Source organism: Triticum aestivum, chromosome 3D (genome assembly GCF_018294505.1).
Source record: "Triticum aestivum cultivar Chinese Spring chromosome 3D, IWGSC CS RefSeq v2.1, whole genome shotgun sequence".
NCBI lineage: Eukaryota > Viridiplantae > Streptophyta > Magnoliopsida > Poales > Poaceae > Triticum > Triticum aestivum.
Window position 1 is genome coordinate 87502850 of NC_057802.1, and position 72089 is coordinate 87574938.

Consider the following 72089-nt stretch of genomic DNA (forward strand, 5'->3'; position numbering starts at 1 on the left):
TTGCAACACAGGCAAGAACTCCTTCTTTAACTGTTCCATTTTGAACTACTTCAAAAACTTGTCAAGGTATGTACTCATTGAAAAATTTATTAAGCGGCTCGATCTATCCCTATAGATCTTGATGCCCAATATGTAAGCAGCTTCACCGAGGTCTTTCATTGAAAAATGCTTATTCAAGTATCCTTTTATGCTATCCAGAAATTCAGTATCATTTCCGATCAACAATATGTCATCCACATATAATATCAAAAATGCTATAGAGCTCCCACTCACTTTCTTGTAAATACAGGCTTCTCCAAAATTCTGTATAAAACTATATGCTTTGATCAACTCATCAAAGTGTATCTTCCAACTCCGAGATGCTTGCACCAGTCCATAGATGGATCGCTGGAGCTTGCACACTTTGTTAGCACCTTTAGGATTGACAAAACCTTCTGGTTGCATCATATACAACTCTTTTTTAATAAATCCATTAAGGAATGCAGTTTTGATATCCATTTGCCAGATTTCATAAAATGTGGCAACTGCTAACATGATTCGGACAGACTTTTAAGCATCGATACGAGTGAGAAAATCTCATCGTAGTCAACATCTTGAACTTGTCGAAAACCTTTTGCGATAATTCGAGCTTTGTAGATAGTAACACTACTATCAGCGTCTGTCTTCCTCTTGAAGATCCATTTATTCTGAATGGCTCACTGATCATCGGGCAAGTCAATCAAAGTCCATACTTTGTTCTCATACATGGATCCCATCTCAGATTTCATGGCATTAAGCCATTTCACGGAATCTGGGCTCATCGTCGCTCCCTGATAGTTCGTAGGTTCGTCATGGTCTAGTAACATGACTTCCAGAACAGGATTACCATACCACTCTGGTGCGGACCGTACTCTGGTTGACCTACGAGGTTCGGTATTAACTTGATCTGAAGTTTCATGATCATCATCATTAGCTTCCTCACTAATTGGTGTAGGAATCACTGGAACTGATTTCTGTGATGATCTACTTTCCAATTTGGGAGAAGGTACAATTACCTCATCAAGTTTCACATTCCTCCCACTCACTTCTTTCGAGAGAAACTCCTTCTCTAGAAAGGATCCATTCTTAGCAACGAATATCTTGCCTTTGGATCTGTGATAGAAGGTGTACCCAACAGTCTCCTTTGGGTATCCTATGAAGATGCATTTCTCCGATTTGGGTTCGAGCTTATCAGGTTGAAGCTTTTTCACATAAGCATCGCAGTCCCAAACGTTAAGAAACGACAGCTTAGGTTTCTTGCCAAACCAGAGTTCATACGGTGTCATCTCACCAGATTAGATGGTGCCCTATTTAATATGAATGCAGCTGTCTCTAATGCATAACCCCAAAACGATAGTGGTAAATCGATAAGAGACATCATAGATCGCACCATATCTAATAAAGTACGGTCACGATGTGTGGACACACCATTACACTGTGGTGTTCCAGGTGGCGTGAGTTGTGAAACTATTCTGCATTGTTTCAAATGAAGACCAAACTCATAACTCAAATATTCACTTCCATGATCAGATCATAGAAACTTTATTTTCTAGCAATGATGATTTTCTACTTCACTCCGAAAGTCTTTGAACTTTTCAAAAGTTTTAGACTTATGTTTCATTAAGTAGATATACCCATATCTGCTCAAATCATCTATGAAGGTCAGAAAATAACGATACCCATCGGGAGCTTCACCACTCATCGGATCGCATACATCAGTATGTATTATTTCCAATAAGTCAGTTGCTCGCTCCATTGTTCCGGAGAACGGAGTCTTAGTCATCCTGCCCATGAGGCATGGTTCGCAAGCATCAAGTGATTCCAAAAGCCCATCAGCATGGAGTTTCTTCATGCGCTTTACGCCAATATGACCTAAACGACAGTGCCGCAAATATGTTGCACTATCATTAGCAACTTTGCATCTTTTGGCATCAATATTATGAATATGTGTATCACTACGATCGAGATTCAATAAACCATTCACCTTGGGTGTATGACCACAGAAGGTTTTATTCATGTAAGGAGAATAACAATTATTCTTTGACTTAAATGAATAACCGTATTGCAATAAACATGATCCAATCATATTATGCTTAACGCAAACACCAAATAACATTTATTTTAGGTTCAACACTAATGCCGAAGGTAAAGGGAGTGTGCGATGGTTATTTTATCAACCTTGGAATCACTTCCAACACACATCGTCACCTTGCCCTCAACTCGTCTTTGTTCATTTTGTAACTCCTGTTTCGAGTTACTAATCATAGCAACTAAACCAGTATCAAATACCCAGGTGCTATTATGAACACTAGTAAAGTACACATCAATTAACATGTATATCATATATATTTTTGTCTACTTTACCATCCTTCTTATCTGCCAAGTATTCAGGGCAGTTCTGCTTCCGGTGACCATTTCCTTCGCAGTAGAAGCACTTAGTTTCAGGCTTGGGTCTAGCTTTGGGCTTCTTCATGGGAGTGGCAACTTGCTTGTCATTCTTCTTGAAGTTCCCTTTCTTTCCCTTGCCCTTTTACTTGAAACTAGTGGTCTTGTCAACCATCAACATTTGATGCTTTTCTTGATTTCTACCTTCGTCGATTTCAGCATCACGAAGAGCTCGGGAATCGTTTTCGTCATCCCTTGCATATTATAGTTCATGACGAAGTTCCAATAACTTGGTGATAGTGACTAGAGAACTCTGTCAATCACTATTTTATCTGGAAGATTAACTCCCACTTGATTCAAGCGATTGTAGTACTCAGACAATCTGAGCAAATGCTCACTGGTTGAGCTATTCTCCTCCATCTTGTAGGCAAAGTACTTGTCAGAGGTCTCATACCTCTTGACTCGGGCATGAGTCTAAAATACCAATTTGAGCTCTTGGAACATCCTATATGCTCTGTGGCTTTCAAAACGTTTTGAAGTCCCGGTTCTAAGCCGTAAAACATGGCGCACTAAACTATCAAGTAGTTATCATACCGAGCTTGCCAAACGTTCATAACGTCTGCATCTGCTCCTGCAATAGGTCCGTCACCTAGCGGTGCATCAAGGACATAATTCTTCTGTGCAGCAATGAGGATAATCCTCAGATCACGGACCTAGTCTGCATCATTGCTACTATCATCTTTCAACATAGTTTTTCGCTAGGAACATATCAAAAATAAACGGGGAGCTACATCGCGAGCTATTGATCTACAACATAGTTATGCAAATACTATCAGGTACTAAGTTCATGATAAATTAAAGTTCAATTAATCATATTACTTAAGAACTCCCACTTAGATAGACATCCCTCTAATCATCTAAGTGATCACGTGATCCATATCAACTAAACCATGTCTGATCATCACGTGAGATGGAGTAGTTTTCAATGGTGAACATCACTATGTTGATCATATCTACGATATGATTCATGCTCGACCTTTCGGTCTTAGTGTTCCGAGGCCATATCTGCATATGCTAGGCTCGTCAAGTTTAACCCGAGTATTCTGCATGTGCAAAACTGGCTTACACCCGTTGTATGTGAACGTAGAGCTTATCACACCCGATCATCACGTGGTGTCTCGACACGACGAACTGTAGCAACGGTGCATACTCAGGGAGAACACTTGTACCTTGAAATTTAGTGAGAGATCATCTTATAATGCTAATGCCGTACTAAGCAAAATAAGATGCATAAAGGATAAACGTCACATGCAATCAATATAAGTGATATGATATGTCCATCATCATCTTGTGCCTTTGATCTCCATCTCCAAAGCACCGTCATGATCACCATCGTCACCGGCTTGGCACCTTGATCTCCAACGAAGCATCGTTGTCATCTCGCCAACTATTGCTTCTACGACTATTGCTACCGCTTAGTGATAAAGTAAAGCAATTACATGGCGATTGCATTTCATACAATAAAGCGACAACCATATGGCTCCTGCCGGTTGCCGATAACTGTTACAAAACATGATCATCTCATACAACAAATTATATATCATCATGTCTTGACCATATCACGTCACAGCAAGCCCTGCAAAAACAAGTTAGACGTCATCTACTTTGTTGTTGCAAATTTTACGTGGCTGCTACAGGCTTCTAGCAAGAACCGTTCTTACCTACGCATCAAAACCACAACGATTTTTTGTCAAGTGTGCTGTTTTAAACTTCAACAAGGACCTGGCGTAGTCACACTCGATTCAACTAAAGTTGGAGAAATAGACACCCACTAGCCACCTGTGTGCGAAGCACGGTGGTAGAACCAGTCTCATGAACGCGGTCATGTAATGTCAGTCTGGGCCGCTTCATCCAACAATACCGCCGAATCAAAGTATGACATGCAGGTAAACAGTATGACTATTATCGCCCACAGCTTTTTGTGTTCTACTTGTGCATATAACAGCTACACATAGACCTGGCTCGGATGCAACTGTTGGGGAACGTAGTATTTCAAAATTTCCTACGAACACGCAAGATCTATCTAGGAGAAGCACAGCAACGAGCGGGGAGAGTGTGTCCACGTACCCTCGTAGACCAAAAGCGGAAGCGTTTAGTAACGCGGTTGATGTAGTCAAACGTCTTCGCGATCCAACCGATCAAGTATCGAACGCATGACACCTCCGCGATCTGCACACGTTCAGCTGGGTGACGTTCCTCGAACTCTAGATCCAGCTGAGGCCGAGGTAGAGTTCCGTCAGCACGACTGCATGGTGACGGTGATGATGAAGTTACCGGCGCAGGGCTTCGCCTAAGCACTACGACAATATGACCGAGGTGTAAAACTGTGGAGGGGGCACCGCACACGGCTAAGAGATTATCTGTTGTGCCTTTGGGGCGCCCCTTGGCCAAGTATATAAAGGAGGGGAGGGAAGAGGTGGCCGGCCCTAGGGGTGCGCCAGGTGTGGGGAATCCTACTAGGACTCCCCAGTCCAACTTAGATTCCCCTCCTCTTTCCTATTTTAGTAGGAGAAGAAGGGAAGGAGGAGGATGGGAGAATAGAGGAGGGGGGGCGCCGCCCCCTCCTAGTCCAATTCGGACCAGCCCATGGGGGGGGCGCAGCCACCCCTTGAGGCCCTTCTCTCCTTTCCCGTATGGCCCATTAAGGCCCACTACTTCCCCCGGCGAATTCCCGTAACTCTCCGGTACTCCGAAAAATACCCGAATCACTTGGAACCTTTCCGATGTCCGAATATAGCCTTCCAATATATTGATCTTTACATCTCGACCATTTCGAGACTCCTCGTCATGTCCGTGATCTCATCCGGGACTCCAAACACCCTTCGGTACATAAAATCACATAACTCATAATACAAATCGTCATCGAACGTTAAGCGTGCGGACCCTACGGGTTCGAGAACTATGTAGACATGACTGAGACACATCTCCGGTCAATAACCAATAGCGGAACCTGGATGCTCATATTGGTTCCTACATATTCTACAAAGATCTTTATCTGTCAAACCGCATATTCCCTTTGTCATCGGTATGTTACTTGCCCGAGATTCGATCGTCGGTATCATCATACCTAGTTCAATCTCGTTACCGGCAAGTCTCTTTACTCGTTCTGTAATGCATCATCCCGTAACTAACTCATTAGCCACATTGCTTGCAAGGCTTATAGTGATGTGCATTACCGAGAGGGCCTAGAGATACCTCTCCGACAATCGGAGTGACAAATCCTAATCTCGATCTATGCCAACTCAACAAACACCATCGGAGGCACCTGTAGAGCATCTTTATAATCACCCAGTTACATTGTGACGTTTGATAGCACACAAGTTGTTCCTCCGGTATTCGGGAGTTGCATAATCTCATAGTCAGAGGAACATGTATAAGTCATGAAGAAAGCAATAGCAATAAAAATTAACGATCATAATGCTAAGCTAACGGATGGGTCTTGTCCATCACATCATTCTCCTAATGATGTGATCCCGTTCATCAAATGACAACACAGGTCTATGGTTAGGAAACATAACCATCTTTGATAAACGAGCTAGTCAAGTAGAGGCATACTAGGGACACTTATGTTTTGTCTATGTATTCACACATGTACTAAGTTTCCGGTTAATACAATTCTATCATGAATAATAAATATTTATCATGAAATAAGGAAATAAATAATAACTTTATTATTACCTCTAGGGAATATTTCCTTCATTGCATTGCGATTGCATTTCATACAATAAAGCGACAACCATAAGGCTCCTGCCAGTTGCCGATAACTGTTATGAAACATGATCATCTCATACAATAATTTATATATCATCACGTCTTGACCATATCACATCACAGCAAGCCCTGCAAAAACAAGTTAGACATCCTCTACTTTGTTGCTGCAAGTTTTACGTGGCTGCTACGGGCTTCTAGCAAGAACCGTTCTTACCTACGCATCAAAACCACAATGATTTTTCGTCAAGTGTGCTGTTTTATCCTTCAACAAGGACCGGGCATAGTCAAACTCGATTCAACTAAAGTTTGAGAAATAGACACCCACTAGCCACCTGTGTGCGAAGCACGGCGGCAGAACCAGTCTCATGAACGCAGTCATGTAATGTCGGTCTGGGCCGCTTCAGCCAACAATACCGTCGAATCAAAGTATGACATGCTGGTAAGCAGTATGACTATTATCGCCGACAACTCTTTGTGTTCTACTCGTGCATATAACATCTACGCATAGACCTGGCTCGGATGCCACTGTTGGGGAACGCAGTAATTTCAAAATTTTCGTACGATCACGCAAGATCTATCTAGGAGATGCATAGCAATGAGAGGGGAGAGTGTGTCCATGTACCCTCGTAGACCGAAAGCGGAAGCGTTTAGTAACGCGGTTGATGTAGTCGAACGTCTTCGCGATCCAACTGATCCAAGCATCAAACGTACGGCACCTCCGCGTTCAGCACACGTTCAGCTCGATGACGTCCCTCGAACTCTTGATCCAGTTGAGGCCGAGGGAGAGTTTCGTCAGCACGACGGCATGGCGATGGTGATGATGATGTTACCGGCGCATGGCTTTGCCTAAGCACTATGGCGATAGGATCGAGGTGTGTAACTGTGGAGGGGGGCTCCGCACATGGCTAAAAAATCAACTTATGTGCTCTAGGGTGCCCCCCTCCCCACGTATATAAACGAGGGAGGGAGGAGGAGGCCGGCCAAGGGTGGTGCGCCCAAGGGGGGGAGTCCTACTCCAAGTATGATTTGGTCCCCCCCTTTCCCATTCCCACAAGGAGAGGGGGGAAGGAGGAGGAGGAGAGAAGGAAAGGGGGGCCGCCCCCCAAACCCTAGTCCAATTCGGTTTGGGCTAGTGGGGCGCGCGCCAATCCTTGGCCTGCCTCCTCTCTTCCACCACTAGGCCCATGAGGCCCAATAACTTCCCGGGGGGGTTCCGGTAACCCCCGGTACTCCGAAACTTATCCGAAACGACCTGAACCATTCCGGTGTCCGAATATAACCTTCCAATATATGTATCTTTATGTCTCAACCATTTTGAGACTCCCCGTCACGTCCGTGATCTCATCCGGGACTCCGAACAACCTTCGGTCATCAAATCACATAAACTCATAATACAAATCGTCATCGAACGTTAAGCGTGCGGACCCTACGGGTTCGAGAATTATATAGACATGACCGAGACACATCTCTGGTCAATAACCAATAGCGGAACCTGGATGCTCATATTGGTTCCTACATATTCTACGAAGATCTTTCTCGGTCAAACCGCATAACAACATACGTTGTTCCCTTTGTCATCGGTATGTTACTTGCCCGAGATTCGATCGTCAGTATCACCATACCAAGTTCAATCTCGTTACCGGCAAGTCTCTTTACTCGTTCTGTAATGCATCATCCCGCAACTAACTCATTAGTCATATTGCTTGCAAGGCTTATAGTGATGTGTATTACCGAGAGGGCCCAGAGATACCTCTTCGACAATCGGAGTGACAAATCCTAATCTCGATCTATGCCAACTCGACAAACACCATTGGGGACACCTGTAGAGCATCTTTATAATTACCCAGTTACGTTGTGGCGTTTGATAGCACACTAAGTGTTCCTCCGGTATTCGGGAGTTGCATAATCTCATAGTCATAGGAACATGTATAAGTCATGAAGAAAGCAATAGCAATAAACTAAACGATCATAGTGCTAAGCTAACGGATGGGTCTTGTCCATCACATCATTCTCTAATGATGTGATCCCATTCATCAAATGACAACACATGTCTATGGCTAGAAAACTTAACCATCTTTGATTAACGAGCTAGTCAAGTAGAGGCATACTAGGGACACTCTGTTTGTCTATGTATTCACACATGTACTAAGTTTCCGTTTAATACAATTCTAGCATGAATAATAAACATTTATCATGATATAAGGAAATATAAATAATAACTTTATTATTGCCTCTAGGGCATATTTCCTTCATTCTGTCCCAGTCATGCAAATCAAGGTGAACTGCATCAACCTTGCCTTTCACTGTCGTGTGGAGACCTTGATGTTGCGCCTTTTGCCATGCTGTTTTATTATCTCTTCGGCAGTATCTTCCTCCCACCATCTTGCCTCAAATCTCCTCTTGTAGATGGGCTTGGCCTCTGCCACCCCCGCAAGATATTCGGTATCCAGTAGGATGGGCCTATGGTCTGATTTACCCATCTCCAGATTACATAGTGCCGCATGCGGATGCATACTCATCCAACCACCATTGGATCTGAGCGGATCGAATGTTGTGTACGCGGCCACGCAGTCACCCAACTATAAACGTTTTCCTTTCCAAAACTCCTATAGGTGGGGCCATTTTATAGGCAAAATCTACTCCACTATTGATCAAGGTTCATGCGAATACAATTTAAATCCAAGGTTGAGGAGACACATATGGTGCCCTCAGGCAAACCTAGAGCGAATTTTGCGAGACTATGTCTCTCAATATTTGAGTTCCTAGATTCAAAAATAAAAGTGCAAGATTTGATACTAGCTTAGACGGTTAGGTTTCTTGTGGTGGAACAAACTCATCAGGTTCAAGTCCTAGACTTGGCATTGGTGGTCGCATTTTTCTGAATTTATTTCAGGCCTTCAGGCGATGTGCATTTAGTGAAACAAAACGTTCCCGTCGATTAGGAAGGTGTGTGCCGACTTCGTCAATCTCAAGATAATGTGCCGTCTCAGTCTCTCGAAGGTGCTCATAGGGGTAGGGTGTGCTTGCACATGTTCGTAGGAATGCGTGTATATGTGTATATGTGAGCGTCTGCTTCTGTACTATATAAAAAAACTACGATACCATGCAGACCGCCTGTACCTGAAGCGCTATATACGAATTGGGCTCTTGGAGGTCGGTACACACCCAGCCCAGCCGCAATGTCATGCATATGGGCATGGTACTGTTGTACACGGCATACGCCGCAATCTTAGAGCACCCCTATTTCTCGCGTTCAGCGAGACGAGCGGATGCGCTCGCTTCTGGGGGCGCCCCAGATGGGCCGGCCCAACCGCAGGAGCCACAGCCTATTTTTTCTGTTTATTGTTACTTTAATTTTGTACTTTTCTTTATACTTTCAAATATTCTTTATTTGAAAGAAGAACAATAATGAAAAACCAGTGAAACCGAAGAAAAAAGAAAAAACCCTATGAAAAATGAAAACAAAACCCCAAAAAAAGAAACCAGAAATACAAGTAAAAAAACGACCTCAAAGCAGCATCAAGTACGTCTCGTTCCTAGTGGTGAACACAAATTGGGCATTGGTGTGGTGGGCTGGTGGCTAGCAGCGCGACATATTAGCTAGTAGACCAGGGTTGGCTGGCCCGATATCTCGAAACTCTTAAGCGAGACATCTCCGGAGCGATCGCGTAATGCCATAAATAGCTCCCGCGGCAAACTTACCCATTTATCATGGAGCGGCTCCAGATGGGAGCTTCTATTTGTCACATAATGCGTCAAATAGGCTGGCGACACACACGTGCAGCTTCTGGGTCGGCCCATCGGCCAGCGTGTCAGTTCACAATGCGATGTAAAAAATCATCGGAAGTGTGACCCCAAAAGGAATGGAATTCCTAACCAATCGCTAGCAAACTCATTTTCCTCAACAAAAAAAAAAAGCTAGCGAACTCATGTTGCTAACCAGTTGAGGCAAAGAGTGCAATTGACATAAGATCGGCGTTAAAATCTAAAAATTAAATGCAATGGGTGGTCTGAACACTTTCTAAAGATTTTTGAACATTGGAAATTGTAAAAAAAGGCAAATAATGTTCGAACAATCCAAAGATTTTTTGAACAACGCGAACAAAACTTTGAAATCTTGACCTTTTTTGAAAAGCATGATTTTTCTAAAATTCCCATACATATTTCGAAATGTGAACATCTTTTCAAGTTGTGAACAAAATTTGAGAATGGAACACTTTCTGAAATGCTGAACATTTTTTTTTTGAAAAAGTGAATATTTTTAGAAACATGGACATCTTAAAATTTGTGATTTTTTTACAAACTCAAACTTTTTTGGCGATCTCAAACATTTCTTGACAAAAAAAGGAACAAAATTAAAAACGAGAACATTTTTCGGAAGTACGAACAATATTTTGGAAACAGGAACATTAAAAAAAGGAACATTAAAAAAAGGAACAAAATAAAACATGAACAGTTTTTGAAATTACAATTATTATTTTTTCAAAACTTGAACCTTTTCTCAAAATGTGAACAAATTTTCAGCACATGAACATTTTTTGAATTTGTGATTCTCTTTTGAAAACTTGGACATTTTTAGAAATTTTCTTGAACTTTTTTGAATTTTTGGACCAAATTTTAAAATGCGAACAATTCTTGAAATTAATGAACAAACTTTGAAAATGGCTACATCTTTTGAAATTCTATACTTTTTTGAATTTTGAAAAACAGCAAACAGTTTTAGCAATTGTATTTTTTTCAATTTTCGAAACAAAATTTGAAATCAGAATATTTCTTGAAAACTGAATTTTTTTGTATATACAATATTTTTTAATATTTTCTGAACATTTGTTGAAAAAGAACAATAAACTTGACAAAAAAAATAAGAAGGAAATAAAACGAAAAAGGCGAGAAAAAGAAATAAGAAAAAAATGAAGAAAAGAAGATAAAAACAAGAAAAAGGGAAAAGGGAAAAAATAGAAATAGAAATGAAGAAAATAATCAGTCCAGAAACCTTCTATATGGTTCCCAAAACCAGAAAAAACCGACTAGAACCTCGTAGAAGCTTTCCAAAACCGAAAACGCTTAATGGGTCAAAGCAACTCCAACAGTTCCCCTATTTGTAAAATAACCATCGTTTATGGTAAATTGAGGCAGAAAAACCTCTTCAATAGTTCCTGTAAACTGACTTTATCTTTAGAGAATCCCGTAAAAGAGGTGCTTTCTCCCTGCTGACTTATGTGAAGATGACCTTTTTCTATCTTTTTGACGGGGTTGCAACCGCCTGAAACTTTCGCGGGCGGTTCGCCGGAACACCGCCACTCCGCCAGAACTTCGTCGAAAAGCCATCGCCGCCCACCGCCCGCCTCCGCCTCGCCCATAACACCTGCCGCCGCTGCCCGCAGCCACCGCTCCCCGTCGACGCCACGCCCTTCGTCGCCAGATGCCGCCTCGCCTGCACCACCTGTCGCCGTCGCCGTCGCCGTCGTCGTCGCCCGCGACTGTCACCATGCCCGCCGCCGCCTCGCCAACGCCACCCGCCGCCATAGCCATGCCCGCACCATCCACCACCATCGCCCGCGCTCACGGCCACGCCCGTCGCCGCCTTGCGCGCCCGCGCCACCCACCTCCTCTGTGACGCCCGTTGCCACCGCCCACCACCGCCTAGGCCGAGCCGCCCGCCGCCGCCACACCCCTCGCCGGCGGCCATCCTACGGCCTACCAGTGTCACTGACTGGTGGATCCTAGCGATCATCTAATTTTTTTGTCTAACTAAAAATACAACAAAATTGCATTTACGGGAAGAAGATTAGGGGTACTGACAAAAGTTGTTTTTAAAAAATTTCCCCTAATTTTTACGGAAAGGTAAAAGAAAAAACACTTTAGGGGACTCTTGGAGTTGCTCTCAGCCCACCAAGAAAGCTCGATCCCCCTGTGCACAATAGCACCGACAATTTTACCTCAAAAGAAATTAGCACCGACAATTTGCAGCAATGAGCAGCAAATAGGGTTTTCCCCGTTCGTCTCTCCGTTTGAGAATTCGCCTTGCGCAGCGACGTTTCATCATTTTGTGTTCGAACTCGCCCAACACTGTCACGTGGATCGTCGCAGCGGTAGCAGTGGCTGGACCATTGGGCACCGCGCGATCTGAGGATCCGTTGCAGTGGGTTCGATTAGGCTAACCACTTGTCTGAGCGCGGCTGCCATCTCTGCTCTGTCTCCTTGGAGACCTCACTAATATTTGTCCTTTGTCAGATTGCACGATCCCTTGCTTCCGCATGCTCATCATCTCCTTTGCAGTGACAGCGATGTGCTGATAGACGAGGATGGACCGTGGCACGTCAGTTTGCATGTGTATCCGTGGGCCTGCACTGTACTCTGCTTCGGCGAGTGCCGATCATGCCCTTGTGCTTGAACCGATTCAAAGATTCTGCTCTGCCCGGTAGAGTATTACCGCGAGCGAGTGTCTCGGCTTAGCAAACCCAGTTCTTCCCGTGTGGGAATAGTGATTGTCCTTGGCTTAGCAAACCTGCTTCTTCTGGGAATAAGTGATTGTATACTATTAGAGCAACTCTAATGGAGCGACCCAAACGCCGTTTTTTGTTGGTTTGGGTCGCCCGTCCGCACAGCGGACATGCCGCGGACACGCGCCGACGGAGGATGTATCCAACGCGGGACACAAATGCGGACACACGTGGACGGAGCCCCTGCTCGACCCGTCTCCTCCAACTAGTGGCGCCGGCGCCGCCATGCCCCTCCACGCGCCGCCCCTTCATCACTCCCTCTCGCGCCGCCGTTCCTCTCCGCCTCCCACTCGCGAGATCCAGCCGCCGCACGGCGCGAGATCCAGCCGCCACTGCACGGCGCGAGATCCAGTCGCCGCCGGTGCAGGACGCGAGCTCGAGCCGCGGCCGCACGACATGAGCTCTAGCCGCCATCACCGCACGACGCGAGCTCTAGCCGCCGCCCCACGACGCGAGATCCAGTCGCCGTCGTCGCACAACACGAGCTCTAGCCCAGCGGGCGACAGAATCACGGCGTGCAGGTGGTGCCGGTGAGCGTCCTGCGTCGGCGGCCTCGCCGGTGAGCGCGGCGGCGGGCTGCGCCGGTGGCCTCACTACTTGTTGCTGCGGTCGTGGAGTTGCCCAGCTCATGCCCAGTCACTGGTACGTGGGACCAGGGCAAACACCAGGGCGGCCACGAGTGGGCGGTAGCGAGCGACGAGTGCGTCCGCTTCTGTCCGCTTCGTACCCATTTGTTCTAAGATTTGGGTCAGGTTTGGGTCGGGGACGGACAACGGGCGGGCATGCGCGTCCGTTTGGGTCGCCCCGTTGGGCCAAGTTTTATGTCCGGATGACCCAAACGGACAAAATGGGTCACCCCATTGAAGTTGCTCTAAGGAATATATGTCTTTGTGCTAAAGAGTATTTCTACTCCTAACTAGGAGAATGCCCGTGCGTTCTTCCTTTGTTGAAATCTCGGTGTAGCAGGTCCAATTTCTCGGAAATAGTTTGAGTCAATGCTGGGCGAAACCCCTCAAACTCGGTAAGTAGCGTTCTTCCTTTGTTGAAATCTCATTTCATTGACGATGTATTACGTTGCGTGTTGGTTAAGATGAAGCAAGGAGAATACCATTGACAATGTATTGCGCTGCATGTTTCAGTCAATTTGTTGGACAACTGTACACGTATGTGTTTTCTCAAGCCCACGATTTCAGCCTCTCTGTCTTCTTAGAGCCCGGTGAGTAATTAATTGGTTCACTGAACATACTACTATCTGAGAACGGACATGGGAAGAAACGTCAACTATTCCCCTTAGTTCATATTGTCTCTACAATTTACTATTGTATAAGTAGTGCTACCTTAATTAAACTAGGAGAATGCCCGTGCGTTGCTACGACCAAAAGCCGGATGACCGTATATTGCCATGAAATAATAGAAATATACACATGTATCTAATTGTTATTTTAATTCAGAAATACGTGTTAAGCATGGTGGCATCTGGTTTCTTTAAATAGCGACAAATTCACTCTCTTAGGCTTCTTTCTTTCTTGCCAGTCTTGGTGTCTCCTAAACCAGATAATTGCTCGCCACCAAATAACCTATACCATCTGTTATTAAATAGTATCAATATCACTCAACTTCACACGTCCATGCGTGTGACTATTACAAGGTACACAAAACCTGACAATTCCTTGTAATGAGCCTCTTAATTTCAGCAATAATAGCACAAAAAGAGAGAGATCCAACTTCCGCTAGTGTTCTTTATCAATAGCATGACCATTCCATTCTTCTGTCAACAATCAACCTGAAAAAACATTGCAAATTGTTTAGTTCATGTCAAATATTAGGCCCAAATTGTTAACCACGGCCATTGGTAGTATATAGTGCACCCGACATCGGTTTGTACTTAAAAACATTTCAAACAAGCTGAGAGAAGGTCCGTTGATAGGCACAAAACGAACCGATTGTCACAAAAATCAATTACCTTTTGAAACCCATCTCGAAAAAGAAAAATAGTGTTGACAGTAGTAAAGGGCCAAATTTAAAGCCCACCTATTGTTGTGTGCTATGGAATTTGTCTTTTTCTTGGACTATATTATGAATTTGACTTCAAATTTGTGACATGGGTGTTCCATCTTGCAAATATGGCCTATCTCATCCAAGTAGTATATTTTAGGATTTTATTTTCAAAAAATATTTATGAATGTCAACCATATTTATTAGCTATTTTCTCAAAACATTCAAAGATGCCAACAAAAGGACCCTGTGCACAAGATATTCACCATTTGGCTGGTCCCCCTCTCTAGCATTTTTTTCCTTGTTGGACATAATCACACTACTTCACGTTCTGTGTTGGATCTTGTCGGTCACCCACGCTCCATCTCTGTTATAAAAAACGCAGCTAAAGCTTTTGCTAAGTACCTGGCCCACTCCTTTGACTACCATCTAAATTCGAATGCTCTTCCACCCTAAAAATTAATAAAGTTAATCAGAAACACAGAAGAACCAATAAACCATCAAATGCAACCTTCAATAAAAAGCTGATTGTATATAGGAAAGGTTTCATTTATCTTGAATCAAGATTTTATTTAAAATGTCATGAACCCAGTACCAACGGCGTACTCGCAGCGGCCGACGAGCCTTTGGCCACTACCTACACCGCGCTCATGCATGCCGCTCTGCTGCTGCCGCAAGAACCAGCCCACTCCCCACCGTGAGCAGCCGAAACGATGGAACATCATGCCATCATAAGCCAATCCAGATGTTGAATTAAGGCTAGTACGGCATCCCATATTTGAGGATTGCACCCGGAAGATTGCACTCAACACGCTAGTTGAAACCAAGATTAATAATACAAATACAAATAAAACAAAGATAAGCATGAATAGATTGTTGATGGCCTGCTCAGCTTGGTCCCTCTATATAGGCAATAATTTATAGTTCAATTAGACCCAAAATGTTCGTTACCTTTGTAGAAAAAAGAATTCTTGGTTCCCCTGGTATTTAGGACCAGCGGCAATTTCCTATTGTGGCTAAAATACTATTTTCACAGGACACCCTGACATGGCCCTACTTAAGCTCCTTCTCGTTCTTGTTCTTGTTCTAGTTCCGGTCCGGCAAACCATACCATCTTCCAAATATTGTTAATCTCCACAAACAAAATAGGCACCAGGAAATCATCACCACATTGCGCATGCAGGAGCAAACCGTACCAAATCCACCGCTGGAAGAGCCACACACAATTATTTTCTCAATCACACCATTATTCAGAGCAAAATTTGACAAATGGAAGAAGTTTGCGTCATGGGCTGGACAAAATAACATAGACATATGTAGCCTATCCTAAAATATAGCATGTAAATAAGTTTGTATATTTGTGTGGAAACTCAAAATACCCTCACATGATTCAACATATTGAAAAATAGTTCAGAAAAAACATAACAGGCACCACGACTACGAATCCATGGCCTCCCTTATCATTAAAAAATCAATTAAACTAAGCCATGGACGTGAAGAGCATTACCCACCCCAGAAACTTCATATTGCTTTCTCCTCCGTCCGCAACAAAAAATATCAATAGAGTGAAAACGAATGTAAAGCACATGCACATGAAGGTACAAATTTATTATTTTATTCTCTTGCTCTTTACAATCAGATAGCCATATTTTTGTTTAGAATCATACTTAGAAATAGCATGCTGCCATTTTTGCAAGCTTATTCGACCATTTTTATATAGCATCCTAGAAAAAAAAAGGAGCACATTCTATCATTTTTATACTATAGTATCCTAAAAGTTCTCATGTCTTCCAGTTTATTATCTTTTGTACACTTATCATATAGCTCTTAGTCTATATCCTCCCAACCTAATGCAGAAGGAACAAAATCAGATATCTATACATTTGTACACGGCTTAGCATATACTCCATCCGTCCCATAATATAAGAACATTTTTTTACTATGTTAGCTTCAAAAACGTTCTTAAATTATGGGATGGGGCGAGTAGTAGACAGAGCACTGTTTCAAATAATGGTCCCTAAGAGAAAGGTTTTAATTCCCCACCAGAATTGTGAGCATGTTCTAGCAACATACAAGCCACGGGAGTGTAATTGGATATCACAAGTGTCAAATCTAGAGCTTAGCATAGAATCTCTACATGGACTAACAAAACCAAAATAAATTTCAACATACCACTGTTCCTACTACAGTGGCTGATAGTGAATTTGGTAGACGCCCACAAATGACAGTTTAGCAGTGTCTCCGATTCTCTATACATTTTGAGTCCCATGTTTTTAGCATTAGATATATCCATGGATACAATGAAATTTATGCTTCACAGGAGGATCTGCACAAAATAAATGAAGAACACTTAAGTTTCTTGTCCTTGTAAGAAGAGGTAATTCTAACGAGAACTTGCTAAGGGCATTCAATCAATTCAGTTCATGAAAACTTGTGTCCATCAGAGCTTGTTATGCTAACTGAACCATGTTGACCTTCGCCAATCAGCATATGCATTCGCGTTCTCTACTCACATAACAGAGATATGTCTGATTCTCCCATTTGTTGTAATTCTTTATCCCTGTAAGAAATTGATGGCCAATGAGAAATGCATAGAACATTGAAGAACAACATCAAATATACCTTCCTCATTCTTAGGTAATTAAAACCAAGGGAGAAAAGGAGACAGAGAGGGTTCCTGTAGGATAACTATATTCATCTGCCAGCCTCTACATCCATCACAACCCCAAAATTGATTGACATAACCAGCCACAAAATGCATCTGCCCTGCTGCCTAGAAAGGAGGAACGCCAGAGAGCAGACTGTAGAGTATACCTCCAGCACTCCATATGCCATCATTGACTTCATATCTATCCTTCAGCACCTCCGGAGACACATAATAGGCACTCCCAAGAATATCCTTGAACTTCTCACCTGCATTTCTATTATATCCCATTTAATCTTAAGCACAACATGAGCTTAGTTGCCATAATCTCTAATCCTAATGGAGCAGTTGCTAGCATGGTATGGTTTCTTTTCATCCGGTTTTTCTTCATCCCATCTCCCACCATCTCCAAGTATTGGTTTTATCTCTCCTTTTATTTTTCGTCTGGTTTTTTGTCTCACGATCTACCACTTCTCGCATAGATATTTTTGCCTCACCTCTCGTGCAACGAAAAACAAAACGCACATCGATCTATTTCCTAGGTCGTGAAGCATGAAGGAAATATGCCCTAGAGGCAATAATAAAGTTGTTATTTTATTTTCCTTATTCATGATAAATGTTTATTATTCATGCTAGAATTGTATTGACTGTAAACCTTAATACATGTGTGAATACGTAAACAAACACCATGTCCCTAGTGAGCCTCTACTTGACTAGCTCGTTGATCAAAGATGGTTAAGGTTTCCTAACAATAGACATGAGTTGTCATTTGATAACGGGATCACATCATTAGGAGAATGATGTGATGGACAAGACCCATCCGTTAGCTTAGCATAATGATCATTTAGTTTTATAGCTATTGCTTTCTTCATGTCAAATACATATTCCTTCGACTATGAGATTATGCAACTCCCGGATACCGGAGGAATGCCTTGTGTTCTATCAAACGTCACAACATAACCGGTTGATTATAAAGATTCTCTACAGGTATCTTCGAAGGTGTTTATTGAGTTGGCATAGATTGAGATTAGGATTTCTCACTCCGATTATCGGAGAGGTATCTCTGGGCCCTCTCGGTAATACACATCATAATAAGCCTTGCAAGCAAAGTGACTAATGATTTAGTTGGAGGATGATGTATTACAGAACGAGTAAAGAGACTTGCCGGTGACGAGATTGAACTAGGTATGAAGATACCGACGATCGAATCTCGGGCAAGTAACATACCGACAGACAAAGGGAATAATGTATGTTGTCATAACGGTCCGACGATAAAGATCTTCATAGAATGTAGGATCCAATATGGGCATCCAGGTTCCGCTATTGGTTATTGACCGGATAGGTGTCTCGGTCATGTCTACATAGTTCTCGAACCCGTAGGGTCTGCACGCTTAATGTTCGTTGACGATATAGTATTATATGAGTTATGTGATTTTGGTGACCGAATGTTGTTCGAAGTCCAGAATGAGATCACGGACATGACGAGTAGTCTCGAAATGGTCGATAGGTAAAGATTGATATATAGGACAGTGGTATTCAGACACCGGAAGCGTTTCAGAAGGTATCAGGTATTTATCGGAGTACCGGAGGGGTTACCGGACACCCTCGGGGGAATATATGGGCCATATGGGCCATGAGTAGGGAGCACACCAGCCCACAAGGGGTGGTGCGCCCCCTATGGCAGGAGGCCGATTTGGAGAAGGAAAAGAGGGGGTTCGGCCCCCTCACTACAAAAAGTACACTTCCGTGATGATACGTGTTTGTCACAGTAGCTCACGTTTTCTGTCATGCATGTACATCCATGACGATTTTATGACAGAATCAATATAGTCATACCTGTGCTGTCGTAGAAGTGTTCCATGACATTACAAAAATTATCATCACAGAAGTGTCCACTTCCATGACGATAAATCGCGCGTCATAGAAGTGCTTTCGTCAAGGGTAACCGACACGTGGCATCCACTATAACGGGTCGCCGTTAAGCTATCGGGTTCCGGTTTGGATCCGATAACCCATTAAGTGCACGGACCAATGGGGATTTTCCACGTGTAAAATTCTCATTCGCCGGCAGATCCACGTGTCGGCCCGACGTTCGGACAATTTTCATCCAGTGAATGGACGGAACGCGCCTATGATACGTCGACACGTGTCTTGGTCCAACAGTGGCCCATTCAGGTTAAAAGCCCGGGCCTGTCAAAATAAGCGGGCGAGCCCATTAGCGGCCTACTTGAGTCAGGCCCATTCACAAGCACGGCCCATACAAGTTACACAGAATCGGCCCATCAAAGGCCCATTCTAGATTTGACAATTTCTAGCCCATCGTTAATTTCAGCCCGTTAACGGCCCGCTACGTCTTTGGGCCCAATTACGGCCCGAGCTTCTTTTGGCTTGTTAGCAGCCCATCGTCAGTTCCAGCCCGTTAACGGCCCGGAACGTCTTTCGGCCTTTCCTCGGCCCATTCTGCAGTTGGGCCAATTCTAGCCTGTTGTGACTTTAGGCCTGTCCTCAGCCCATTCGGTAAGTGGGCCAATTCCTAGCCCATTTTGTATTTTGGCCTGTTAACGGCCGCAAAACAGTTGGGCCTTTGACTTTGGGTCCATTACGGGCCCATGTTTCGCAGGGCAAAATTTCAGCTCGACGTGACTTTCAGCCTGTCAAAAGCCTAGTTTGCAAATTGGGCCTCCTCTGGCCCATAACACTTTCGGCCTCTTACTGGCCCGTAAAGTAAAAGGGCCGAGACAAAATTGACATTTATTTCGGCCTACTAGAGGCCCACGGGCCATTTCCATTTATACGGCCCTATCGAGCTTTTGGCTTGTTAACGGCCTGCTAAGAGCCGTTGTTACGGTGGGCCACATCATTTGGGATCCACTAAATATTATTTTGACCAGCCCAATTAAGGCCCGCTTTGACTACACATGTTTGTTCGTTTGTATGGCGTCATACTACTCTATACTATCGCCTCTAAAAACATACACTATACAATAAAAAGACTAAGGCATAGAAACTAGAATAATCCTACACTGTACAATAAAGAAATTACAGCCGAATATACCCACTGGGCATTATAGTTCGGCACCAGTGATAATAAAGCGTACACAAATAGCAAATTGCATACACTGGACAAATAAAGCTCATACATCATGGACACGCATCAACAGAACTTACCATTTGAACTATAATCTCTTCAGAAAATAGGATTGGTCGGATTTAGATAGCACAAATTTTAGTCTGCAAAATCTCCAATTCCTTCGTGGTTACCTCAGTGTCTCTTTTCAATTTTTTGACTCCTACATCTAATACCTGCAAGTCCAGTCTCAACTTGTTGATTGTACGTTGAGAATCATGTACACGTTGTCTTGCCACCTCTAGTTGATGCTTGAGAACATCAGCACATTCCAATTCCAATCCATAATCATTTAGTAATGGCCATGTCACACTGCTCGCAGATCTTTGTGTTGATGTCACTTCATACTGAAATGTTTCTGTAAGTACACATGACTAGGGCAAATATATAGTTACAATAGTGAAGCGAGCAAGACAGACTATTTTGTACATGGCAAAACAGGACTAACAATGATGTTACACGTCATGAAGCATAAGCAGGTGATATTATAAAAATTATAAAAATGGTAGTCTGTGCAGCCCGCATACAGAAATCTCTCTTAGCTCACCAGAGGAGCATGACGTTGGGGCCAAATCCAAAACACAGACAGGTTACAAATTTAGACAACACGTTGCGTATAAGTAAGCAAGCAGTTGGCCATTCTGTAGCTCAATTAAAGTCTTAGGGAGTATAATGAACATCAGAGGGATTCATACAAACCTACTATAGCAAGCAAAACTATGCAATCATTAGCCTAGTATAAACTAGATTGTGAGCCTCATGCAGTAATAGTTGGTTAATAGACTTCAAAGCTTCCGGCACACTTCGCCAGAGTAATTAAATGGTAAGGCCTTTAATTATGTCAACTAATAGTTATACAAGTATCCAACATCACGCACCATTGTTTGGGCATCTCATTAAGTGAGGACAAATAAAGCAATTGAAAAGAGCAAATTAACTATGCCTAAAACAAACAAGCAATTGAACTGTTGAGTTGGATACAGTGACTTACCTTAACTGGTTGAACAGGCTCAGTGCTGCTCCACCTTCTCTTGCAAGGCTCCTTCCTAACATCTTGTACATGGAAATCCTCAATCTTATCTTCATTGCACCCCCTGTGCAAGGTGACACAAACTAGTTACTCGTCTCCTTGGAAGATAAATATGCATACTTTCTAGTCTGTGAACAACACCAAAGGATGATATTATAACAAAACAACACCACATAATGAAACATGCCACATCTCTTGCACTTGCACACAATGAAATGAGCATTTACTATGTGTGCACTATGTAAAAACTAGGCATACCTTCGAACTAGATCTCCAGGTACTCTTGGAGAGCCTACTTTAGTGTACAGCCAAACCTTTATGTCACCTATGAGTTAGACAAGCCCCCACTATAGCAGCCCTTGGTGTTTAAATCGTTGACAAGCTCTGTTAGAGTGTTAGGTCAAGAACAACAAGTAATCAAAGCAAACAGTCCTAGTATGGCTGGCTGATACAAACAAGCAATTGAACAGATGTGTGAGCAAATCTTACATATCAAGAAAAGAAGCAAAGAAGGAGGCTTAAAGACCATCACTTGACTGGCCAGATTTAAGGGGCATTTAAACATCATGTGCAACGTATGAACTAACATAAACATTGCATATTCCAGTTCTACAATGGAATGCACATGTATTAGGTTATGCCATGTATGATGATGCCTAAATGTACACTATAGCAGGCATGAGTGATTCATCATTGCACGCACAATTGAATTGCAGGTTAAGGGCCAGTTATATTCCGCCTTTTTAGAGCTTATTGTCAAAATAAGCCATAAAAGATGTAAAGAAGTCATTTTTGGGTTATGGTCTTGGGCTTAACTTATTTCGCTTTGGAGGGGGGTGTTTCAGGTAGAAGCTCACTAAAAATTGAAGGGAAGGGGAATAGTGAAATGACTCTGTTGTCTGCCTATATTACACTCAAAATGCCACTGCTCACGCCCGCGCCACACTTGACCCTCAAGTAAAAACAAACAGGCAAGCGTTCACTTCCCTTCCCGCTTGCATCTCCTCTCCCCTTTCCCTCTACCTCGATCCCCTGCCTGCAACGCTAGGGTTCCTCCAGCGAGCCGTCGCCACTGGTCCCATCTGGCCTGGTCCTCGACGATGCTCTGTCCAGCTAGGCTACATGGCCGGCGGGTAGGGCCAAATCTCCCTGGATGCTCCTCCCTCTAGCGCCGCCCCTCATTCTCATGGTCTCCAGCAGCTGCTCCACTTTGGTCTGTCCAATGCACTTACTCCGGCGGGCGCCGCACAACTACAGTAAATGACACACTGCGGCAGAAGGCACCTTATTCCCCCTCCCCTCCTCCCAGGCCGTGGCCTTGAAGTGTTGTTGAAGGATGAGCTCATCCAACAAGGTGAGGATCTCCTCTGATTTTTTTGCCAAATTTTCATTCTAATCTGCTATACGATGAATTGCTATGAGCTGCTTCTGCTGCTATATGATGCATTGCTATGAGTTGCTCCTGCTGCTGCTATATGATGAATTGCTATGAGATGCTGCTGCTGCTATATGATGAATTGCTATGAGCTATTGCTGCTGCTATATGATGAGTTGCTATAAGCTGCTCCTGCTGCTGCTATATGATGAGTTTCTATAAGTTGCTCCTGCTGCTGTTATGTGATGAATTGCTATGAGCTGCTCCTGCTGCTGCTATATGATGAGTTGCTATAAGTTGCTCCTGCTGCTGTTATATGGTGAATTGCTATGAGCTGCTCCTGCTGCTGGTATATGATGAATTGCTATGAGCTGCTCCTGCTGCTGCTATATGATGAATTGCTATGAGCTGTTGCTGGTATATGATGAATTGCACAATGCTGCTGTTGTTGCTGCTGTATGATGAGTTGCTATGAGCTGCTGCTGCTATATGATGCTTTCAGGTGGTGCTGCTATATGATAATAACCAGCCACTTGGACCATTGAATTTCGATAAATAATTGTTTTTCATTTAAATTTGGGTCATGCCTTCTTCGTTTAAATTAGGAAATGCGATCTCTATGGAAGACATTGACCAAAGTAGATTGTGCCAAGTAGATGGTATCTTTGTATTTGCATTTTGAACAAATAGTGATGGTCAGTTTTCCTATCATATTAATTACTGCACTGGGTTCAATTTGTGATGTTTGCAAGTCAAATTAATTTTCATATGGGCAGCAAAATGACAAAATATACTGCAATCTAGACTTTTCACTGATCATACAAAAGATAAGTTGAAAAGAAAGGCAATGAAAAGAACTGGTTGGCTTAATACTTGGAGCTTATATTCACAGGTGCTTATTTTCTTAGGATAACTCGCAATAACTGTCCCTAAGAAACTTGGCCAATAGAACTGACATACGAATAACATGTCATGATGATTGTAATGGAGGAGTCACCTACCCTAGCACACTGTATAGGCTCACCGCTGCCTCTCCTTTTTTTTGCGATGTTCCATGAAATTGCCACATACATCTTGTACTTTTTCATTGAGTAACCCTATATGCAAGTTGACACGGCTAATTTCAGACATCTCTACATGATAATACATTGCATATCCCTTGCGCATATTTAAACCACCAATTAACGATCGTGTGTGTAGCATAAACTAGCCATGACTTTATGTGTTGGACTAGCAGGCACTCTAAGGGAGCCTAATGTAGTGCACTGGAATTCATACATGCCACCTACGATTTTGTGTAATGTACTACCTCTGTTCCTAAATATATGTCTTTGTAGAGATTCTAGTATGGACCACATACAGATGTATATAGATGCATTTTCGAGTGTAGATTCACTCATTTTGCTCTGTATGTAGCCTATAGTGGAATCTCTAGAAAGACTTATATTTAGGAACGGAGGTACGAGGTAGTATCATGTATGACATCTACATATCTAATTTAGCAACCAGTAGTAGAAGTCATTGTCTGCACAAAGGGATTACTGGTCGAAAATCCTAGCAAAGCATGCTGGCAGGCACACAACAATACAAGAGAGAGAGAGAGACGCACTTACAAGATCATAACAATGCCTCAGTCCAGGATCTTGGTTGGATAAGCTGTTAGATCCAGAAGAAACATCGTCCTTGTAGTTTTTGCCAGTTGCATAACATGTAACAGCGACCTGTTAGTATATTTGAAGTACATCGGGCAGGTGATGCTGGACGGGTTTAAAGGTGACAAGTACCTAGGCCGTGGCGGGTGCTTGGCATCTTGACAGACGGTGGGAATTAGGTTAGAAACATCAAGGGTGATGATGCTGCGCTGGCTGTCGGGGTCTGATAAGGAGATCTAGAACCGTCGAGTAGGGTGTTTATGGAGTTGCTCCGGTAGGGTGGACTACGGTGTGGGCGAAGCGGATCTGAGGCCGTGGACGAGGGCATTGGTGAAGCCGCTCCGGTGGTTGGGTTCAGGATGGTGTCGACGATCACTACAAAAAAAGACACATCCGTGAAATTTAGGGCCGAACGATTTTTTTCTGTCATACTTATGACACTTCTATGACGATAATTGTGACAAAACCCGGTATCATCATAGATGTGGTGGGCTCCTACTTCTATGACAAAAAATCATGACAGAAAATGGGCTTTTCGTCCTGGGCGGGCCGGAGATGCAGCTGCATGACATTCTTTGGGCCGTCCATGACGGAGAAAATCGTGGTAGAAGCGAGGGTGAGGAAAATATCAGGGGAGTTCCCGGTTACGATGGGTGGTCGGGGGATGAGCGATGCGCGTTTCTCTCGTACGTACGCGCGTGTGGGCAAGGCGTTGCGCTCTAACTGAACCCGAGCGAGGCATTGGGCTCTAACTGAACCCGAGCGATTGCACTGCAGGTTATGCGTTACTGAACCCGAGCGATCGATCGATCCCTTGCTGTTAACTGAAGCCGAGTGATTCCTTCGCTACTGCTGCTAACTGAAGCCGATCGATGCTGCCTCTGGATGAACAGTGAGCGTTGTTGGGGGTTTGGATGAACAGTTCCCGGTGGGGGTTGAATGAACAGGAACCCGTGGTAGTAGAGGCCGTTGCCGCTGGATGAACAGTACCCTGATCGATCGAGCCGGTGGATGAACAGGACCCCGTGGAGGGCTGGATGGACAGGACCCCGTGGAGGGCTGGTTGAACAGTAGCCGGTGGAGGGCTGGTTGAACAGTGGCCGATGGAGGGATGGATGAACAGTAACCCGTGGAGGGGTGGTTGAACAGGACCGTCGTGGAGAGGGCTGGTTGAACAGTAGCCAGTGGAGGAGCGCGCGGTGGAGCCCATGGATGAACAGTCGCAGGTGGAGGCTGGAGGAGGCCGAAGGTGGATGAACAGTAGCCCGTGGAGGCTGGAGGAGGTCGATGGTGGAGATGAACAGTATCTTGTGGAGTACCGTTTTGCGGTACGCCACACCCCTCCCAATGAACAGGACCCCCGTTTCGACCGTAGCGCTCCAACACAAGTCCGTTTCTTCCATTTTGCGGTACGCCACACCCCTCCCGATCAACAGGACCCTGTTTCGACCGTAGGAGGTCCGTTTCCTCCGTTTTGCGGTACGCCAGACCCCTCCCGATGAGCAGGATCCCATTTCCACCGTGGCCGGTCGAACACAAGGTCGTTTCCTCCGTTCTGCGGTACGCTAGGACTCATTTCCATCGCATGTTCCATCCAAGCCGGTTGGCTCCCGATGAACAGCACGCGTTCCATTGCCTCCCCATGAAGACGACGCATTCCGTTGCCTCCCCATGAACACAACAACGATGCAGTTTCTCCGTTCCGACCCAGCCACAACCATGTACACGAGCCCTGGCCGTACGTATGCGCGAGTAGGCGTTCGAGACCCCTCCCGTATGTATGTACGTGTCCGTATTTACTTTCTTGCACCCTGGCCGCTGTACGTACGTGTAGATGCTACGTGCGCGCCTCTACTACCACACGTGCCCCTTCCTTGCACGTACACGGTTCATCGCTGTAGCCTGCAGACAGACCGATTGACCAGGCAGCACATACACGTTCGCGACCAGAATGACAACGCTACGTACGCTTCGACTGGGTGGGTCCCGACTGTCAGGCAGTTCCTTGCGTGCGAAGATGTAGCTGCTGGGTCCCAGGAGTTAGGGGGCGAATCATTTTTTTGCCCGTAAAATGGATGCACTTCCCTGCGTGCGAAGATGTAGCTGGTGGGTCCCAGCAGTCAGGGGGGAAACGTTTTTTTCAGGGTAAAAAGGATGCAGTTGCATGTGTCCATGGGCGTGGTGCGTCCCCACTGTCAGCCTCTCACATACAATCATCTTCCGATGACTCTCGGTTGTTGACCATGTTGACCACACTGTGCCGAGCGCACCAAGGCCCGTGGACGGCGGCGAGGCCCCAGACTGGGACAACCTGGAGTTAGGGAAGACGCGGCAGTGGAGTCGCAGATGGAGAGGAGTGGGAAACTTGACTGGTTCGGGTGCGCGGCAGCACTGCCGCGGTGCCGCCCACGGGAGACACGAGCAAGAACAGAGGTTGAAGAAGGAGCACGGCTGTTGGATTAACATCCAACGGTCCAGCTGCTAGAATCATTTGTTGATTAAGTTGACAAAGCCCTGCGTACATGTCCGCTTAGTAGGCCCACAAGTCAGCCACCAAATCTGACGGGTCCCAGCTGTCAACGGGAGGAATATTTTTTCGTATAACAAGGAGGCACTTCCTTCCGTGCGAAGATACAGCCGGTGGGTCCCAGCTGTCAGGGGAGGAAACATTTTTTCAGCTTAATAAGGAGGAACTTTCCTTGCGTGCGACCATGGACCTCGTGGGTTCCAGCCGTCAGGCTCTCCACGTACAGTCCTCTTCCGACGACTCTCGTTTGTTGACCACGCCGCACCGAGCGCAGCGAGGCGGTGGATGACGGCGAGGCCCCGGACGGGAACGGTCCGGAGATGGGAAGACACGGTAGTGGAGTTGCAGATTGAGACGAGGAGAAGGGTTATAACTGGTTCTGGTGCGGCGTGGGGCTGTAGTCGGTGGAGAATAACAGGAGGTGTGGATGGGTGGAGGGATAGCCTTGCCAGCGGTGGGGTAGCGCTTCGCAGCGATGCGTGCTAAGCAGAGCCGCTAGCCGCTGGAGGCCGGACCAGGCGGTCACGGCGACGCTGGAGGAAGAAGACATAGATTGAAGGTGCATGCCAGCCGTTGGATATAAATCCAATTGCTGTGGATGTCATAATCATTTGTTGACCAAGTTGACAACGCCCTGCGTAGGCTTCGACCTATTGGCCCACATGCCAGTTTGCAAAAATGTGGCATATATTTAACCCATGTTTTGTCCATTTGCTGGGCTGGGTGAACAAATAATTCGCGTCAATGCGGCCCATTTATATTTTCTAAGAAATCCCAGCCCATTTGCACTTTCTTGAAATACACGAATTACCTTGGCTCGTTCTATATATAATATTAGGTTAGAAGGAGCAATTAATATCAAAAAATAAACCGGAGTGACACATTATATATATATAATTAACAAATTAGCAAGTTATTGCTCAAAATAAAAATGAGCGCGTTATTATTACATTGGTCCTTAAAATATTCGCAAGCTTTTGTACACAATTACCAGGATTTTCCTTGCCTGTGAGTCAAAAACAACCAGGATTTTCCTTCCCAACTTCTGTTAAACATTTACTTTTATAAGTTAATAACACGTGGGATGTTTTTATAATGTATATATAAGTCTCTATAAAATATATGATAATAGTAATAATATAAATATATATAATGTGGTTAGAAGGGAAAACATAAATTGGAGACAACATTATTATTCTTATATATAGATAAATAGAACAGAGATCTGCGTTTTATTAAGAAAAATACATTGGGCTGCCGATCTTTAAGAAAAAGCCCATAGGCCGGTATGGACCTCAAAAAATAAGTTGAAACCACTGTCTTCGTATGGGCTACGCATGTTAAAAAACAAAACCTAGGCCTAGTTGATACTTGTTCGCCCTTTGGAAAAAATGATACCAGCTAGATCCCCGAGCGAACTGGATTAAAGAGGGGGCCAGCGGCGCGACTGAAGAAGCACATCATGAGCGATTTTTCTTCTTCAGTGGATGGCTCTTGATGGCTTTTTTTACTTGCCTCTGCACCATACAACTTGTATTGTTAGCCTCTCAGTCCGTGGTGGACCAGCAGCCCATTTGCTGGGCGGGCCAACCTACAGAAACGAGCACTCGATTTTTCATCAAGCCCCAAAAAAATGCAGTACTATGTTTGTTTTGAGGCTGAAAACATTACTGCAGGGGTTGAGTGGGGAGGGGGGAAGACAGGGCAAAAAGATTAAAAAGAGCTGATGCGTGTTGCTACCCTAACAAAGCAGGTGCAATTCTTCTCGGGAAGAAGGTGTGCCGTTGACACCCACACGTCACAAATCCCACAGTAGGCATACTAACAAGTTCACACACAAGTATAACAGAAAAGGTAAACATTCGTATCAAACTCAGGTTCACAGGACATGTTCATATTCATAGCCAACATTCACAATCAACAACTCAAAAGATTCATATATACACAAGTTCAGCATGTCTATGCATCCAAATGATTGATAGATAACATGACAATATTCATAAATAATTCACAAAAAGATTCAGATATACACATGTTCAGTATGTTTATGCATCCAAATGATTGAGATCACAACCAATATCATCCATGGCCGAACTTTAATTACCTAGTGTACAGACTGGTAAATGATGTTCAGTCGGAGGTACTTCTTGCTAAAATTAATGCTTGTACGAGTAAACTTTCGAGTACATAAGAGGCAGCATAGACAATCTGAACTTTGCTTGTAGGTTTATCCTCAAATAGTGGCCTCGTGCCGAGGGAGGTTTGAGCAACTTGGCCACTACTTTCATCCAACTAGTTTACTGGCTCATCTTGGTCTTGTAGCTCGCCAAAATTCTACATTGCAGACAAGAAAGGAGGCAGTTGAGAAAATGAACCACCCAATTTTTTTATGCAGTTCAACTGAAATGGAGCATCCCTGGCGTGCAGACTGATTAAGTGCTAGATGAATATACGTGTGAACCAACTTGTCTGGAATCTTTAGACTCCATGCCATAGAGTTCGCTACCATATGTGCCGATAACCAAAAGGCACAAGTTGGGACCAAAGACTGGACTGCGTTTTTCTAGGCTATGCGCCAAGCAATATTTTTGGCGTTCACTCTCCTAATACTTGGAGTTTGACAACTGGTTGACGCCGGTTGATACTCGAATGAATATAGGCACTTCTTCTCGTCAAAATCGATGCTTGTCTGAGTGAACTTTGGAGTACATAGCAGCAACATAAGTACCTGTCCATCTGATCTTTTTGTGCAGTTCTACTGAAATCACCCAATGTAATGATTTTCCTGCGAGTTCAGGCCCCAAGTTACTCCTTTATGAAATCGGCAAACAGTAGCACAATACCAAATTACCAATACATATGACAAGCACAATAATCAGGATAAAGACTGTTGGAGATATGCCCTAGAGGCAGTCATGTATGATGATATTTCCTATGTGTTCATGAATAAAGGTAGTCCATGGACATTATCAATGATGTGTATCAGCAAGTACGTGACTTGCTTGTGGGACTATGCATTGTATGATGACTGTCCTAGAAGGTCCCTAGTCGAAAGGGTTGTGTGGACGCGCAGCCGACTAGACTAGCATATGACACGGTCGATGGCTTGGTCTCACTAGCCATGGAGCATTGGATGCTAACCGGATAATATGGACTTGGAAAGGTCTGGTCAGATTCGACGTAGTCGGATCCGAGTCGAGATAAGGTCCGAGTCGGACAGACCCAACTATGAGACGCAGCGATATGTCATCTGTGAGTCTCTAGTACAACATACGTTCTATGTCCTAAGATCTGAGCTGGCACATGTACTCGGGATGGTGACATACCTGCTTTGGGCCGACCAAACGCTACTCCGTGACTGGGTAGTTACAAAGGTAGGTTTCGGGCTTGTCCAGACCCATGCTGCGAGACATGGTCGAGCAAGATGGGATTTGCCCCTCCGATCAGGAGAGATATACTCTGGGCCCCTCGTGTGATCCGACCAGGATAAGCATGGCCATGCGACAAGGATTATGAGATAATCAGGATAGTGGTCGGCATCACTGGAACGAGAAAGAGGTCGGGCTAGCACAAGGATGACAGACTCGCCTTGAGCTCAACAACGTATATCGTGTGGCAAAAGGAATGGAAGTGTGATGTACAGGTTCGCTAACCAGCTTCATAGTCTCCTTGGTGTTCGGCATGCCTTGCTAGAGGCCGCTACCAACCGTGCAGTTCGGAGGTGATCCGAACTGCGACCAAGCCGATTTGGACCTAAGGGGTCGCGCGCTTAAGGGAAGGAACCTATGAGGTCGGATCCGAGGACACTGGTCGGATGTGATCCGAGCTATATTCGGATTGTGGCCAAGTAGACTTATGGGCTTTAGGGTCCGTGTGAGGCCCAAGTGTTGAGCCCGCGACGGACGCCTATATAAAGTGGGGTGCAGCACACTCATGTGGTTGATTGCTTCGGTGCTGTCACTAGGGTTTGCATGTGTTGCGAATAGATACCTCCACTCACCGCCGACTCTGTGATCGGACCTAGCAGTCCGCCGCACGGTGTTCCTCCTACACGCGCGGATACCGTTAGAGGCGGTGCACCTGCGCCGCTCCGGCGAACCTGTACGTGGGATCCGACGACCGGTTGTTCGAGGGAGATCGGACGAGGAGGAGACGATCCACGCGGACGCGCTGCCCCAACTCTTCTTCCGCTGCACGGCACTACGCGTCTAGTGGTAACGAACCGTGATCCATCTCCCGTAGCATGTTCTTGGTTGTTCTGCGCGTAGGAAATTTTAATTTGCAGTCGACGCACCCTATCATAGAACCCAACAAAGACCAGTACCAACCTGTGTGAGGTAGCATATAAATTACTATTTCCTTTGACTGGAAGCCGAGATAAGCCAAGCGACTGACAACAAAGGAAGAATGCAAGCCCAGATTAGCGACTGACAGGAAAGGAAGGAAGCTGTCGAGGCAATGAAGCACCCAAAGTTTTTGTGCAGTTCCACCAAAATCAACCATCCCTGTTGGCACATATATTGAGAGAGTGAGATTACTGTAATAGTGGGACTAGTTGATGAAACATATACTAACAAATAGAAGCACCCTCATTATCTTAATGGGTAAAGTTAGCAACATAGTAGTCTTGCTTAAAGAGAGGTATTTGTTTATTTAATCAGTGCCAATTAGCTCAACACTCAAAGCATTGCCATGTATCATAGGTTGCAAACCTTTAACGTGCAAAGATAACAGAGTTTCTCATGATAGTAGCACGATACAAATAGAGATGGCAGCAAACTAATATGGATGAAGGCCTTAGGCCGGTAAAAACCTGAGGAAAAAAGCTTATTCATGTAGTCCCATTAGAGATGATAAAGCACTCACCGGAATCACTCAATAGTGTATAATTTTGTGCACTTCAAATGTATGGTTGAAATCACTCTTGTTTACCAGTGCTGAGATTATATCGAAAGATTATGAAGAACTTCCATCAGAGTTAAAACACTGGCTGGGATATAGTTCATTGTATTGTCTTGTGTAGTTCCACTAAAATGTATGATTGGCACAACATGATCCCTGTTTGCACAAGTAGGAACAAGGTGAAACCTTCATTAGCTTGGTGAGAAAGGATAGAAAGACATTAGCATATTACTCTAACAGTAGCATCAAATTCATGATGGACAATACGCAAAACATTGCTTCATTAAACCAATGGCAATAAATTGACATGCAAAACAATAGCACTATTATGTCATGACACTAATAATATTCCCTCCCTGCTCCACCACATGATTCACCTCCATAGACAAACATACACATGTACATGATTCAGCATAAGGTGCTACTAAAGATTTGTTTAACTCCGATAGGAAAATTAGGCAACAATAAATTAGTGGTACTTAAGTACTCCTAATTAATTAAGTGACCTTGCAGGAGAGACAACAGAAGTGGAAGTGCTCCCTGGAGGATCGTCTCACATGTAAGGTAGACGTTGCCGGAGCCCTTGAATGGCCTCGACTGAGGCCTCTGGCTTCAGCAAGATCACCTTGGCACTGTTTATTCTTCTTCTTCTTCCTCTTCATGCTCTGTTTCTCTTTCTCCTCACCAGTTGGTGAAAGCAAGTACATGATTGGCCTTCTATTTCTGAATTGGTTTTGTTAGTGAGGGAGTACAAGTGTACTAGTAAAAAATAGCATTATTTTCTCATGGGAGTCGCAAAATAGAGATGAACACATGCATTAAATATCATTCTTACCTAAAGGAAGGTTATGGCGCCAATATGGATGATGAGGATTAGAACACATATCTCCCTTTGTGCAGTTCCACCGAAATGAATCAACTATTCCATTCTGAAATTCCAGTTAAACAGCACAAAAGTCACTACTTTTAAGAAGTGTTTTGTGCAGTGCACCAAAAGGTCACAACAGCAACCTGGTGAAATGGATATCCCTGTTTACACAAAAAGCTACAATGGAAACAGTCAGAATCTCAAACAATTACAGGCAAAAACATTTGGCTAAACTTGTCATGGCTTATAACAGTGGCATGGCTTCATTTTACCAGGGGCATTAGATTAAGAACAGCTAAATATTTGGTATAAGGGCATGGGACAGTGGGTGCACCAGCAGTCCAGCACCATGTACCAAAATAGGGGCATAAAGTGGTGATTCAGTGTTTGTTGCCCCGAGAAACAAACATCCAAGAAACATATCTGGGTTGGTCCCATTTTTGTTCACTCTATCCACCTACTCCTATGTGTGGATAGCAAATCTAGTCCTGGTCATACCACTGTGTACAGCGTTACCCCGATATTTCCCTTTTCGACCAAGAGACCGGTTGGATGACCAGTCTGTACTACTTTCACCCCCTTTCCTTCCTGTTTGTACCAAGTCTGATGTACATACTAAATTCCCCCACCCCACTTTATTTCTTGTTTGAACCAAGTACAAGATTCGACTCCATGAAGTAGCTTTACCTCTAACAGTAGAAGAAAAAAATAGGTGACGTTGAACCATCCGATCGAGAGGGGCTGAGAGGTAGAAAATGATGCACGTGCAGCGACGTAGCGAGCTGGGGAAGTAGAGCTAAGGCGGTTTCAAAGGAAGATATACCTGAAGGTCGTCGGGATGTGGATAGTGGGCGGCGGGAGGCTGGATCCGCCCACACTAGGGCAACGACGAAGGGATCGGAGGACCTCCCACGCCGGCGCTCGGCTAGAGATAATGGTGCAGCCAGCAGTGGGTCTCCTCCCTCGCTGTCGACGACGGCCTAAACGCTGCCCCTCCTGCCCTTCACCGGTGGAGGGGGATACATTCGGATCTGTAACCAGCAGTGAGGATAGAAAGACAATGTTTTTTGAAGGGAGAAAGACAGTGTTACCACCGCTATCTTGTTTAGATCTGGTGAGGATGAGAGTGTGTGAATAGAGCAACCCTAGAAAGCAAGCGCGGAGGCTCCGGCCTATATATACGTAGTAGGGTAGTTTTCCCTTTTCACTCCATCAAAACAATCGTTTAAAATTGTGGACGTGCCAGGTCGCCTTTTTTTAGTTGTTGATTGTTTTTTGAGGTAGCTACCCGCTTATTCCAAGTGGTGTTACGGTGTGCCAGGTCGCACTTTGTATCGTTCAAGTCTGGTACAAGACCCTCCAATAAATGAACAACCACCCCCTCGTAAAAATTGTGAACAAGCAAACGGCTAAAATTATCGGAAACGTGGGCTGCCCCAACATGCATTATTATTTATATTTTCTACTCCCTCCGTTCCTAAATATAAGTCTTTTTAGACACTTCAAATGGACTACAACATACGGATGTATGTAGACATATTTTAAAGTATGGATTCTTTCATTTTGCTCCGTGTGTAGTCACTTGTTAGAATCTCTAAAAAGACTTATATTTGGGAACGGATGCAGTATGTGGGAGTATCCTCAAAACAAAATGTGAGAGTACAATATTTATTGGGCCCCTTTGTAATTGGTGCTAAATTTTGACCAAATATTTAACTGACGAAATGTTAGTGCATGTTAACAAAAATTATATCGTTTAATTCGTATTTGAACATAGTTTTCAATGGTGTAGGGGCTGTTTGGTTTCCATCCACATATTGCCACACTTTGCCACACCTCACCTTAGGCAAATTTGACCAAGTTAGGTGGGTGTTTGGTCCTAGCCACACCTAAGACAAGAATTTCTTTATTAGCAGTGAACCCCACATGTCATAGACACAAAAAGTGTGGCAAGATTCCCTTAGGCAAGCCAAAGTGGGTCTAACAATTTGAGAAACTCAAGTTAGGCAAGTGTGGCAAAAATAATGTGGCAACATAAGACACTTTAACATAGTCACAATCCAAACAACCTCGTAATTTTTTGTGACATGCATGAACATTTGGTTAGTTAAATTTATAGTCAAAATTTGGCAAGGTGCATCAAATCAACACATGCAAGTATCAAAAGGAAAGTCACGGCATGCATGCATGCGTTGTACTCCCTCCGTTTCCAAATATAAGTCTTTTTAGAGATTGCAACAAGTGACTACATATGAAGCAAAATGAGTGAATCTACACTCTAAAATTCTACATACATCCGTATGTTGTAGTCCATTTGAAATGTCTAAAAAGACTTATATTTAGGAACGAAGGGAGTAACTAATGCATCGGTAAGCGCAAATTATTGAAATATATCGAGTGCAGTGCTTTGATGTGTCGCGTCAACTCGTACAAGACCGAGAAGTTTGATTACTACAACCGCCTCTCGCCTTAACCGCACCTGCCTTTGGCTGCATGACAGGTGGGCCACCCACCTGTTGTGCCCACCTGTCATAGATGCAAAGGCAGGAGCAGTAAGTCAATGAAGCTGCGTGCCTCCCTCGCCCATGAGTGTGGTGGCTGGCAGGACTAGGAGAAGCTTTCGTTCGCTACACGCTCTCCCTTCCGCATGCGGTGGACATGCAGCAGTTCAATCGGTGTCAGATGGCCACAAGCATACTGTAGTACTCCTCCACTGGAGTAGTACTCCATCATTGTTCGACTCCCCGAAGAGGCGAAGAGCCAAGCGCAGCCCGTACGCTCGTGTGGCAGTTTCATGTGTAGAGTAGTCTAGGATAGCGTTTACCGTGCCTGTAAGCCTAAAATCGTTAGGGTCGGCTCCATGCTTTTTTTGATTAAAATAATCTTCTAGCCCTACCTGTCATCCTGGTGATTCTAGTTTGCACGCTCATCTGGTCAAGACAGGAATATATATTTTAATTTGTGGTGGGGTAAATGTTAGAGGTTGCAGCAAATGGAGTATTGTACACTGCGGGTCTTTCAGCCAGGTTTAGAGGCAACCATGTCGGGCCAGTGCTATGATGTGTCGCGTCAACTCGTACAACGAGGAGAAGCTTGATTTTACTACTACACACCTTCTCCCTCGCCCATGCGCACGATGGCTATCCCTCCCGCACGTGGTGGACGGACATGCAGCAGTGGATTCGATACTGTAGAAGTAGTAGTAACATCATTGTTCGTCTTCTCGAAGAGGCGAAGAGCCAAGCGCAACCCGAACGTGGCAGTTGTGAACGCTCGCATGGCAATCTTTGTGTAGGGGTGGGGCATGGTGCGGAGCCTTGGAGCACGCATATAGCTAGGCTCTTGCATGAGACAAAATTGCTATTTGAGCCCACTATTGTAGTACTAGTACTTGCTAGTATAGCCCTGTAAACCGGAAATGAGTATTTGCCTTTCTAGAGATTTCAACAAGTGACTACACTACAGCGCGTGCAGTACTGGCTCAAATCTCAAATCTCATCAACCAAGGCATTTTGTGATTGGAGGAATGTATCTCGTACTTTACAAAACTACCCTAATTAAACTCATGCATTAATTACGTAGTTCTCTCGTTTTCCTCTCCGCCTTGGTCGCGGTTCACAATATTGAGCACTCCTATATGACTAGCCGTTCTATCTACATGCGGGACATCAAAGCATCCGGGCCCATGTGCCATCCACCAAATCACAACGAGGTGCTACAGTAGAGACTCACCGATCACCCCGGTGTGGCCGTCATGACCCGTCATATCACCCCGGTGTGGCCGTCATGACCCGTCATATCACAAAACCCACCTTTACCAGCAGTGGTAGAGTGGCCTTGAAGTTGGACTGGACGAAGCAACCATCATTTCACTGGAACGCTCGTTGAAGCCCTTTCCCCCCTTTCTTGAAGAAAACCTCACTCCCGGCTACTCACTTCTGCCATTTTTCTTCTGTACCAACAAAGGAAAGGTGGGCGAATCAGTGATGCTGCTATATATTCATTCCAAGAATCTTCTTTTTGCGAAGCACCGACTGATTCTCACAGCCTATTCTTTTCCCGTTTTCATTGCGATTGTGGTTTCCTTTCGATTGCTTTTTGTTTGTTGGTTCATTGATGGATCCTGGAGCACTAGCCAAAGAGTTGCCGGCGGACAACCCACCGGAGACAGCAATCTCCAGGAAGCGAGCACCGACCAGCGAGTTGACCATGTTGGCGGGCCAACCCATGGAGACGAAGAACTCCAAGAAACAAGCACTGGCCAAAGAGTTGACGACGTTGGCGGACGAACTCCTCAAAGAAAGTTGGAAGAACAGCAAGGGCCCCACCGTGCCTACCCCAGAAACTCTAATGGCCACCTATGCTTGGCTCAAGGCCGAGTTTGAGGAGATAGTCACCGTTGAGAAGCAGTATTCCCCTGGCAAGGTGATGGCCCCCATCAAGGATGAGGAGATGGCCCCCGGAGGGATGGGATCCCCCGGTGAGCTGCACAAGGTAAAAAATAATGGCTTACCATAGTTGTGGTTTTTGATTATTTTCAATGTGCTTGCTAATATGTTAGGGTTGTGCAGGTGCCGGTGGACGTCCTTGATGATTCCGATGTCGCGGCCCATCCTGTGGACAATGCTCCAGAGATTGTTTTCGATGTCGCCGTCCATCCTGTTGACATCGCCCCGGAGATTGATTCTGATGCCACTGTCCATCCTGTGTACATTGCCCCAGAGATCGATTCCGATGTCGCGGTCAGTGAGGGAGTCCTGGATTAGGGGGTCCTCGGACAACCGGACTATATACTTCTGCCGGACTGTTGGACTATGAAGATACAAGACTCAAGACTTCGACTCGTGTCCGGATGGGACTCTCCTTGGCGTGGAAGGCAAGCTTGGCAATACGGATATGTAGATCTCCTCCCTTGTAACTGACTCTGTGAAACCCTAGCCCCCTCCAGTGTCTATATAAACTGGAGGGTTTTAGTCCGTAGGACAACAACAATCATACCATAGGCTAGCTTCTAGGGTTTAGCCTCTACGATCTCGTGGTAGATCAACTCTTGTAATACTCATATCATCAAGATCAATCAAGTAGGAAGTAGGGTATTACCTCCATCGAGAGGGCCCGAACCTAGGTAAACATCGTGTCCCCCGCCTCCTGTTACCATCCGCCTTAGACGCATAGTTCAGGACCCCCTACCCGAGATCCGCCGGTTTGACACCGACATTTGTGCTTTCATTGAGAGTTCCACTGTGCCGTCACCATAAGGCTTGATGGCTCCTTCGATCATCGGCAACGATGCGATCCAGGGTGAGGTTTTCCTCCCCGGACAAATCTTCGTATTTGGCGGCTTCGTACCGCGGGCCAACTCGCTTGGCCATCTGGAGCAGATCGAGAGCTACGCCCCTGGCCATCATGTCAGGTTTGGAAACATGAACTATACTGCCGACATCCACGGAGACTTGATCTTCGACAGATTCGAGCCCATGTCAGGTGCGCCGCACAATCACGACGAGCATGATTTAGCTCTCCTGTCGGAAAGTGTTCGGGAGATCGCACCTGCAACTACTCCGGCCCTCAATCCAGAACAAATTGCGCCATCTAAGGAAGGGTGGATGGACCCCGCCACGGAGGCTGCACACTCAGCGGCGATAGAACTGAATACTGACTTCACCTCCTACGAGACCCGTGTTGCTGAACCGATGGATTCGTCCTCGACCATGGACTCCGAGCCGCCTGCGTCCGTGCCCATCGAATCCGATTGGGCACCGATCATGGAGTTTACCTCCGTGGACATCTTCCAGCACTCGCCTTTTGGCGACGTGCTAAACTCGTTGAAGTCTCTCTCTCTGTCAGGAGACCCTTGGCCGAACTATGTCCGGCTAGAATGGGATGCGGACGACGAAGAAATTCGCTCCCCACCCACCACCCACTTAGTAGCCACTGTCGACGACTTAACCGACATGCTCGACTTCGGCTCCGAAGACATCGATGGTATGGAAGACGATGCAGGAGACGAACAAGAACCACCGCCCACAGGGCGCTGGACTGCCACCTCATCGTATGACATATACATGGAGGACACCCCCAAAGAGGGGGATGGCGATAAGACAACGGAGGATAATCCCTCCAAGAAGCAATTCAAGCACCGACGTCAGCGGCGCCGCTCTAAGTCTCGCCAAAGCAAAAGCAGCGATACCGGCACAAGAGACAATAACGCTCTGGATAGTGCCGAAGACGACGATAATCCCCTCCAGCTAGACCTCGAGCGGGAGGATGAACAAGCTAGCCCTCTGGAACAGGAAGCAAACGGAGAATCAGAGGATGACAATTACATACCTCTCTCCGAAGACGAGGTGAGCCTCGGCGACGAAGAATTTATTGTGCCTGAGGATCCCGTCGAGCAGGAGCGCTTCAAGTGCCGGCTTATAGCCACAGCAAACAGCCTGAAGAAAAAGCAACAACAGCTTCGAGCTGATCAAGATCTGCTAGCGGATAGATGGACTGAAGTCCTGGTAGTCGAGGAATACGAACTCGAGCGACCAACCAAGAGTTACCCAAAGCGCAAGTTGCTACCCAACTTGAGGAGGAAGCATTGAAACCTACATCACCAGAGTATGATGTGGCTGATCGGCCACCTCGTGGCCGAGACAGAGAGGCATATCAGCCCGAAGTCCAGCCCGCACCCCTCCGCCATTCAAACAAAAATACCAAGGCCCGGGGCAACACGCGGGACCTGCGAGACGTATTGGAAAACAAAGCTAAACATGCAAGATCGATCTACAGATCACGGGGTCGCGCCCCAACACGTGACGACGATCGTCATGCCGGATACGCTAAAAGCAAATCCGGCCGGGTCGAATACAGCAGACAAGACTCGTATGAACTGCGTCGTGATATAGCCCGGCACAGAGGCGCCGCTCACCCCCTATGCTTTATTGATGAAGTAATGGATGACGAATTCCCAGAGGGTTTTAAACCCGTAAACATTGAATCATATGATGGTACAACAGATCCCACGGTATGGATCGAGGATTTCCTCCTCCACATCCACATGGCTCGCGGTGATGATCTACATGCCATCAAGTACCTCCCACTAAAACTCAAAGGACCAGCTCGGCACCGGCTGAATAGCTTGCCTACAGACTCCATTGGCAGTTGGGAGGATTTGGAAGATGCATTCCTTGACAACTTCCAGGGCACCTATGTGCGACCACCGGATGCTGATGAATTGAGCCATATAACTCAGCAGCCAGGGGAATCGGCCAGGCAATTCTGGACCCGGTTCCTAACTAAGAAAAACCAAATTGCCGACTGTCCGGATGCAGAGGCCTTAGCGGCATTTAAGCATAACATCCGGGACGAATGGCTCGCCCGGCACCTCGGCCAGGAGAAGCCGAAGTCCATGGCAGCCCTCACGACACTCATGACCCGCTTTTGCGCGGGCGAGGATAGCTGGCTGGCTCGCAGCAACAACACATCAAGAAATCCTGGCACTTCAGATACCAAAGATACTAACGGCAGACCACGTCGTGACAGACACAAGCGCCACAACAACGGCGACAACACCGAAGACACGGCAGTCAATGCCGGATTCAGCAGCTCTAAATCCGGTCAGCGGAAGAAGCCGTTCAAAAGAAGCAATCCGGGCCCGTCCAGTTTGGACCGCATACTCGATTGCTCGTGTCAAATTCACGGCACCCCCGATAAGCCAGCCAATCACACCAACAGAGAATGCTGGGTGTTCAAGCAGGCCGGCAAGTTGAATGCCGAAAACAGGAACAAGGGGCTGCATAGCGACGACGAGGAGGAGCCTCGGCCGCCGAACACAGGAGGACAGAAGAGGTTCCCTCCACAAGTGAAAACGGTGAACATGATACACGCAACCCACATTCCCAAGAGGGAACGGAAGCGTGCACTAAGGGACGTCTATGCGATGGAGCCAGTCGCCCCAAAGTTCAACCCATGGTCCTCTTGTCCGATCACCTTCGATCGCAGGGACCACCCCACTAGTATCCGTCATGGCGGATCTGCCGCATTGGTCCTTGACCCCATCATCGACGGATTTCACCTCACTCGAGTCCTTATGGACGGCGGCAGCAGCCTGAACCTGCTCTATCAGGATATAGTGCGCAAAATGGGTATAGACCCATCGAGGATCAAACCCACTAAAACCACCTTTAAAGGTGTCATCCCAGGTGTAGAGGCCCATTGCACGGGCTCAATCACACTGGAAGTGGTCTTCGGATCTCCGGACAACTTCCGAAGCGAGGAGTTAATCTTCGATATCGTCCCGTTCCACAGTGGCTATCACGCACTGCTCGGGCGAACTGCATTTGCCACATTCAATGTGGTACGCATTATGTATACCTCAAGCTCAAAATGCCAGGACCTCGTGGGGTTATAACAGTCAATGGAAACACAGAACGATCGCTCCGCACGGAGGAGCACACTACGGCCCTCGCAGCAGAGGCACAAAGCAGCCTTTGAAAGCAAACCGCCAATTCGGCGATAAAGCCCCCGGATACCTTCAAGCGAGTTCGGAGTAACCTGCAACAGGATCGCCTGGCACGTTCAGAGCTCGCCTAGCAATTCGGCCCCCGTCCTAGTCCCAGCCAAGCGACGAAATCTATGCTGCGCGTACATAATTACGCACTAAAAATACCATGGGCATAGGCGGGGGCACGACCACGGCACGTCCCACAATGCGGCTCAACCGCCCCAGGGGCTGTATATCTTGATCATTTTCTCTCTTTCAGGACCTTACTCTCTGGAAGCCCTTTTCAGCAGTCTGATTGCTGGACACATTACGGGAAGGAAAAACCAAGGAGGCAAGAAGCTAAGACATACAAGGGAATCCCCAGGTGGTCTCTGATATGATCGAATACCCGTTTTAAAATACCCATGCGCAACTTGCCCTTGGATAGGACATGTCAAATAGTCCTATTTTTTGCTTATTGCACTACTTGTATCAGTACGCTTTGACGTATTATCTAAATAACAATGCATAGCGTTAGTCTATTATTGCATTACCCTTTTTTCCTTGTCTGCTTATTTACGACAAATTGCACCCGTACATTCTAGTATGACTAGTGCGCCAGGGGCTTCAGTATACCCCATAATACGGCGTGAGAAGCCCGAACACTTTCGACAGTGCGGCACCCCGAACTTATAGCATTATATGCATCAGCTCCGAATCATGTCTTGGGTTAATAGTTGGGTTTGCCCGGCTCCCATGTTTGGTACCTTACGTTCCGCAATATCGGCTAAGGTAGCGCTGGGAGAACTACTGCGATTGTGTCCCGGTTCTTCCGGACGAGCACCTCAGTAGAGAAAGCCGAAAACTGACTGTCATGATAAGGCGAGAGCTGGTCGCTGTTCGAGAGGTCTCAAGTCCTTAAAGAGTTTTTCCGCTTCGGGCGAGGAGTCAGCCTTGCCCGACTTAGGCGTATATAGCGCCCCAAATTTAGCCTTCCGAATACTAGGGGCTTCACCAAAATTTAAAATTGTAGACTTCTATGGCTAAGTGAGAGTGATAAAGCTTTATAGTCCGATTGCCTGGTTCGTTATGCTGAACACCTCCCTCGAAGGACCCAAAATTGGGATAAAGAGTGCTCAGGTTTATCCCGAACACCCCAATACTAGTTACATGGGGGCAGAAGCCGACGACTGGCGAACTCTCAGATTTCATAAACGGCCGCACAGAAGGTAATATTTTAAATTAACAAGCGTTGCACAGCGCACATGAACTCGTTTCATATTACAGGATCACATGAGTACATTCATTCGAATATTACATCCTTAGCACATTCCTCCGCCACAAGGCGAGAACCCTTCAGGACACTTTCATAATACTTTTCGGGGTGGCGATGCTCCTTGCCCTCCGGCGGCCCCTCCTTCACCAGCTTTTCGGCGTGTAGCTTCGCCCAGTGCACCTTCGCCCGGGCAAAAGCCCGACGCGCACCCTCGATGCAAATGGACCGCTTTATGACTTCAAGCCTTGGGCAGGCGTTCACAAGCCGCCTCACCAGACCGAAGGAGCTATCAGGCAGGGTCTCGCCAGGCCACATCCGGACTATAAGACCCTTCATGGCCTGTTCGGCTGCCTTGTGGAGCTCGACCAGTTGCTTTACCTGGTCGCTCAAGGGCATTGGGTGTTCGGTCCCAGTATACTGAGACCAGAACAACTTCTCCGTCGAGCTCCCCTCCTCAGCCCGGTAGAACTCCGCGGCATCCGACACACTGTGGGGCAGATCTGCGAACGCTCTTGGAGAGCTCCGAACTCGGGTAAGTAACAAGAAAGTTTCCTTCACATGCTTGCTTTGCATAATGAATGCCTTACCCGCCGCTATCTTCTTAACTGCCTCAATTTCCTGAAGGGCCTTTTGGGCTTCGGCCTTGGCGTGCTGTGCGCTTTCGAGGGCCTTTGCAAGCTCGGACCCCTGCGTCTTAGAGTCACGCTCCAAGGACTCGTGCTTTTCGGCGAGAGCCTGGAGCTCTTGCTGCACCTCTCCTACTCGGGCTTCTTGCTTTTCTCGCTCGATGCGCTCCTTGGCCGCTTTGTCTTCGGCCTCGGACAGCGCCTTCTGCAGGGCCGCCACTTTGGTCGTGGTCCCTAGCAAAATTCATGACAATCCTATTATTCCAAAAACAATTTTTTGTTTATCAATATTCATACGGGGTGTCACTCACCTTTGTTCTCTTCGAGCTGCCTCTTGGCAAGGCCGAGCTCTTCCTTGGACCGCTCAAGGTCCCGCTTCAGTGCAGCGACCTCTGTAGTACGTGCGGCAGTGGCCAGCAGTGAAGCATGCAGATACACATAGACATATTCTGATTAGACTCCTGTGATTATTATTTGATCCTCTATTCGGCCTTCCTTCGCGAATGCCAAATAGAGCATCAGGGGCTACTGTCTATGCCGGAATATTTTCTTATACTTTGATTACTTACCTCAAAGCCTATTAGAAGGCTGGCACAGGTTTCAGTCAGTCCGCTCTTGGCAGACTGAACCTTCTTGACCACCACACTCATGATAGTGCGGTGCTCTTCATCAATGGAAGTGCCGCGAAGCACTTCCAACAAGTTGTCCAATGCCTCTGGTTGGACAGAGTTCATCGGCACAGACGGCTCGCCCCCCCTAGTGAGGGGTCGCCTGACAGAGTCCGGAACCGCTGGAGGTTCCGGTACAGTATTCGGCTGGGGGCCAAACTTGCTGCCCCCGCCATTGGAGCCCTTGGGAGTTTTGCTCCCCTTGCGCCCAGCGTCCGGAATGTCGCCTAGAGGCGCCTCCAGGACTACCTCCCCTTGGTTCGGTGCCCTTTGAGACAACACCTCGATGTCGTCCGTAGGGCGGGGGGAGGAGGCGGGCGGGGGCGAATCGCTGTTCATCTCCGATTGACCCAAAGACTCCTCTGAAGAGGATACGTCGATGCGGGCTCGGGATGGACTGCATGATCATGTTTGACATGATGAGAAACAACAAAACAAAACATACCAGAATTATATGGTATCCGAATACTTACGACTTCGCCAGGGGCTTATCCCTGGGCAACCACTCGTCGTCGCTATAGGTGGCGGTTGTGGAGTTGTCCGGAAGGAGGGTCCTTCCCTTCTTGGACCCTTCGGCCGCCCCAGCCGGGGCGGCCTTCCTTTTCTTGTCTCCCCCGGCTGGGGGGGGGGACTTTCCTCTTCTTCCTCCTCGTTTTCGTGGGAGGAGTGCGCCTCGGTGCTTTCGGACGATGAGTCCGATATAACCTTGCGCCGGAGACCCTTCATGGTCCCCATGGCCTTCTTCTTGGCCTTCTTCTCCGGCACCTCATAAGGTGCCCGAACCAGCATCTCCGTTAGGAGAGCATCCGCTGGATCTTCGGGCAGGGGAGCTGGACAATCGATCTGCTCCACTGTCACTACCCAGTCCTGTTGAATGGCGTGGAGACTTAGATCCCGCGCATGGTTATACTGGGAAATTAACATCTTTTAAGATATACAAGACTTACCGGATTAGCAGGGCGCTCTGCGCTGAGTCCGCGGTCCTCGGTAAGGGGAGGAGGTACCTCGGCGCCCTTGAACAGCACCTTCCAGACGTCCTTGTGCGTCGTGTCGAAAAGCTCTCGCAGCGTCTGGTGCTCGGCCGGGTCGAACTCCCACAAATTGAATGCCCGTCTTTGACACGGGAGGATCTGACGGAAGAGCATGACTTGGACCACGTTGACGAGCTTGATTTTCTTGCTCATCATGTTTTTGATGGATGTCTGGAGTCCGGTCAGCTCTACCGGGGAACCCCAGGACAGACCCTTCTCTTTCCAGGAGGTGAGCCGCATGGGGATTCCAGATCGAAATTTGGGGGCCGCCACCCAGTTTGTGTCACGCGGCTCGGTGATGTAGAACCATCCCGATTGCCACCACTTTATGGTCTCCACATAGGAGCCTTCGAGCCAGGTGACGTTGGCATTTTGCCCACCATGGCGCCTCCGCACTCCGCTTGCTGGCCGACCACCACCTTCGGTTTAACATTGAAGGTCTTCAGCCACAAGCCGAAGTGGGGCTTGATGCGGAGGAAGGCCTCACACACGACGATAAACACCGAGATGTTGAGGATGAAATTGGGGGCCAGATCGTGAAAGCCCAGCCCGTAGTAGAACATGAGCCCGCGGACAAACGGGCGAAGCGGAAATCCCTATCCGCGGACGAAGTGGGTAAGGAAAACCACCCTCTCATGGGGTTCTGGAGTAGGGATGATCTGCCCCGCATCTGGCAGCCGGTGCGCGATATCCGCGGCGAGATATCCGGCTCCCCACAGCTTTGTGATGTTCTCCTCCGTAACGGAGGAGACCATCCACTTGCCTCCCGCTCCGGACATGCTTGGAGTGGTTTGAGGAGAAAAACGCGAACTTGGGCGCTGGAGCTCGAGTGCGCAAGAATGGATGAGCAAGGAGGCGTGGGTGAAAAGGGTGAATCCTTGTCCCTTTATAAGGGCGGAAGAGTCTATGTGCCTCCCCACCTACCTGGTAAACTCTCTTATTCCCCAAACACCGTAATTGGTGGCGCGGTTGGGTTACCCACACCCGTATTGATGAGAATCCCGTGATAAGGGGACACGATCTCTGCTTCGACAAGACGTGCCAAGAAAACCGCCTCGCAATATGTGCAACGGCTGGTTGTGAAAAAGGTTCGAATAATGACCGGGCCATGGTGTGATGTCAAGCTGCAAAATGCGTCAGCAGATTAGATTTGTGGAAATATTATTCTCTCTATGGTGGTACGTGGAATTTGTTTTGCAGAGCCCGACACTATCTTTGTGTTCAAAATCTCCTATGGAGTATTCGGAGGAGGAACCCGTCTTGCAATGCCGAAGACAATCTGCGTGCCGGACTCATCGTCATTGAAGCCTGGTTCAGGGGCTACTGAGGGAGTCCTGGATTAGGGGGTCCTCGGACAGCCGGACTATATACTTCTGCCGGACTGTTGGACTATGAAGATACAAGACTCAAGACTTCGACCCGTGTCCGGATGGGACTCTCCTTGGCGTGGAAGGCAAGCTTGGCAATACGGATATGTAGATCTCCTCCCTTGTAACCAACTCTGTGTAACCCTAGCCCCCTCCGGTGTCTATATAAACCGGAGGGTTTTAGTCCGTAGGACAACAACAATCATACCATAGGCTAGCTTCTAGGGTTTAGCCTCTACGATCTCGTGGTAGATCAACTCTTGTAATACTCATATCATCAAGATCAATCAAGCAGGAAGTAGGGTATTACCTCCATCGAGATGGCCCGAACCTGGGTAAACATCGTGTCCCCCGCCTCCTGTTACCATCTGCCTTAGACGCATAGTTCGGGACCCCCTACCCGAGATCCGCCAGTTTTGACACCGACAGTCAGTCCTGTTGACATCGCCCCAGAGATCGATTCCCAAGCCGCTGTCCGTGCTATGGTCATTGCTCGAGAGATCGATGACAAGAAATAGTTGGTCACGCTAATCCTTCAGGGTAGTTTGCATTGCCCTGTGTTTAATTACTAGAACGATGCGTGTTATCAAACCATCTTAGGGCTAGTGCACTGTCTTGTGTGGGCGGTACTTGCTACTTTTGTTTGATGGTGAATCATGCGAACCCTCTCCGAGTTATGGAAACTGATGTATCCTCACCAGCTTTTGATGTAATATATCGCATGCTTAGATGTAAGTTCGAACTGTTTATCATATCGGCAGGGCTTGTTTGATGATTCTTGGTGCTAGTAGGCTAGCTACTGTGCCAGCTATTGTACATGCAAAACACTCACCGAAGAGAAACATTGGGGCTGATGAGCTCGTGGTACGCTTATACTTATCCGTCGTCGATCGGCCAATAGCCCAAGCTCCTAAAATTGTAGGCTTAGCGAGCGATCAGACAATAGTCGACACGGATACATTCAGGCCTCATTTGGTTCGTAGGGTAGGAAAATCGTAGCAAAAGTACAGAGACGTACAACACAAAATCATAGCAGTACAGAGACGTACTCCCTCCATTCCAAAATAGATGACTCAACTTTGTACTAGTACTAACTTTGAAACGGAGGGAGTACAAATCCTAGGTGGGCTAGTTTGGCCTAGTGGGTTTCAGTGATATGATGTGGTACATTGTCGTCCAGTCTTCGCGTGTGGTAGCAGTATTGCGGGTGCAATAAGTTTTCTTGAAGAAGCGGAATTCAATGAAGTCATGATGGTTCCTTCGTCCGACCAACTTACAGCGGGAAAGGTTGGGCCTGCGCTACGACCGGGGTGGACCAGGATAATTTTGTGCATGGCAGGTGGACCAGGATGGTCGACGTCCCACATGTAGGCGAATGGAAAGTATTCTTTTACGATATAGAGGACGAGCAACGAGTATTCATTGTTTATTTTTGATGAAAGCTATTGTCTCCACTATTACAACGGAGGAGTGTGAAACATGGCAACCCAGTGAACTTGCATGTGCACCACTCCCTCCTTCCTCATGTAATACTACCATAGTGTTGACTATAAGGTTGGCTATAAAGGTTACAACTTTTTCTCACTTTCTCTCTATCTACTCCCTCCGTCCAGAAATACTTGTCATCAAAATGGATAAAAGGAGATGTATCTAGACGCATTTTAGTTCTAGATACATCTTTTTTTGTCCATTTTGATGACACGTATTTCTGGATGGAGGGAGTATTTCCTCTCAAATGTTTTTTACCTTTCTTTTTGTAGACACAATTGTTTTTTATGCCTCTTTTTTTAGAATGAGTTTTTTATACCTAGGAGCACATGTAGAGATGGGCTCTTGCAGAGCCCAGTCCTTGACTTTGTCAATGCCTGTCTCTCCTCCACATAAGCGGGCTTATAGGCCAGTATTTTACTAGTACTACTTGCTATGAATGCGGGCAGCTGGCGTTTGAGGGGGGAGGGCATGGAAGTGGTCCGGACTCATGCATGGCCCACCTCACATTATCACCATATATTTCTAGGAGTCCGTGCGCGGCGGGCGAGCGATCTCTTCTCCCTCCCTCGTCTCTCTCTTCTCAGTCGACGCCCGCCGGGCGATTAGATTTCGGCTATCGATGGTTTATTCAATTGCAGTCCCACATGTCAGTGAAATTGCAAGACAACGCGTGTCCCTTCTGGTGAGCGGCGTGTGAGCTGGACTGTCGGGGGTGCGATGCGTACGAGTCGTAAATGTGCCGCCTTTTCTTTTGAACTTGCAAAGCGAAACATTTTCGTGCGATTGATCGACAGAAATCCAGAACAAAATGACGAGGGCGGTGCTTTCCCGCGCGTTAGGCGGGCTAGTTTGAGTGATATGACGTGCTACAGTGCCGTCCACTTGCTCCATTTTTATGTAAGCAAGAGTTTACACTCTTACGTGGGAGGAGTGCGAAACACGACGGATCTGATTTTGATCGAGGGATAACTGTTCCCTGCCAAATAATGGAGCACTGTTTATCTCCAGCGCTGGCCCACAAATTTACACCAGCATCTGTCCGAGGACACTGATGGATGCCATCCAATGCTGCCCGCATACCTTTCGACAACTATATGAACCAACCGGATGAAATTCGTGCAAACAAAGCAAATTTCAAATTAACCGGATGAAATTCATTACATTTCGAAAACTTTTCCTACAAACTGGACGAAATTCATTACATATTTCGCACAGACCATACTAAAACCTACTGTAAACCTAATCTAAACGATCGCCGGCGCCCGACCACCATGTCCGGCCATGAACCCGAGAAAGTCGGCCATTGCCTTTATCTCCTCCTCATCCGCCTTAATAAGCTCCTCTCCGGAGCACAAGGTTATGAAGATTTCCGCCTCCACGTCGCTATCAAGCAGCTAATTGGCCGCCGATGTTTATCCCACCAAGCTTGGCGTCGACTGAGTGGAGGAGCGGTGGACTTCCTGGGACCAGAGTGGCGGCGACCTACCGTGTACTACTCTTCCTTGCTGTCGGCTACGCCCGCGCACGCGCGCTGGCTTCGTGGTAGTGGCGGCGGAGGGCGGCCGGGTGGGGGGGGGGGAGCCAGCGATCTCCTTCGTCTGCTCCTACAACAGTACGTCCAAGAGAGCTTTGGAGCGCGCCCGGAGCGGAGCCGCCGATGTCCTTTGTCTGCTCCTGCGACAGTACCTCCAAGAGAGCTTTGGAGTGCCAGGAGGCCATGGTTGGAGTGGTGCCAACAGAAGGAAGGGACATGAGGAGAATGAGTGTGGGTCTTTGGCTATGGCTGGGAGCTGGGGCTCAAGTTAATATAGTAGGCGAATGGCAATGAGTCGCGGCAGACGGATGGACGGCTGGCGTCGGAGTAGGTTCGTCGGGCATGAATGCGGACGCTGCTTCAGTGACTTAACTGCAGGTGCGTTGGGTCACTGACATGTGGGCCCAACGGGCATCTGGCCCGCATGTCAGTGACACACCAACTGCACCTGCAGTTAAGTCTGGTGAATGCGGCATTGACGTTCTGGAGAGACGGTGAACGTTTCAGGCGGGAAGCGCGTGCTAGCGATGGAAGGGGTTTTGGTAGGCCAGGGCGGTCAGACGCTGGCGTGGTGGTAAAATGTGAACTCATGGATGATGAGCCTTTGAAGTGTATGCGGCACGTATTGACAACCAGGCGTCCATGCAACCGGTCTTGTCGCCAGCTAGCCTTCGACGATCACCATTAGACACCACACAACCATGCATAACTTACGAATAATGGAAGAACCGATCAGACACACACTCGTGTGCAGTGGCACTACGATCGGTCGCTCACGATAGTACATACTCCATACAATAGTACCCTCTCTAGCTAGGCTGTTTTATATATTGTCGTTGTGATGGACGCTATACATGAGCAAGGCGCCGAGTCCCGAGTATGACCGTTGGTGTTGAGCCAGGTGAATACATGCTCAGCGTTCGCGGAGGCCTCCATCAAACGTCTAAACAGTAATGTCAGGTACCGTCGGGGCGCGCAGGTGACGGGCTCGCTGTTTGCGTTGCGCCATGAGCAGGACTTTGATTGAGAGGGCGACGTGCATGCATTAGCATGGTTTGACAGCGTGAGCGTGAGTGTCTACACGCGTACATGCTACTTGCCTCTATGGACGGTGTACGCTAATGTGTGCATCACGTATAATATAATGATCAAAGTGAGCTATCAATGCAAGTTCGATGACCGCCAATGCATTTTACTCGGTAATAAATGACCAGGATTGAAGGGGAATCCAAATTTCCTTCGTCTTCTGTCCTTGAGCTCTTGACAAACCAATGCACTATACGGTTGTCTGGCCACTCCACCCCAGAGCTCTCACTAAGCTTCGTTCATGCCACCGCGCCGCACACTAACCGGTAAGGAAGCGATGGCATCCCGCCGCGCCGAGTTCCTCGCCGCCCACGACCGCACACAAAATGGTAGGGAAGCGATGGCATCCCGCCGTGTTGAGTTCATCGCCGCTCGCGACCTCACACCTACATGGGCGGAATTTGAAGCTGCCAAGGCCGAATGGGCGGTTAAGCAAGAGGCGGCCAAAGCTGCACAGAGGGAGCGGAGAAGTCAGAAAGCACACAAGAAAAGAGAGGCCCGCCGCCGCAAGAAAGAAGAGGACACACGCGCTGGTGCGGAGAGGTCGGCGGAGATCCAAGCACGGTGGGGTGTCGCCGACAAAGCCGGGAAGGAGAACGACGGTGTCTGGCCAGCATGTGAGAAGTAGTAGTACTAGTAGTTAGTGTCTGTGTTTGTGTCTGAGTACGAGCATGTACCAGTACTACTATTTACTACTGTAGTTTCTAGAGAAAATTACCAGTACATTAGCCTAGACTCAATGGAAAAATTCCTATCCTATGCATCAAATGGCATCTCTTTCTCTATAGGAATTGAGATGCATGTCATCTCACTTCCTATGATTTTCATATTCCTATAAAATTCCTATCCTATGAACGAAAGGAGGCCTCTGCTGGAGTAACTACTATAGCTAGCAGTACTGCTGGTACAGTAGTTTTCTTCAAGAAGCGGAATTCAACGAAGTCATGATGGTTCCTTCGTCCGAGCTACTTCACAGTGGGAAAGGTTGGGCATGTGATTTGACTGCGCATTAGTCATTATTACTGCGGCGCGACGACCGGGGTGACTCTCCCTTGGAGTTCTCCGTGCATGGCAAGTGGACCAGGATGGTCGATGTCCCACATGTTGGCAAACGGAAGTAGTACTATTCTTCCCGATATCGAGGAGCAAGGAAACCGCGTGGTATAGTATCACTGCAGATTTATATATTTTTTCTGATGAATGCTAGCGTTTCAACTCTTACGACGAAGGAGTGCCAAACACGACGTGTGCTAGATGTCCCACGCATCAGCGAAAGGAGTGGGACATGAACAACGTGGTAGAGCGTCTCCACTTCTTCCACTTCTGGGTCGGAGACCACACATAGTAGTACTAGTGGCATGAACCATACAAAGTGCGACCCGGAGAGAAAGAAACGTCTAGTTGGAAGGTCTTAGGGCATACACGTAAACAAATATAAAACCTAATATGTGCCTCCAATTAATATAGTAGTAGTAGAGTACTTAGGCACGTACTCCATAACATCACCGTGCATTGCACGTACAACATTTAGTGGTACGTAGTAAGAGACAAATGCCTATATGCCACGCATGTTCATACTTTTTGTACCTTTATACTTCACTTACTGCGCTACATTACTCAGGTTCGTACGTCCACTCCTGGGTTCATGTCCGTCTCGTAGTTCCAGTCCCACGTGTTCTTCATAGATGGAACAATCCATATCATCGCAATTAGTGTGGCTCCCCACGATGGAGACTCATCCAAACTATGGCCAGCCTCGACGCGGAGCAGTCGCGTGCACCGGGAAGTGGCGCTCTCTCGGTCGTTGCGCTGCTTCAAAGCCGGCGCCAGTGAGAGGTCGCCTGCGCTCTGGCCGGGCATTAATGCGGCACTGACGCTCCAGGGCGACGCTGACCGTTTCACCCGGGAAGCGCGCACTGGCAAGGGAGTATTGGTTTTGAACCGTTTCAGGTGTAGTACTCGTAGTTTGCAAAACTACTCAATTATTGCACTCAGTTTCCTAAGAAATTATGGTAAAAAAACGTTACTCCACAGCTCGCTTCCCTTCTCCTTCCTCTTCCACCGCCCGCACACGTCCGCAGGAAGCGACCGGTCAACCCTTATATAGGAGTGCTAGCACAAAAAGATGCTTGCATGGCCACTAAAATTTCCAGATTAAAGCGCCGCTCCGGCAGGAGTATGGCGTATGTCGTTACCTTCGGTCGGGCCATGGCTACCGGGCGACGACGACCAGAGAAGAGGCGGCGGGAGGGGAATGAATGTAGCTACTGTTTGGGTTTGCCGTCCGTCTTAAATAAATGCGCACCATCACGTGTACCCGCGGGTGCCCAAATTGTAACATACGTGTCTGCTTAAGTGGGCGTCACGTAACTGGTGTGTGTGTGAGATTCTGAGAGACAGAGTGCATGTGTGCGACTCTACTCTTCGGACATGTACTCAACCTTTTGCATCGGGATATAAGTATAATGGTATTACACTTTAGCTAGTGATTTACGTGGCCATGTTAACGTGGTTGTGTAAAAAAATGTCACTTCCTCCTCGTGATTTGCGTTATATAATTACAAGCAAGATGCTCGTGCATTGCACGGAACATCAATATGCATTTTTTTTACAAAACACCTGTTGTGATTGACCCATGCAGGAGTAATCCCATGTGTAAAAACTAATGATATCTCGAGAATTTTATCGGAAAACTGGTATCTCGAGAATTTCATCGAAAAAATGAAAGATGAGAGATAAGGTGAGGAGGAGTGGAGCGTGGTGGTGACTGGTGGTCGGACTGGGCGGAGGCATGGGGATGGACTGCGCCGGCAGGCGGCAGCGGCCACCATGCTAGATTGTTCCAGAGATTTCCTTTTTTAATTGCTCAGCAATGAGGTTGTGGGAGATAAGGTTGTGGAGAGAGGTGCGGGTATCTTTTGTAAAATTATCATAGTTTGCTTTCTATCCATCAGATATAGATCGGACGGTCTATATTACAAGATGGCGGGCACACCATCATCACCAACTTGGTTTTTTATAACAGTAGAGATGATAAGTTTGCTAACAACTAAAGTAAAGTGGAATTTTTCCATGTTATACAAGTAAATTAAGGTGATTGTTTATCATACGGGTAAGGTTGGACGAAGGGTGGTAGGAACAAATGCTCCGCCTAGAGCATGTGTGTGTGAGATGGAGTCTTAGTGTGTGCGTGTGTGTCTGGGGGGGTGCGTGTGTGTCTGGGGGTGGGTGGGTGCGTGTGTGTGATGTAGTCTTAGTGTGTGTGTGGGGGGGGTGGGTGGGTGCGTGCATGTGTGTGTGTGTGTTTGTGACGCGGGGTCCTCAGTGGCGGATGTAATTTAAGTGTGCATGGCTTCATCATAGAGAGGTGATGTGTATGGCAGAGGCCACCAACGATGGGGTGCGAGAGAGAAAAGGCCTGTAGAGAGGCAAGAGAAGGTGTGTGCGCGTGAGAGGAGTCGACATCGAGAGAACGTGTTTGTTCGAGAGACACCAAGGAAGACTACTATATATCGATGGTGCATGTAGGCGGGAATTAAACGAAGGCATGGTCTTATTAGTTTCGGGGATATAGGGGAAGAGTGAGAGGGGGGTGGGTAGCTAGAAGGAGATTGTTAAGTGTGAGTGTGAGTGTGTGTTTTACCCATCCAGACGGAAGTTATGTGCACACAAGAAGAGAACGATTCGATGTGGCGTTAGGGTTGAGGGTAATTAACTACGTATGGAGACATAGAGACCTTGAACGTGCATGTGCGAGAGGTATACATGTATACGTGGATGTCTGTGTGTGTGCGCGCGCGCATGATGATCGAGATAAAAGAAATAAGACATGAGTCATAAGATCAACGACATGGGAGAGACGGATCGGTATGACAATATGCATGCATGTGAGAGTGTGCAGGGAAGAAGGCCCGACGATTGAGCATGTGCTTTTGTCTTTAAGAGATAGTGGCGTGGGCTGGAGCATGCATCTATGGCGAGCAGAGGGAGTGAGACACAACGATTGTGCAAAAGAGGTCAACCTATAAATGCATGTATGGAGAGACATATATAGTGTGGGTGATAGGAAGCAAGAGTGCATGCGAGAAAGAAATGTTGACGGAGAAACTACAGATAGATACAAAGATGGAAATGCTAGCTAGAGGGACATCGGCTAGTTTGGGTGTTGGAGATGACCGCCGGGTGGTTCAGAGGGTGAAGTTATGTGTGTGTGAGAGAAACATAAAAAGAGGGCACTTGACTGCATGTAGAGAGAAACATACATAGTGTGCATGATAGGAAGCAAGAGTGAGGGTGAGAAAGAAGGTTGATGGAGAAACAGATAAATAGAAATATAAAGATGCTAGCTAGTGTGCGTTAGAGACAGGAACCGAGTGGATCAGAAGGTTGAGTTATGTGTGTGGGTGTGAGAGAGATGGAGAAAGGGTGCATGTGACTGACATACAAACAAATATTGGAGAGAAATGAGATCCCGAGAGACGGAGTTTTGTGTCTACGAGAGAGAAAGATATTTGACAATGAGAGTGATAGCTAGAGAGACATATGAGGGAAGGCAAGATATCTCCAGGGAGAGAGAGAGTGTGTGTGAGCGACATACAAGAGAATGGTGGAGAGATATGAGACCCTGGGAGACAGAGTTTGTGTTTGTGTGTGAGAAAGAGATATTTAAGAGGAAGAGTCGTAGCTTCTCATATCGAAGGAGCGAAAGACATCTCTGTATGAGAGGGTGTGTGCGAGTGGCACATAGGGGAATAGTAGAGATAAATGAGACCCCGGGAGACGAAGTTTGTGTTTGTGTGAGAGAAAGAGATTTCACATGGAGAATCATAGTTAGAAACACATAGCAGGGAGCGAGATATACTTAGAGAGAGATAGAGTGATAGAGGTCGAGGGAGAGAGTACCGTCAGTGTGTTATGAAGGTAAAAGATCATTGTCGATATACAGGTAGCACGAGAGATACCCGAGAGACGATGAACGCGTATAGGTCTAGAGAGATACTTCTGTATAAGCATGAGTGATAGCTATATGAGATGAATATCTGGATTAAAGGGGATTCAAATATTTAAACCGGAGATGATCACGACATCGATAATATCATAACGCAAATTGGTGTATCAAACATGCATATTCATTTGAATTTGGGGACACGTGTAATGTTATATAGTTTATCAATATTAGTGATCCATAGATTCTTTAATTAGAGGCTATGCATGGTTTATATGCAATTAATGTCTAAACGGGATTACACTATATGTTGCGTGTGTGAAACACATTATACATGTTTGAGAAGTAAAAAAAATAAAAACCCGCATGAAACACACATTAATTGGAGACAGTTAGCGAGGAATGCATACATTGGATTTCAACATAAAGTGGTTTCAAATATATGAAAATCCAAATTAAGATGGATACAACCTTATGAATCTGAGATCATGCCATTTGTAAACCATATTTATGTATAAAGGGTGTTGTGCTTTTGAAAGTATATATATAAAAAATGATGTATATAGAATTTTATTCCAATCGAAAATAGATCCCGCCCGAACAAAAATAGAATACAAACTGGATTTGAATTGAGTTGGCACGGTAAACATGCACTCTTGCTCTGCAGAAATTTGAACGAAGCGGGGAAAGTCGCAGTAACCGCCCGAAACCAAAATCTGCGAGATGGAAATTACTGCCTATCCCTGCCACGCAAAGCTTATCGGCTCGATTTCTATAGGTTTCGATTGGGGTAGGTTTGTAATTTCACTCAAACGTGACATAACCGCCTCTCACCCAGATTCATACACGGTGGGCGCCTAAACACAGTGTCTCCTCGGCCGAAATCGACTCCCTCCCCGATTCATACACGGTGGGCACCAAAAACAAACTCTCGTCGGCAAATATTCGGTGTATGCGAGATTACCGTCCTATCCCCAACCGACTAATATTGCTGTGATGTAGGAAATTTTAAACGGGGGCTAAGTCTGTCAATTTCCTCGCGTTTGAGACAAGCGCGCCCTGAAGACATGGTTCCCCCCTTCCTCTCTCCCTCCATTTCTCCATTCATACTCCGTGGGCGCCGAAACACCCTCTCCATCCCAGCCTCCTCCGTCCGCCACCCCATCCACCGCCGTCCTCCTCCACCATGCCGGAGCTGATACCTCGACGCCGTCGGCCATTACAAGAGATCGACCTCTCTCATCCAGGGCTTCGGACCGGGATCCTTGCTTCCCGTCCTCTCGCTTCATCCCCGCCATCGTCCACCTTGCCGGCGCCGCTCCCATGACCATCTCGTCCACTGCGCCCTGCCGCCACCGTCTACCCTCCTAGATCTGTTTCCACGCCGCCGATAGCCATCGCTCCCGCAGCACCGTCAAATTCTCAGTAGATGCATACAGGGCGCCGCACCAGAGGTGGTACTCTTTCGTATCTGCTCAACTTATTTATCGCAGCAAGAAAATAGATCGCCACTGCTTTACTCTGATATCTTGTCCATCACTTACTTGTTAGTTGAAAGCAAACATTGGTTGCGAAGTTGCCTTTGTCCGGTTTGCACCTTCAGATCCGCCATGGCACGCTCAACACTATACTCGCAATGCTTATGGTTTTCCCCTTTTATATTCCACACTAGTTAAATGACAGTAGACTAAACTTCAAAATTGGGTAAGTCGATTTTTGAGAGCTCGCCGGAGTTCGCCGGTGCGAACTAAGGGGCTCGGGTGGGGATGGTGGTTGTGGGGGGCGGTGGTGGGGCCTCGCCGAATGAAGAAAACTCGACGCGGGTGGGGGCGGGGCTGGGAGGTGGTGGTGGCGGAGGAACACATGCGGTGGGAGCCGGTGGTTCGGCCGGCGGCCCGTGCGGTGTTCTGTATGGGAAGCACAGTATGTTCCTTGTCAGGAAGGGGAGCAGGGACATCTGCAGTCGACACCTCTATTGGGCCGGTTCTGCTAAATGATTTCGCACTTCGAGTTGGTCTGCCATAATACCCCGGAAATGGTGGGAGCCGCGCGGTCTTTGATAGACTAAACGGATAGTAACAACTATGTGCCTTCAGATGAATAGAGCTGGCCTGTAGGTGATCGATAGGCTGCATATTAGTAGCGGCAAAACCTTATGTTTTGCAGCCAGTTCCGCTTTCCCGATTTATTTATGGTGGTTATAGTGTACCCCTATTATCTACACTACGATCTGCCTACTGGCTCTGCGCTCTCATTATCATGGTTTGGCAATAAACTTTCTACGGTATATTATGAACCTATCATCTGCCAACTATCCTTACATCTGGGGCCCCCAACAGGAGCCTATTTTTTGTGTAGTTGTGCAAGATTATATTAATCTACTCACCATATTACAGCACATATGGGCTCTCTCATCAGAATCCAGTGATAGCACACAAGGGTTTACATGGAGCCTCTATTATATTACAATATCCTCTACATTACAAAGATAATCTCACTACTATTTGTGTTTTCATGCTTTACAGATATTGTACGAAATCACAATGAATATAAGAATGCGCACATCAGAAGAATATTGCGGAACAGTTCAATGGGTAACAAACTTGGCATCAAGGGATTGAGGTCCATTGTGGATGCAATGAAACCCACATGCTCCCGACCTATAGATTCGTATTCAGAATATGATCCTAATGACTATTCTGAGCTCAAGGAGTCAAAGGCAGATGGCCTATCCTGTTCACCCAATAAGGTGCATGTTCTAATTTGGCAAGGTTTTATTGGTTGCACATATCTTGCATAAGGTGTCTTGCATTTCTTTTGCTTTGTTGCACCGCCATCTGCTTAGTTTACTCATGATATATGTGAAGATGCCATGCCCATCCATTATCAACACCTATTCCATTTATCGTCATACCATGTTTTTCCATTCAAATGTTGTTCTTGTATTTCATACATCCAAAAGGAAGAGGGTGATTGCAGAACCTGAAGGAGTACAAGCAAAGTCCTTGAAAAAGGTGGTGCTACCGGAGAAATCACATAACACCCGACGTATATTGGCGATAGAACCAGCGCCACAAAACCTAGGATATCGAAACTATGCTGGTCGCTGCTTTGCTCTTGTGAGTACCTATTGTCCTATCGCTGTCCTTACATTCATACCTGGTGGATTATGTGACATCATTGTGCATTATAGCTTGCTTATCCACTGTTCGCTCCAAATTATCAAATCTATATTAATGCTTAAATTAATGTAGAATAAACCCAATGCCTATGAAGAAATTTAGTTCTGCATTGTTCTTGTAAGTATCTGTTGTCCTTATATTTGTCAGCTAGTTCTTCATGTACAGTTTGCAGCTTATTTTCCCTTGTCCTCCATTTTTCTACACATCAGATCTACATTTACTCTTGCCAAAATATTGAATCAAACCAATGTTACTGAAGAAGTTTAGCTCGGCATTGCTCTTGTCAGTGCCTTCTGCCTATATGCTGTATTTACATTTGTACTCTGCATCTTAAGTTAAATAATCGCCATTTGTTCCTATATTTTCACATCTATATTTACTCTTAACAAAATGTAGAATAAAGGCAATACTCTTGAAGAAGAGTGTGAGGTAAACTTCTTGAAGTGCCCCCCCCCCCATCAATATGGACAAGGCCTTTATAGAGCCTGTCTTCACTACTAATGTAAGTTTGTTCTCCTCGAGCCTTCAAACTTCGTTGTTTATATTTGGATAGCTATGAGTGCAAATGCTGTTTATTTTTGTCGTCTGCATCAAATTGCTTGTTCGAAGTATATAAAGTAGAAGTACATACACATAAGTTTGTCGTTCTCAATTTCAGTCTTTAGTTGTACAATCTAGTTCCTTATTCGTAGCATGTAAATTAAACTAAACATAGCAAGTTATCTTCTTTAGCACTATGTGTATGCTTGTGTTCTTGATCTGTAATCCAGTGGTGTGGTGAGACTACCAACAACAACACAATGTCATATCCTGCTATGTCTCAACTATGAACAATGCCATATTATATTAATGTTATTTAAATCGTGTCTCTTTATTTACCAATCTGAAATGGTATAAATTGACAGCACACTCACCATTCATGCTTATACGTTGTTTAGAACTACATCTATGCTTGTGTTGTTGATCTGTAATCCAGTCGTCTGGTGGAGGTGGGAGGGGTAGATGCGGCTGCAGAAGCAGATCCGACGAGGTGGACGCCGCTGGCACTGAATGGGCTCTGGTATGCCGGTGGATGAGCAGTCTAGGGTTCCGAGAGGGGACAGGTAAAAACGCCGATGAAGTACGGACGACGAGATGTAAAATGCTCTAGTGTTGTGGAGTTAGTCATTTTTGCGGGAGGGGGGGAGGAAATGGGGGTGCCGTGTGGTGGGGGAACCGGAAGTTACCAAAGCAGCCCTGACCTATTATGTAGATGAGGGCAGTATTGTAACTGTTGTTCTCCGTGCACCAAGGACAAAAGGGGAATTTCGCATGCTAAAGACTAGGTGGCGGAAATTTTAGAAGGAGGCGGAGAATTTGCCGCCCGCAAGATCGTTCGTATCCAGTTTCAACTAATTTTGGACAGTGCTAGTGGGAAAGTCATGCGAGACTGTGTACACGGGGCACGCTTCAGCAGTTAATAACTGGTGTGAAGTCCACCCCCAAAAAAAAGACAATAACTTGGGATGATGCACCGATAACTTGGACATTCACACAGGTGATACGTCTCCAACGTATCTATAATTTTTGATTGTTCCATGCTATATTATATTCTATTTTGGACATTATTGGGCTTTATTATACACTTTTATATTAATTTCTGGGACTAACCTATTAACCGGAGGCCCAGCCCAGAATTGCTGTTTTTTCCTATTTCAGAGTTTCGCAGAAAAAGAATATCAAACGGAGTCCAAACGGAATGAAACCTTCGGGAACATGATTTTTGGAACGAACGTGATCCAGAGGACTTGGACCCTACGCCAAGAAAGCTACCAGGAAGGCACGAGGTAGGGGGGCGTGCCCACCCCCCCAGGTGCGCCCTCCACCCTCATGGGGCCCATGTTGCTCCACCGACGTACTTCTTCCTCCTATATATACCTACATACCCCCAAACTACCAGATACGGAGCCAAAAACCTAATTCCACCGCCGCAACCTTGTGTACCCACGAGATCCCATCTTGGGGCCTTTTCCGGAGCTCCGTCGAAGGGGGCATCGATCACAGAGGGCTTCTACATCAACACCATAGCCTCTCCGATGATGTGTGAGTAGTTTACCTCAGACCTTCGGGTCCATAGTTATTAGCTAGATGGCTTCTTCTCTCTCTTTGGATCTCAATACAAAGTTCTCCATGATTCTCGTGGAGATCTATTCGATGTAATCTTCTTTTGCGGTGCGTTTGTTGAGACCGATGAATTGTGGGTTTATGATCAAGTTTATCTATGAACAATATTTGAATCTTCTCTGAATTCTTTTATGTATGATTGGTTATCTTTGCAAGTCTCTTCGAATTATCAGTTTGGTTTGGCCTACTAGATTGATCTATCTTGCAATGGGAGAAGTGCTTACCTTTGGGTTCAATCTTGCGGTGTCCTTTCCCAGTGACAGTAGGGGCAGCAAGGCACGTATTGTATTGTTGCCATCGAGGATAACAAGATGGGGTTTATATCATGGTAGAAAATATTTGCAGAGGTAGAAAAGATCCAGTCATGATGCACCCTACATTAGCTACACACAATGCATAAGTCATGACAGCAGTGCTCTCAGGTTTTGGCGCTTGTTTTAGAAGGTGATGACACAACATAAAAGTCAATAGATAGTCCCTTCGCAGAGGGAAGTAGTGATTTGCAGAGGTGCCAGAGCTCAAGTTTTTAAAACATAGGTAAATGATATTTTGAGACATGCACCCTTCTCATTTACTTCACGACCATCAGTTATCAACATCTTCCATGCTAAGCACGCTAGTGGTTGTTCCCAAGCGATAAAAGTAAAGGTTTTGACTCCATTCGGAGTTTTTGTTTGATTATTTGTAAGCTTTTCTGTTTGCAGTTTGGGACTGGGCATCCCTATTACCGCTCTTTTCTCGTGCAATGGCGAGTGAATAAACACTCGACTTGAGAATAACCAGCTTAGCATGGAAGATACCGACCACCTCCTGTCGTTCCATGAACGATCCAGGCACACAAAAAGGATATTTATTTGAAGTTTTTAGAGGTGGCACATGCAAAATTTACTTAGGACGGCAGGGTAATGCCGTATATAGGTAGGTATGGTGGACTCATCTGGAATAACTTGGGTTCAAGGTTTTTGATGTACAAGCAGAATTCCCACTTAGTACAGGCAAAGGCTAGCAAATAGGTTGAGAAGGGGCCAGCTAGAGAGCAACAACGGTCATGAACATGCATTATGCATAGGTAACATTGGACACTAGCATAAGTAGGATATGAACACCATGAACATAAATATCATAGAGGCTATGTTGGTTTTGATTCAACTACATGTATGAACATGTGCCAAGTCAAGCCACTTGAACATTCATAGGAGGATACCATATCATCATACTACATCACAATCATTTTAACGCAATGTTGATATCCAAGATAAATCATTATCCACTCCCAGATACTTATGCATGGCATGAGAAACTATAATCTCTAATTGTCATTGCAAACATGTTTAATCATAATGGGCTAAATAATGGATACTAGGTTAAACATATTTACACAAACAGAACAAGTCGAGTTCATTCCTGTTTCTCTCTGCCACGGCCAGTTCATCGAATATCGACATTATTGCCTTTCACTTGCACGAGCGAACGATGTGAAAATAATAATAGTGCAAGAGTGTCGTGGACTAAGCTGATATCTGCAAACATTTTATTCAACAGGAGAGACAAGGTAAAATGGGCTCATTATTAGATCAGCAATAATGCAAATGAGAGCAACTCAACATTTTCATCGTGGTCTTCTCCTCAGTTTGACTCAATAAAAAGAAAAGAAATTCAGAGAAACACACTGAAATATTTTAGGAGTTTTTGGTTTTCTTGAACAAGGAAATAAAAGGGAAAAACAAAAAATGAGAAAAACTATTTACGCGGGAAAGCTCCCAACAAGCAAAAGAAGAGCGAGTAAATCTTTTTGGATTTTCTTTTTAGTGCTATAATTAAGCATGCATAGAAAGTAAACTAACTACAACTAATTTTTTTTTGTTTTTTCTAAGGTTTTTTCAAACACACAAGAAGAAAGTAAGAAAATAAATTTAAGCATGGGTGATACAATGAAAAAGTGTGACACCGACAACTGGAATGAAATTTGTGAACATGAATGTAATGTCGGTGAAAAACACATACTCCCTCAAGCTTAGGCTTTTGGCCTAACTTGGTAATAGATCAGTAGCCTGGATAGTAGTTGGCGTGGTAGCTCACGGAGGCTCTCGGTGCGGATGCCTCGGCTTGCCGTGCTGCCTCCACTGCCGCATTGCGGGCTCGGGCCTCGCTCTCAAGAACAAAATATCTTCCTTTGCTGTGATAGTCAAAAAGAGCAGGCGCAGGCAAATATGTGTGCACAAAAAATTTTTGGTTAAACAACAGATTGTAAGTGAAATTATGAATTTTTTCTGTGAGGATCTTATGGATTTTCAAAGCATCAAAGTCTAAATACTGCGTGGCTAGGATAGGGTCAAAGGGCAAAGGTGAAACACCCAGCCCTCGTGCTAAACGCGTGGCATATATTCCACCATAGAAACAACCACTATTAGTGTTATGCTGAAGTCTGCATGCAACAATCGCTCCCAGGTTATAATTCCTTTCACCAGTGAGAGCGGTGTGTATGAGGCTCAAGTCTGGAGCACAAAGCGTACTACAGTCTTGCTTGCCTACTATACATTTCCCGTTAAATAATGCAAAGTACTGAATTGCGGGAAAATGAATGCTTTTTATTCTACCTTGTGTCACTCCTCTTGTCTCACCGTAGCAAAGACTAATCAAGAATGATTGGTACTCAGCCTTGGGCGGTTCATCAAGTGAACCCTAGAATGGGAGTTTGCAGTGGTGAGCAAAACTCTCTAGTGAAATGGCAAATGGATTTTCATAAAGCTTAAATGACACCCTAGACTCACGGGGATGAAATTTAAATCCTTTGACAAATGATTCAGTGAGAGTGTGGTGTTGTTCGCACTTCCCTGAAATGTAGGGACCGTGTCGGGGTTCAAGAACGACACCTATGGGATCACGGGGAATCCCTACTACGGTTGTCGGGGCACGGAGCTATACAAAGAGCGGGTTTAGAAGATCAACGCGGGGGAGTTTTGTCCAGGTTCGGGCCGCAAGCGATGCGTAATACCCTAGTCCTGCTTTGGTGTATATTTCGTGTTTTTGAGATCTTGAACTAGCTGCGGTGCATGCCTAGCCCAAAAAGTCCGAATCCTTCCTCAGTACGCCTCGGGCCTCCTTTTATATGTCAAAGGGGCTGCCACAGCGGCGCACATGTGGTGGAAAGTGTCTACAGTGTACAAGTTTATCCCCTGACATCGTAGGACAAAACGCATTTAATGCACTGCCGACGTGTCCTCTTGCTTTATCGGGGGCGGCATGGAAGCTTGTCCCGTCCGTCGCCGCTTCGCCTCGCTTCGACGCGCGTCCATGCCGACGAGGCGTGGAATGCCACGCTGGCAAGCTGCTGAGCTGGTGCGGTGGCAGAGTCTTCACGAAGATCTACATGCCACCATGCAGGCGCTTGCCTGGTTGGCCTAGAAGCTGCATGCTGCCACGTAGGTGCGTGCCTAGTTGGCTAGCTGGCTGCCACGTCGGGACGGCCATGGGGTAGCGAAACCTTGGTAAGTGCGGGCCCGGTTGTGGCTCCGCAGATGTCCTCGGCAAGGGTCTTGCCGGGGTCTTGTGGAAGCCCCAGCAAGGGTCTTGCCGGGGTCTTGTGGAAGCCCCAACAAGGGTCTTGCCGGGGGCCTTCGTCTTCTGGTTCTCATATGGTCTTGCAGGCCTTCAGTCTTCACAAAGATCTGCATGCCGCCATGCAGGCGCCTCCCGAGCCTTGGTTCCAATGTTGTCGATGGTGTCGGAACTTTCAGGCTCAAGGGTGGCGGTCTTGCTGGTGTTGGGTAAGTTGCCCCGGCAAGGCCCTTGCTGGGGCAGCATAGGTCGTCCCCGGCAAGGCTCTCGCCGGGGGAAACCCACCTTGCCCCTTCGCTCTTCGCGCCCTCTGGTCTTAGCGCAGCTCTGGTAGTCTTGTTCCTTGCTTCCTCTGCCCCGCCAAGCATGGTCACAGGTGTGGCTACAACTGCCCGTGCACAAGTAAAGGGGTACAGAAGGCCCCTACTTTTGTACACCGACAGGAGCACCGGGCCTGGGCCACACATTAGCGTAGAGTGTTGTTGGGCCGGGCCCAGAACAATGCGCGGGCATGCGTGGCAGAGTTTTACTGCGGTAACTCCTTCGCCAGTTGCGCTTCCCCACGCCCCGCGTTGAATGCGTGACGTGGGGGTTGTGCGTGGGATGACCGCAGCATGCTTGCGTCATCCCGCGGTGAATAGTAAAGAGGCGGCTTGCGTCTTCCCTATAAAGAGGGAAAACTGCAGGGCCGCTGCTCATTTACTCTCCCAGCCTGGGAACCGCTACTCCACGTTTCCCACTACGCCCGCCCCTTTCGCCACGTACGCCGCGTGCACGGCGCGGGGTAGGTGACAGACACGCGGGATATGGGAAGGCGCGCTATGGCTGGCGCTTATGCGCCTTTGATTGGGCGAGGAGGGTGGTTGATGACCTCTCTTGTAACTTAATGAGCTGGACTTGAACGGGCTGTTCAGAGGCGTAGAGCCGGTCTTTAGCCTTCCCCGCCCGGCTATAAAAAGGGACTCAGGAGGAGGAGGGGAGGCACCTTCTCGCGTCTTCCCTTCGCCTCCATTCTCCATCCATTGCCATGGCGAGAGGGCGTGGCCGTGGCCGTTCTTCCATGGAGGTGACCAGGTCTTCCTCCTGCCAGAGAGCCGCGGCGGTCAAGGAAGAGCCAGCCGCCCAAGGCGCAGGCCACACTCGAGGTGGAGGTGCTGGACGGAGCCGCGGTCAACTAGGCGGTCGAGGCAGAGGCGGGCGCGGCAGGAGGACACCCGCGTCATCACCGTCTCTGTCACCATCTCCGCCTCCGTCCCCTTCTGCTTTGTCGAGCGGCCATGTCGGGGACACAGCGCTGGAGTTCATCTTGCAATTGCGCGAGCCGCCGCGTAGCTTCCTTTGCCTTCCCGAGGCGTTCGCGAGGGTGCTGGAGATCGACCAACCGCCGAGGCTGAGGCTTCACATGAAGGGGTGTTGCAATGGCGACATGTGGGTGAACACAAGGTTCCCCTTTCCTCATGTAATGCTCCTTCGTCGGGGCTGGAAAACCTTCGCACGCGCCCATTGCTTGATGAAGGGGCATGTTCTCCTCTTCAAGTTAGTGGAGAGCGACCTGCTCTCCATCAAGGTCTTCGGGCGCTCGGGACACAGGCTAGGGTGCTGCGCGGAGAGTTCGACGGACGACGAGAGATCCTCCACGAGTGACGGCGACGGGGAGGAGACCAGCGGGGATGACGACGTGGACGGGTCCGACTAGGAGTCGGACGCCCCGTCCCTAGGCGACGCCAGCAGCACCACCATCTGCACCTGGCCCTTTCCCTGGCGGAATGACCTGCTGATGTTTACTACGCAACCTTCTCCTTGTAGACGTTGTTGGGCCTCCAAGTGCAGAGGTTTGTAGGACAATAGCAAATTTCCCTCAAGTGGATGACCTAAGGTTTATCAATCCGTGGGAGGTGTAGGATGAAGACGGTCTCTCTCAAACAACCCTGCAACCAAATAACAAAGAGTCTCTTGTGTCCCCAACACACCCAATACAATGGTAAATTGTATAGGTGCACTAGTTCAGTGAAGAGATGGTGATACAAGTGCAATATGGATGATAGATATGAGTATTTGTAATATGAAAATATAAAAACAGCAAGGTAACTAATGATAAAAGTGAGCGAAACTGATATTGCAATGCTAGGAAACAAGGCCAAGGGTTCATACTTTCACTAGTGCAAGTTCTCTCAACAATAATAACATAATTGGATCATATAACTATCCCTCAACATGCAACAAAGAGTTACTCCAAAGTCACTAATAGTGGAGAACAAACGAAGAGATTATTGTAGGGTACGAAACCACCTCAAAGTTATCCTTTCGGATCGATCTATTCAAGAGTCCGTAGTAAAATAACACGAAGATATTCTATCTGTTCGATCTATCCTAGAGTTCGTACTATAATAACACCTTAAGACACAAATCAACCAAAAGCCTAATGTCACCTAGATACTCCAATGTCACCACAAGTATCCGTGGGTATGATTATACGATATGCCTCACACAATCTCACATTCATCTATTCAACCAACACAAAGCACTTCAAAGAGTGCCCCAAAGTTTCTACCGAAGAGTCAAGACGAAAACATGTGCCAACCCCTATGCATAAGTTCACAATGTTACGAAATCCGCAAGTTGATCACCAAAACATACATCAAGTGGATCACGTGAATATCCCATTGTCACCACAGATAAGCACATGCAAGACATACATCAAGTGTTCTCAAATCCTTGAAGACTCAATCCGATAAGATAAATTCAAAGGGAAAACTCAATCCATTACAAGAGAGTAGAGGGGGAGAAACATCATAAGATCCAACTATAATAGCAAAGCTCGCAGTACATCAAGATCGTGCCAAATCAAGAACACACAAGAGAGAGAGATCAAACACATAGCTACTGGTACATACCCTCAGCCCCGAGGGTGAACTACTCCCTCCTCGTCATGGAGAGTGCCGGGATGATGAAGATGGCCACCGGTGATGGATCCCCCTCCGGCAGGGTGCCGGAACAGGGTCCTGATTGGTTTTTGGTGGCTACAGAGGCTTGCGGCGGCGGAACTCCCGGTCTAGGTTATGTTCTGGAGGTTTCTGTATTTATAGGAATTTTTGGCGTAGGTCTCACGTCAGGTGGGGTCTCTGAACTGTCCACGAGATAGGGGGGCGCGCCCAGGGGGGTGGGCGCGCCCCCCACCCTCGTGGTCAGCCCGGGACTCTTCTGGCCCAGCTCTTTTACTCTGGGGGCTTCTTTTGGTCCATAAAAAATCATCAAAAATTGGCACGTCAATTGGACTCCGTTTGGTATTCCTTTTCTGCAGAACTCAAAAACAAGGAAAAAATAGAAACTGGCACTGGGCTCTAGGTTAATAGGTTAGTCCCAAAAATCTTATAAAATAGCGTATAAATGCATATAAAACATCCTAGATGGATAATATAATAGCATGGAACAATAAAAAATTATAGATACATTGGAGACGTATCAGCATCCCCAAGCTTAATTCCTGCTCGTCCTCGAGTAGGTAAATGATAAAAACAGAATTTTTGATGTGGAATGCTACCTAACATAATTCTCAATGTATTTTTCTTTATTGTGGCATGAATGTTCAGATCCGTAAGATTCAAGACAAAAGTTTAATATTGACATAAGAGTAATTATACTTCAAGCATACTAACAAAGTAATCATGTCTTCTCAAAATAACATGGCCAAAGAAAGTTCATCCCTACAAAATCATATAGTTTGGCTATGCTCCATCTTTGTCACACAAAATATTCAAATCATGCACAACCCCGGTTTCAACCAAGCAATTGTTTCATACTTTAGCTTGTTTAAACATTTTCAACTTTCACGCAATACATGAGCGTGAGCCATGGACATAGCACTATGGGTGGAATAGAATATGATGATGGAGGTTGTGTGGAGAAGACAGAAAAGGAGAAAGTCTCACATTGACGCGGCTAACCAACGGGCTATGGAGATTCCCATCAATTGATGTCAATGTGAGGAGTATGGATTGCCATGCAACGGACGCACTAGAGCTCTAAATGTATGAGAGCTGAACAAAAGAAACTAAGTGGGTGTGCATCCAACTTGCTTGCTCACAAAGACCTAGGGCATTTGAGGAAGCCCATTGTTGGAATATACAAGCCAAGTTCTATAATGAAAAATTCCCACTAGTATATGAAAGTGACAAAATAAGAGACTCTCTATCATAAAGATCATGGTGTACTTTGAAGCACAAGTGTGGAAAAAGGATAGTAGCATTGTCCCTTCTTTTAGTTTTTTTTCTTTTCCTTTTTTTATTTTTGGGCCTTTCTTTTTTTATTTGGCCTTTCCTTTTTTGGGACAATGCTCTATTAATGATGATCATCACACTTCTATTTATTTACAACTCAATGATTACAACTCGATACTAGAACAAAGTATGACTCTATATGGATGCCTCCGGCGGTGTACCGGGATGGGCAATGAATCAAGAGTGACATGCATGAAAAATTATGCATGGTGGCCTTGCCACAAATACGATGTCAATTACATGATCATGCAAGGCAATATGACAATGATGAAGCGTGTCATAATAAACGGAATGGTGGAAAGTTGCATGGCAATATATCTCGGAATGGCTATGGAAATGCCATAATAGGTAGGTATGGTGGCTGTTTTGAGGAAGGTAATAGTGGGTGTATGGTACCGGCGAAAGTTGCGCGATACTAGAGAGGCTAGCAACGGTGGAAGGGTGCGAGTGCGTATAATCCATGGACTCAACATTAGTCACAAAGAACTCACATACTTATTGCAAAAATCTACAAGTCATCAAAACCAAGCACTACACGCATGCTCCTAGGGGAAGGGTTGGTAGGAGTTAACCATCGCGCGATCCCAACCTCCACTCATAAGGAAGATAATCAATAAATAAATCATGCTCCAACTTCATCACATAACGGTTCACCATATGTGCATGCTACGGGAATCACAAACTTTAACACAAGTGTCTCTCAAATTCACAATTACTCCACTAGCATGACTCTAATATCACCATCTTCATATCTCAAAACAATCATAAAGAATCAAACTTCTCATAGTATTAACTGCACTTTATATGAAAGTTTTTATTATATCCCTCTTGGATGCCTATCATATTAGGACTAAATTCATAGCCTAAGCAAATTACCATGCTGTTTAAGACTCTCAAAATAATATAAGTGAAGCATGAGAGTTCATCTATTCCTTCAAAATAAAACCACCACTGTGCTCTAAAAGGATATAAGTGAAGCACTAGAGCAAATGACAAACTACTCCGAAAGATATAAGTGAAGATCGATGAGTAGTCGAATAATTATGTACTATGTGAAGACTCTATAGCATTTAAGAATTTCAGATTTTGAGATATTATTCAAACAGAAAGCAAAAAAATGACATTTCAAGGATAGCACACATCATGTGAAGAAGCAAAAACTTAGGTTCAACCGATACTAACCGATAATTGTTGAAGAAGAAAGGTGGGATGCCTACCGGGGCATCCCCAAGCTTAGATGCTTGAGACTTCTTGAAATATTATCTTGGGGTGCCTTGGGCATCCCCAAGCTTGAGCTTTTTTGTCTCCTTAATTCCTCTCATATCACGGTTTCTTAAATCTCGAAAGCTTCATCCACACCAAACTCAGCAAGAACTCGTGAGATAAGTTAGTATAAACCAATGCAAAAACCTTATCATTTTCTACTGTAACAAATCACTAAAATTATTATTCAACATTGCATACTAAATGACTATGCATATTTAATACTCCTATCCTCAAATAGAATCATTAAACAAGCAAACATATGCATACAATGCAAACATAACAGCAATCTGCCAAAACAGTATGGTCTGTAAAGAATGCAAGATTCATCATACTTCCCTAACTCCAAACATTATGAAATTCTGCTACACTGTAGAAAATTTATCAGAGCTTATTATGCAAAAAGTTTCAACATTTTATCATATTCTGGATTTTCTAGGGAATTTGTGCAACAGCGATAAACTTTCTGTTTTGAAACAGCAACATGTATACTTGCAAAATAAGCATGGAAATGGCTATCCTTGACATTTTTATTGAAAATAAAGATGCAAAACATTATTCTAAATAACAGCAAGCAAATACTAACAAAATAAAATGACGCTCCAAGCAAAACACATATCATGTGGTGAATAAAAATATAGCTCCAAGTAAAGTTACCGATGAACGAAGACGAAAGAGGGGATGCCATCCGCGGCATCCCCAAGCTTAGGCTCTTGGTTGTCCTTGAATATTACCTTGGGGTGCCTCAGGCATCCCCAAGCTTAGGCTCTTGCCACTCCTTATTCCATAGTCCATCGAATCCTTACCCAAAACTTGAAAACTTCACAACACAAAACTCAACAGAAAACTCGTAAGCTCCGTTAGTATAAGAAAATAAATCACCACTTTTGTACTGTTGTGAACTCATTCTAAATTCATATTGGTGTAATATCTAATATATTCCAACTTCTCTATGGTTCATACCCTCCGATACTACTCATAGATTCATCAAAATAAGCGAACAACCACATAGAAAACAGAATCTGTCAAAAACAGAACAGTCTGTAGCAATCTGTAACTCTCGAATACTTCTGTAACTCCAAAAATCCTACCAAATTAAGAAAACCTGAGAAATTAGTGTACCAATCCAGAGAAAAAGGAATCATATGAAAAGAACGTTTCTGTGAATTATCAAAACTAATTTACTGGGCGCAAAAGTTTCTCATTTTTAGCAAGATCAACACAACTATCACCGTAAGCTATCCTAAAGGTCTTACTTGGCACTTTATTGAGACAAAACCTATAAAAAATGATTACTACAGTAGCATAATCATGTGAACACACAAAAACAGTAAGGGTAAATATTGGGTTGTCTCCCAACAAGCGCTTTTCTTTAATGCCTTTCTAGCTAGGCATGATGATGACAATGATGCTCACATAAAAGATAAGAATGTAAACATAAAGGGAGCATCGTGAAGCATATGACAAGCACATTTAAGCCTAACCCACTTCCTATGCATAGGGATTTTGTGAGCAAACAACTTATGGGAACAAGAATCAACTAGCATAGGAAGGTAAAACAAGCATAGCTTCAAGATTTTCAACACATAGAGAGGAAACTTGATATTATTGCAATTCTTACAAGCATATGTTCCTCCCTCATAATAATTTTCAGTAGCATCATGAATGAATTCAACAATATAACCATCACATAAAGCATTATTTTCATGATGCACAAGCATATAAATTTTACTACTCTCCACATAAGCAAACTTCTTCTCATGAATAGTAGTGGGAGCAAACTCAACAAAATAATTATCATGTGAAGCATAATCCAATTTAAAATTAAAATCATGATGACAAGTTTCATGGTTATCTTTATTCTTTATAGCATACGTGTCATCACAATAATCATCATAAATAGGAGGCATGCTTTCATCATAATAAATTTGCTCATCAAAACTTGGGGGACTAAACATATCATCTTCATCAAACATAGCATCCCCAAGCTTGTGGATTTGCATATCATTAGCATCATGGGTATTCAAAGAATTCATACTAACAACATTGCAATCATGCTCATCATTCAAATACTTAGTGCCAAACATTTTAATGCATTCTTCCTCTAGCAATTGAGCACAATTATCGGAATCCTTATTTTCACGGAAGACATTAAAAAGATGAAGCATATGACGCACCCTCAATTCCATTTTTTTGTAATTTTCTTTTATAAACTAAACTAGTGATAAAACAAGAAACTAAAAGGTTCGATTGCAAGATCTAAAGATATACCTTCAAGCACTCACCTCCCCGGCAACGGTGCCAAAAAAGAGCTTGATGTCTACTACGCAACCTTCTCCTTGTAGACGTTGTTGG